General features: G+C 48.2%; 1 protein-coding gene, 1 non-coding gene and 2 pseudogenes across 2 annotated transcripts; all 4 read left to right on the forward strand.

Moving 5' to 3' along the window:
- Window positions 1–23,058: 23,058 nt before the first annotated feature.
- LOC129638669 (cytochrome c oxidase subunit 7A2, mitochondrial) lies at window positions 23,059–23,548 on the forward strand. Its single transcript, XM_055563244.1, has one exon. The coding sequence runs from the start codon at window positions 23,143–23,145 to the stop codon at window positions 23,392–23,394; it is 252 nt and encodes an 83-aa protein (XP_055419219.1). The 5' UTR covers window positions 23,059–23,142; the 3' UTR covers window positions 23,395–23,548.
- A 1,752-nt stretch (window positions 23,549–25,300) lies between these two features.
- LOC129640010 (protein PRRC2B-like) lies at window positions 25,301–44,635 on the forward strand (annotated as a pseudogene).
- On the forward strand, window positions 43,160–43,245 carry LOC129640482 (small nucleolar RNA SNORD62). Its single transcript, XR_008708849.1, has one exon. It is a non-coding gene; the product is annotated as a small nucleolar RNA SNORD62 (small nucleolar RNA).
- Window positions 44,636–70,466: 25,831 nt separating the features above from the next.
- Window positions 70,467–71,402, forward strand: part of LOC129640011 (synaptophysin-like protein 1) — a 2,252-nt pseudogene continuing 1,316 nt past the window's right edge.

A 71,402-nucleotide genomic window follows, 5' to 3' on the forward strand; every position in this document is an offset into this window, starting at 1 on the left:
CGGAGCTGGCTGCCATCTTCAGCAGTCAGATGGCAGAAAGGTACATACATGGGTGTGCACCGGGACCTGGCCCTGGAGTCCTGAGACCAGGGATGCAGAGCGGCCTGTGCCTGCCTGCCTGGGGAGGGAAGCGGGGACTGCTGTTGGGCCCAATGGGGATGGTATGGGACGGGGCCGCCTGGGGTCCAAGCACACAGACTGCAGGGACTCCAGGCTGTGGGCATGCCCCGGGCCCCTCAGAAGTACGGGAGAAACTGGCTAGACTCAAGGGCTGAGGGAAGGGCCATGTGCCCCTGGATACTTCCCAGTCTCTTGCCCTCTGCTTGCACAATGCTCATGGGCTTTCCCTGTCCAAGAACAGACTTGAAGCTCTCTGGAGGGCTGAAGGTGCCAGAGGCCCTCAACTAGGAGGTGACCCTGTTTCTGCTGGCCTGCTGGGTGCTGGTCTACTTCAGTGTCTGAAAGGGGGTCAAGTCAACAGGCAAGGTACAGCCAGGAGAGACAACGGGGCTGGGGCAGCGCTTCCTGGGTGTGGGGTGCATCTGTGAGGGATCACTGGTGCCATGGGAGGTGACTGCATCAGGGGTTGTACTTCAATCTGGCCCCTGAGCCCCACCCCCTTGCAGGAGAGTCCTCTTACAGCAGGCGTGAGTGGATGCTGTCAGTGAACTCCTTGTAGAGGAAATGATTTAGGTGGTCCAATTTGTAAAGCCACACACTTTCATTAGGACTTTCAAAAGACAGGTGACGCTAGTGGTAAAGAGTCCGCCTGCCAATGCAACAGAGGCAATAGACACAGGTTCAGTCCCTGGGTGGGGAAGATCCCCTGGAGAAGGAAATGGAAAGCCACTCCAGTATTCTTGCCTGGAAAATTCCGTGCTGAGAGGAGCCTTGTGGGCTAGAGTCCATGGGTCACAAAGAGTCAGACACCATTGAGCCCATATACACATACTTTTTTTTAATATAAATTTATTTATTTTAATTGGAAGTTAATTACTCTACAATATTGTATTGGTTTTGCCATACATCAACATGAATCCACCACAGGTATACACGTGTTCCCCATCCTGAACCCTCCTCCCTCCTCCCTCCCTGTAATCCAGGAGAAAGCGGAGGTTAGAGAAGTGGTTACAGTTCAGGACAGAGTGAGATAAATCATGAGGAGGACTTCCCTGAGGGTTCAGTGGACTGAAATCCACCTGTCAATACAAGGGCCATGGTTTGATGCCTCGTCTGGGAAGATCAAACACACCACAGAGCAACTGAGCCTATGCCCCACAACTACTAGGCCTGTCCTCTAGATCCCATGTTCTTCATTCAGAGAAGCCACCATGATGAGAAGCCTGTGCTCAACAACTATAGAGTGCAGATGCCACTGGCCACAACTAGGGAAAGCCCATGTTTACCAACAAACACTAAGCACAGGCAAAAATATATAAATAAAGTCAATGTGATGAGAGGAGAGCAGGCCAGCTTCTCTGAGTAAAGGCAGTTGGGAGCTGGACTGGGGATCCTGTTCAAAAGCCAAGTGGGAAGTAAAGCCTTGCAGTCACTTACAGATGACTAAACGAGCTCTCTGTCCCAGGCTCCCCTGTGGGTGCTACAAAGGGGGAGCCGTAAGCAGACGTTGTTATGGTTTTAGTTGTAGGTTTAACAGATATTAATAAGTTTTCACCATCATCCCTGGAGAAAAACCATGTCAGGGCAGAAACAGACTCACATGGGTATATAGAGTAGGTATGGACACTCTGGTCAGACATGTGCGAGGAAAGCCCAAAGAACATACCGAGCAAGGGTCTAGCGTGTTGATTTCTGTTGTCATCCATCTCACAAGAGGAAGTTCATGAATTAACCAGACCTACCTGAAGGTCAGACATAGGGCAGAAGAAGAGTCAGTGGTACCTCTATGTGGCTCTGACTCCCACCTCCACAGATGACACCGTGAGGACACCCTTATAAGCCCCCACTGAGGGGACTGGTCACAGTTTCCCAGGGCATGAATGCTGGAGTTCAGGGATGTCCAGGCTTCACTGGATTCGGTCATGCCACCCTGCTCCCAGGCATTCAGCACCCATCTCCACTCCTATCATATCCTGCGACCTTTGAGGGTTTCCTCTTCTATAACTAGCCTGTTTGTATTCTTTTCACATTTCCACAACTTGGAAATGCAGTTATCTTCTTGATGATCAACAAATTATTAAAAATATTGGTATATTCTTGATATTAGTCTGTTATGGGCTTAAAACAATATTTAGGAAGTGCTTCCCCACTCCTAGCTTACAAGGATATTTTATTACATTTTGTATAGTAGAATGATGCTAAAGCTGAAACTCCAGTACTTTGGCCACCTCATGCGAAGAGTTGACTCATTGGAAAAGACTCTGATGCTGGGAGGGATTGGGGGCAAGAGGAGAAGGGGACGACAGAGGATGAGATGGCTGGATGGCATCACTGACTCGATGGACGTGAGTCTCAGTGAACTCCGGGAGTTGGTGATGGACAGGGAGGCCTGGCATGCTGCAATTCATGGGGTCGCAAAGAGTCGGACATGACTGAGTGACTGATCTGATCTGATCTGATAGTAGTTTTATTTATTCAGTAACTGAAGGAACATTTTTTGCTGGACACCTTTCCAGTCCTGTATGGGGGTTCCATTCCATTGTTGGACACCTTTCCAGTCCTGCATGGAGGTTCCATTCCAGCCAGGGGAGATTGTCAAGAAACGAAAAAACAACTACACTAGGTAGCCTATGGAAAGGTGGTGAGATCCCTGGCTGGAAGTGCAGCAGGAAAAGAGGGAGCGCTTAGAGGAGTGGTTTTCCATTTTCAACTGCGTGGTCGGGGTTGGCTTTGTTGTGAAACAGAGACGAAGTGAAGACTTGAGGGAGGTTTGGGAGTGTGAGGAGACCAGTGTGGCCGGAGCAGAGTGGGTGAAGAGGAGAGCAGCAGGACAGGGCCCAAGAGCTGACAGGGACTGGATGTGGAGGCCTCAGGGGACATGCTGAGGGCTTGTGCTCAGAGTGAAGTGGGAGGTGGTGGAGGGTGGCTGTCGGTTGGATTGTGTCCTCCCGAAAAAGATGTTGATGTCCCAACCCCTGGAACTTGTGGATGTGACTTGATTGGAATTAGGGTTTTGCAGATGTGATTAGTTAAGATGAGGTCACACTGTTTACGGTGGCTGTAATCCAATGACTGGTATGTTTATAAGAAAGCCATGTGAACACACACAGAGGCCATGTGAAGACAGTGGAAATGGAGCAGTCTGGCCTCGTCCACCTTTGTGCCCTGTGTCCCTGAGGTCTGGCTGCTGATACTCTGGACCCAGAAAGTAAAGGTGGTCCAGATCATGGCCTGCCAACCAGGGTCCTTTTCTCTAATTGAGAATGGCCCAAAGCTTCCTCCATTTCCTTCAGACAAGATGTAGAGAATGAACAGATAATTCAGCCAGGTGATTGATCAGTAATAACTGAAAATTGTAAACATTTCCTAACAGTCTGTGTAGGGATTGTCGTGATTCATGGTATAGTGTGACTTGTAGAATCAGACACTGCTGTGTGATTTCTGGAGAAGGCAATGGCACCCCACTCCAGTACTCTTGCCTGGAAAATCCCATGGATGGAGGAGCCTGGTAGGCTGCAGTCCATGGGGTCGCTAAGAGTCGGACATGACTGAGCGACTTCACTTTCACTTTTCACTTTTCACTTTCATGCATTGGAGAAGGAAATGGCAACCCACTCCAGTGTTCTTGCCTGGAGAATCCCAGGGACGGTGAAGCCTGGTGGGCTGCAGTCTATGGGGTCGCACAGAGTTGGACACGACTGAAGCGACTTAGCAGCAGCAGCAGTGTGATTTCTAGCCAGGCTGTTTATTAGCTTTGTGGAAGCTGGGAAACCATTGACTTCTGACCATCAGTGTCCTCCTGTGAAGTACAAATAACCCTTGGCTCCAGAGGCGTCTACAGGAAATGGATGAGAGGACATGGTCATGTGCTTGGCACAGGGCCTGGCACAGGGCCTGGTGGATGGCAGATGTCAGTGTTACTGTCATCATTCCTGTCAGTCACAGACACTGCAGCCTCTAATGAAACTGATGCTACATGTTTCCATGTAAGCAGTGAGATGCCTCTGCCACTGCTAGTTCTGGAGGGAGGACAACACCTTGCTCCCTCCTTTTATCCAGTCTTAACGCACCATCGGCATAACATGAGGCAACTTGAAAGAGGCCGGTGTGCTGAAGCTTGTTTGCCAGCAAGAGGTGAAAAACGTTGCTGGCAGCTGGTGCCACATCTCTGCTGCTCCCTCCCTGGTGGTCAGGGAGGTGGCCAAGTTCGGGGACCTCACTTGCTGGGACTCTGTGTTTGGAGAACCCAGAAGTGATGTCACATGGAAGCATCTATTTCAGGTAGAAGGTGATGTGAGAAGAGTGTCCCTTGCCTTCACCCATGGTGATGACTGGGTTGAGTAAACCTTGGATTCACATAGATGAACTGCCAGCACTGGATGGGGTTTTGGCCAGGTGATCACTGTCCTCCTTGAAGCTTGTCGGGTAGAAGGTTGAGAACAAAGTGTGACCAGACATCTGCAAGTCAGCAGAAACCTTCCTTCAGAACCCTTTCGTGTTGATCACTCAAAAAAAGTAAGGCACCTTTGCTGGAGGGCAGCCCCACAGAATCTTGTAAACTTTAAAACGTCTTTCAATCCAGCTGTCCTGCTTTTGAAAACTTAGATTGCGGGACTGCTTACACACAGTGTGCACAGAGAAGTCCACAGAAAAGTTCGTTGTGGTTTTATCTGTCATGGAAGAGAATCTGGAGATTGGCACATTCTAGGCCATCCACCTGTGTCATTAGAAGAAAGTGGTGGATCCACATGTGTTGTCATAGAAAGATGTCAGGGATTGAGTAAAACACAAGTTACTGAGGTGTTTGTGTGGTGTTACCCCATTTGTGTTAAAAAAATACTATGCTGATGTGTAAAAAAAAAATCTGCTTGAGTTTCTCTCCGGAGGATGAGGTGGTGAGACACATTCAGTGCTGTATGTGTTTATTTTTACCTTGAGCATGTATTTTTTTTTCATAAACCAAAAGAAGGTTAAAAGAAAGTCTCCTGTTTCAGAGTGGTCGGCCCGAGGAGCTGTGAACCCTTGGTCAGGAGTGAGAATCGGGGCCCCTTCCACCACTGTTGTAGCCGCCCTCATGGCAGATCCTCCGTCACTTTGTTGTCCACCTGTTTGCTGTTCACAGTGAGCTTTCAGTCTTTGCAAGCAGAAGGCTGTGAAGGAAGGCAGAGGACTGGCCGTCCTGTTAGGGGTCGGTGAGCAGACCTCACATGTTGTCCAGTTTCTCGTTCTCTTGGCCAGCCTAGGAGTCTGCAAGGGCGGGGGGTATTTTTATCCGCCAGAGGAGGTCAGAATGTTGAGGGACCCGGTGGCCATGGCCTGTCTGATCCTCACATGTGTCTTGCCTTCGTCCAGTTCCAGTGCGGCGGTCTCTCAGCCACTGGAGTTGCTGCCACAGCCGGGTTTGCAGAAATCTGTGTCCAATTTGCAGAAATCTGTCTCCAATTTGCAGAGGCCTACACAGTTGTTCAGTCAGGAGGTAGGTGCTGGGGACCCTGTCCCCGAAAAGTGTGACCTGTTTGTTCCAGAGGCTAACCTGAAGAGGGTCTTTCAAGAAAGACCCCAGATTCAGGATATAATGTAGATGCCTAGTTGGATTCCTGTTGGCTTAGCTCGAGGTGAGTCACCTGGGCAGCTGCATGCTAGATCGGGGACATAAGGAGACAGCAAGTGTTAGGCCATAGGAGGTTCAACAGTCTGGTGAGTTTGGAAAACAAAACAAAGCAGGCACCTTCACTGGGTTTTCTTAGTGTCAGACTTTCTCTCTGTGTCTTCAGTATGCTGATGTGTCCTGTGTCTCCAGGGGCAGGAGATTGTGGACTGCAGCCCCCAAATTTACTTGTCCTTGGAAATGTCTTTTAGTAGACTATCTTTGGGGACTAGTGTTTCTCAGAATACGCTTTGTGGACTTATGAGCTCTAATTCTTCATTCGTCAATGCATTTCTGACACCACTCTAAACAGAAAGGCATGATTTAATCAAGAGCTCATATTGTACTTGGTCCATCAGCATCTGTGCGTTACAGAGGCCAGCAGCTGGTAGCTATAAATCTGGACAGATATTGGGCACTCGATGGCTCTCTAGAAAAGAACCACTCTGTGGGAAAAGTTCATGGCCTTGCCAGAGGGACACCCCCCTTCAGCCAACACTGAACTGCACTTTTAAATCAAAGGAAAAGAAGAAGAAAAAAATCCACATGTGTGTGAGTCCATGTTCACCAGCCTAAGTCCACTGGGGCCTGTGGATTAGTGGGTAGTGTGGAGTTTGTGTCTCTTGCCCAGATTTGAAACTGAGTGCAGTTAAGGGGCCTTGGTTGTTTCTGCAGCCCTGGCTCTATGTCAGAGCTACCTCTGCAAGCCTGTTAGAGATGAGCTCACTGTGTCCCCATCATGCAGGGCCTGGCCTCCTGAGGAGAACGGGTGCTGTGGGACTGTCGGGAGTTGGGTCAGGCTCTGTCCTGGAGTCGGCCTGTGGCCCCTCTGTCTGGCGCTTCCTGGCTTTCCTGTCCTGCAGCGATGGTGAGGGGAAGAGACCCCCAGTGTTTGCCAACTTTGAAACCTCATCTCAGAGGCAGTTTGACTCTGGGCATAGTAATTAAGCCTTCTTTGGCTGGCTCCATAGGCCTTCTCTTCCAGTTTAGTGCCTTTGGTGGGTGAGGGCCAGGGGTCCTGTGACTGCAGACCCCAAGGGGTGGGTGTGGAATAACAGTGACCCGGGGCCTCTGCCTCCTGATCTGGTGGCCCAACCCCCACCCCCATCTGTTCAGCCCCATTAGGGCTTGTGGGCATTCCAGGCTACTCAGGGAAAGTCTGTCATAAATGGGTTGCTCCTGGTCAGCTCTGCCTTGGAGGCTAAAGAGACCACTGTCTGCCCTGAGTGTGTGTGGAGGTGGCAGCTGGGGGGAGGATGGGAGGAGGGAATTATTTGATCTGGGATGCAGTCCAGTGAGTGATAAGACGTCCTGCTGTGTCAGCTCGGTTTTCTGTATCTTTACCTTCAGTTGTTAAGGCATGTTGCTGGGAGAGGCAGATGAACTCAGTGGTTGGGGATTTGAAGGGGCTTTGGACCCAGGCAGGGTGGGGACAAGTCCGGGTACTCCCTCCCTAGCTGGGTGTCTAACCCAGGTGACTCCAGTGTTCCTGGCACCTGGCCTGCATGTAGGGAGCTTATGGCAAAGGTGTGTCGAGCTGGCGAGCCCAGATGATGGGGGAACAGAAGGCTGGGCTTGCAGAGTTGGGCCTTGGAGTATGACAGTAGCCATGGGAAGTGATGCTGGGCTGGCCAGTGACACAGCAGGCATGTCCACTTTCCCACGCGTGTGTTCTCTTTGCAGTGGCACAGTTTTTAAGGCACACACTAGAGTTGGGGTTTGGTCTTGTCCCTGGAGCAAGACAAAGGAGCTCTGTGGGGGCACATGTTCCAGGGTGTGACCCTGGGTTGGCTGCTTGCCCTCTGGCCTTCTCCGCATCTTTCATGTGGCCAGTGGTTCCTGAGCCCAAGGTGCTTCCTGAGTGAAAGGCTATGTGGCAAGCACATGTGGTTGGGTCCTGCCCGGCTGGTGGTAGTGGGTACAGCAGTGTAGCCTTGGGTCACCTTGCTCCAACATGGTCTGGGTGTAGACAGCAGCCTGCTGAGCTGGCCCTGTTCTCATTCCTCTCCTTCTTTCAGAATATAAATTTAGCTCCTGGAGGACCAAAGTCATGGGCACAGCTGAATGGAAAGTCAGCAGGCCATGAAGGTGGGAAGTGTGTGTGTGGCATCACAATGGGTCATGGGTGGGATGGGTACCTTTTCTGGACTGTCCAGGTTCAGTCCAGGCAGTCTTCAGCCTGAAGCTTTGTGGACTCTCCTCGCTGAACGAGGTACTACCTTTGCCCCGTGGGGAGGCACTGATTCTGCAGACCATGTCAGGTCTCTGGTCTCATTGAATATTATCACTAAAGACAGTTCCCCAGGTATGGGGAGGAGACCCCAGTGCTGGCCCTGCACACCCTGGTTGAATGAGCTGCTAATGGAACAAGTCCTTGCTCAGCAAACACCTGCCTCCTCCCTCGTAGGGCAAGGTGTCACATGGCGGGTACAGGCTTGTGGCCTGGGTTTGTAAATCAGCAGCCCTGGGACCTGAGCTACTTGCTTTTTGACTGTGGCACCAGAGCAGGCAGAGGTTATGTGGAGTTTGTTGCCATGGTGTCCCGCCTGACAGGGAGACACTCAGACGGCTGTTCAGCCCAGGAATGATGGAGGGCCAGTGGAAGGAGGATGTGTCCAGAGCTTTAGATCAGTGCCGAGCGGCATGCTGAGATGTCTCCAAGGCAGGCTGGGGTACAGTTGCCAGGGAGTGGTGGGACCAGGGAAACCGGCTCCTTTGTGTCTGTGGGCCCAGGGTCAGCAGGTGTTTTTGCGAGGAACCAAACATCCAGATTTCTTTCTGAACTCTCCTGGTTTTCCAGTGTTAGGGGCATATTTCTAGCATGATGCATAGATGGCGCCAGGCAGCACCCAGAATGGAAGGAGAGGGACAGAGGTGTGAGTGGCTAGACCACAGCTTCCCTTTCTTTGTGACCAGCACAGCCCACCATCTTTACCTTCAGCCCTGTCCTGGTGTTGCCTCTGTCTTCTGTGCATCCCTGCTGGCCGAGGCCTTGCCAGGTCTCATGTGTCATGGTTGAGGGTAGACACCAGCTCCATGCACCAACTGCCCTGCACTCCTGGCTGCTCTGACACCCTGAGCACGGGCCCTTCTGGGTCGAGTTGCCATGCAGGTGAATGCTTGCCCCTACCTCCATCTCCAGTGGGGATGTCAGTCAGTCAGTGTGGTGGGGACGTGCAGCTCCAGCCTGGAGGGTGAGGTGGAGGGAACCAGACAAGCAGAGAGGGGTGGGTGGGGAGACTGTGACAAGGTCTTTCAGACCTAAACAAGGTCCTTCCAGAGGCTTTATGGAGACTGTTCACTGGGCTGTTCACAGTGGTTCTTTGCCCTCTGTAGGCTCTGTTTCTATGAGGTTGAAATATTCTTAAGGAAATTGAATGTATTTGTTTTTAATTAACAGGAATAACAGAGGTTATTTAAATTAAAGTTGGCACAGTCCTTATGGAGGGCAGACTGGCACAGCCTATCAGTACCAGCCTGATATCCTCTGACCTAGCAGTTCCACTGTGGGGCAATCACCCTGCAAATGATACCTGTTAGAGCTGTGTGGCACTAAATTACTCACTGCCATGTTGCAATTGCAAAAGATTGGAAGCAGCCACTTGAAATGTCCAGCAAACAATGGTACTCTAATGAAATGCTGTTTGGCTAAAAGGAGAAAATGCAGTTTTCTACTGATCTGGCAAGCTCTCCAGGTCATACTCTTAAGTGAAAAAAGTGCAGAATAGTACATAGAGTACTTTACCATTTGTGCAAAAAATCAGGATGAGAGAAAATACGTTTCTAGAAAATGTTGTATGTGTATTGTAAAAAAAAATCTCTGGAGGGAAGCATAAGAGGAAGGAAGGGAGGGATGAAATAGAAAGGTACATATTTTGTGAGGACATTTCATGCAGATCTGGGCTTCCCTGGTGGCTCAGACAGTAAAGAATCTGCCTGGAATGCAGGAGACCCCAGGTTGGATCCCTGGGTTGGGAAGATCCCCTGGAGAAGGAAATGGCAACCCACTCCAGTATTCTTGCCTGGAAAATCCCATGGACAGAGGAGCCTGGTGGGCTGTAGTTCATGGGGTCGCAAAGAGTCCCATATGACTGAGCAAATAACACTTTCACTTTTCTTTGATATGGAAAGATGGGGCACCTGGGTGGGAGGAGGGCTTCTGTTGATTCTTCTTTAAGGCTTTCTACCTTTGAACAATATGTCAGCAAATTTGTAAAACTCAGCAGTGGCCACAGGACTGGAAAAGGTCAGTTTTCATTCCAATCCCAAAGAAAGGCAATGCCAAAGAATGCTCAAACTACTGCACAATTGCACTCATCTCACATGCTGGTAAAATAATGCTCAAAATTCTCCAAGCCAGGCTTCAGCAATATGTGAACCGTGAACTTCCAGATGTTCAAGCTGGTTTTAGAAAAGGCAGACGAACCAGAGATCAGATTGCCAACATCCGTTGGATCATTGAAAAAGCAAGAGAGTTCCAGAAAAACATCTATTTCTGCTTTATTGACTATGCCAAAGCCTTTGACTGTGTGGATCACAATCAGTTCAGTTCAGTCGCTCAGTCATGTCCGACTCTTTGCGACCCCATGAATCGCAGCACGCCAAGCCTCCCTGTCTATCACCAACTCCTGGAGTTCACTCAAACTCATGCCCATCGAGTCGGTGATGCCATCCAGCCATCTCATCCTCTGTCATCCCCTTCTCCTCCTGCCCCCAATACGTCCCAGCATCAGGGTCTTTTCCAATGAGTCAACTCTTCGCATGAGGTGGCCAAAATATTGGCGTTTCAGCTTCAGCATCAGTCCCTCCAATGAGCACCCTAATCCTTATCAACAACTCTGCCCTTTAATCATTGCTATAAAGTGAAAGTCGCTCAGTTCGACTGTCTCTGACCCAATGGACTTTATAGTCCATGGCATTCTCCAGATCAGAATACTGTAGAGGGTAGCCATTCCCTACTCCAGGGGATCTTCCCAACCCAGGGATCAAACCCAGGTATCCCACACTGCAGGTAAATTCTTTAACAGCTAAGCCAGCAGGGAAGCCCAAGAATACTAGAGTGGGTAGCCTATCCCTTCTCCAGGGTATCTTCCCAACCCAGGAATGGAACCAGGGTATTCCAGATGTTCAAGTTGGATTTAGAAAAGGCAGAGGAACCAAATATCAAATTGCCAACATCCGTTGGATCATAGAAAAAGAAAGAGAATTCCACAAAAACTTTTGCTTTGTTGACTATACAAAAGCCTTTCACTGTGTGGATCACAACAAACAGTTAGAGATTCGTATACCAGATCACCTTACCTGCCTCCTGAGAAACCTGTATGCAGGTCAGGAAGCAACGGTTAGAACCGAACATGGAACAATGGACTGGTTCCCTATTGGGAAAGGAGTATGTCAAGGCTGTATGTTGTCACTCTGCTTATTTAACTTATATGCAGAGTACATCATGAGAAACACTGGGCTGGATGAAGCACAAGCTGGAATCAAGACTGCTGGAAGAAATATCAGTAACCTCAGATATGCAGATTATATCACCATTATGGCAGAAAATGTAGAGGAACTGAAAAGCCTCTTGATCAAGGTGAAAGAGGAGAGTGAAACAGCTGGCTTAAAACTCAACATTCAGAAAACGTAAGATCGTGGCATCCAGTCCCATCACTTCATGGAAAGTAGATGGGAAAACAGTGGAAACAGTGACAGACTTTATTTTTGGAGGCTTAAAAATCACTGCAGATGGTGACTGCAGCCATGAGATTCAAAGATGCTTCCTCCTTGGAACAAAAACTATGACCAACCTAGACAGCATATTAAAAAGCAGAGACATTACTTTGCCAACAAAGGTTCGTCTAGTCAAAGCTATGGTTTTTCCAGTAGTCATGTACAGATGTGAGAGTTGGACTATAAAGTAAGCTGAGCACTGAATAATTGATGCTTTTGAACTGTGGTGTTGGAGAAGACTCTTGAGAGTCCCTTGGACTGCAAGGAGATCCAACCAGTCCATCCTAGAGAATATCAACCCTGAATATTCATTAGAAGTACTGATGCTGAAGCTGAGGCTACAATACTTTGGCTACATGATGTGAAGAACCGCCTCATCAGAAAAGACTCTGATGCAGGGAAAGATTAAAGGTGGGAGGAGAAGGGACGGCAGTTGATAAGATGTTTGGATGGCATCACCGACTCGGTGGAAGTGAGTTTGGGTGAACTCCAGGAGTTGGTGATGGACAGGGAGGCTTGGCTTGCTGCAGTCCATGCAGTCGCAAAGAGTCGGATTTGACTGAGGAACTGAACAACAACATGGCTGCTGCTGCTACTGCTGCTGCTGCTAAGTTGCTTCAGTCGTGTCCGACTCTGTGTGACCCCAGAGACGGCAGCCCACCAGGCTCCCCCGTCCCTGGGATTCTCCAGGCAAGAACACTGGAGTAGGTTGCCATTTCCTTCTCCAATGCATGAAAGTGAAAAGCAAAAGTGAAGTCGCTCAGTCATGTCCGACTCTTAGCAACCCCATGGACTGCAGCCTACCAGGCTCCTCCGTCCATGGGATTTTCCAAGCAAGAGTACTGGAGTGGGTTGCCATTGTCTTCTCCAGAACAACAACATGGGGACAGGACCAAAAAGAAGCATACTTCCACCACTAGGGACATTTAAATAATCCTCACTTTTGCACACTGGCAGCTGTGCAGCTGAGTGCAGAGAGTGAGCTGATTGGTGGTGTAAGTTGAGCGGTGAGTACCAGTTGGTAACCCAGGGGAGGGGCAATATAGCTTTGTGGTTTGAATCTGCAGCAGCTTTCACTCCTTTAGAAGGGTTCTCTCGCCTCTTCACCAGCACAGGCTCAAGGTGCATCTGTGAGAGTTCCCGTGTCCAAGAGGCTGAAGCTGAGGTGCAGAGGGGCTGTATGCTGGAACACCTTTTGGCGTGGGACGCAGAAGAGTGATCCCAGGACCATATCTGGGGTGAGCATTGTTGACGGGCTTGTCATTTTCACTTTGCAACCTTTTCTTGTGGGCTTCCCTGGTTAGGTCAGCTGGTAAAGAGTCCACCTGCAATGCAGGAGACTCTGGTTCGATTCCTGGGTTGGGAAGATCCCATGGAGAAGGGACAGGATACCCACTCCAGTATTCTTGGACTTCCCTGGTGGCTCAGATAGTAAAGAATGTGCCTGCAATGCAAGAGTCCTGGGTTCAATCCCTGGGTTGGGAAGATCCCCTCAGGACAGCATGGCAACCCACTCCAGTATTATAGTCTCAAATGTCAGAAGCAAGCTACCAAAGACAAGAATCAAACCTTTTTTGGTGGCTGCCTGTCACCTCCTCTGTCTAGAGCCCTGACGCCTTCTCTGCCCCAAGAGGGAACCTAGTCCTGGGAGGGCGCAGGACAGGTCATCACCACAGTTGCTTCTGTGGCCTCACCAGGGTCCCTGCCCATCCTGTGGGCTTCACCTGGAACCTGAGAGGGCAGCAGGCTGACTAAGAGGAGGCCAGGCAGGGGATTCAGCCTAATAGTTCCAGGGCCAGCCTTGCCATGCTCACCAGGTGATCCCCACATGGTAGCTGCCACACAGCACCTTCAGGCTCCTGGGAACAAAGCACAGCTCTGCTGTTGGGTCTGCCCTCCTTCTCCCACCCCCTTCTGACTGTGTGATGTGATGCTGGAGGCACAGCAGCCTCCCAGGCACCAGGGGGGCACGACTCACGTCAAGGAAGACATGAGATGCCGAGGAGGAGATGAGGAGCTCCCTTCCTGGTGTTGTCCCTAGGCCTCCTGGCAGGTGGTGGGGCCTTCTGTCTCTGGATTGTGTTACCTCAAGTGACCTTAAACCACTCCTGTTGACTCTTCCAAGTGTGTAGCCCAAAGTGTTCGACCTGAGGGAGTTGAGATCACACAGGTAAAACGTGTAACAGCACACAGGGTGCTCAGTACCATGAAGCTGACAGTCCTTCTGGGCAGCCATGACCCTAAGCAGTGACAAGGGACTTGTCCCCTCGTGGTCCCAGGGAGAAGGAAGCTGGTCTACCTGCTGTCCAGGTCCCAGCCAGTGCTGGGAGGTCCCTGCCTACCCTGACCACTTGAGTGGCCCAGGTGAATCCACCCTCTCGGGCCCCACCGAGCCCCTGCTCCACACTTGTCTGGAGAGTCCTTCCAGGCCTCCGTGATGGGAATCTGTGGTGGGAACTCAACAGAAAGGGCGTGAAGGCAGCTGGGACCTTCCTTCACTGAGGATGTGACATTGCCAGGTACACTGAGGTGATGTAGGTGTCAGGAAGGCCATTTCAGATGGTGGTATGTGCTGAGAAGGACACAGGGCACAGGGTGGCAGAGGCTGATGGGTGGTGAGTCCAGAGAGGCGCCTTCTTGGAGGAGGGGGAATGTTCAGACGGAACTGTGTCTGGAGGCCAGAGCTCCACCAGGGCCGGCCGGTGGGCTGAGGAGGGTGAGGCCGGGGCTTGGCCACAGGAGGGGTGCATTTGGCCTCTGGTAGAGTTTCTGCTCCCCAAGGACTGGGGTTATTGTCTGTCTTCTCTTGGCTGTCCCGTGCCTGGAACACGACCTGGCCAGAGGCAGGTGCTGAACAAGTATCTGTGAATGAGTGGACAGTCTGAGTGTGGAGATGCACAGGACAGACGGCTTCAGGCTGCAGAGTGGGTGTTAAGTAGATTAGGAGGCAGAAACAGGAGAGTGGCATACAGGGTTTCTAAGCCCAGACTCCCAGCCCCTTGGGCTCAGCTCCGCTCAAGCCCGTCTGTTCCCCCAGACACTCTGTTTTTTTACAGTAAACTCCCTCTGGCCTTAACTCACCTGTGTGCCCTGCCCTGCATGACTTAAAAGAGTCTCCAAGTCTGTTCCCAGCACCTGTGACTGAAGCCTCTTTATGTTTAAGCTGGGGATCCCAAGGGCTCCCCCTGAGATGGGACCCCTTGCTTGCCTAGGGATGGCTGTACCTTGTCTGTGCCATGAACTCTGCTCTCTTCAGTTGTCTGCCTGTTCGGGTCACTGCCTGGCCCAGGACTGGGAGTGTTCATGGGTCAGTGTCCTTGCTGATTCTAGCAATCCTCCAGGCTGAGTCCCGCTGGCCTGCATTGTGATACTACCATTTACTGGTGACACAGGGGCCACTCTAGAGCACAGCTGACAACATGTCCACTGGTCTCAGCTGGACCTCGCAGTTGGGCCAAAAGCCAGGTGGTCGGTGCTGTTGATGCTTGTGAGCATGGCTGCAATCACAAACCTTCATCTTGGAGCTCAGCAACTGAGCTGTCAGGATGTGTGCAGAATGTGCTGCAGACCGGCACAGGGGGGTTAGTGCTGGGCCTCAGCCAGAGAGCAGAGGTACCGAACATGGGGTCCCTCCATTAGAACACTTTCTGGCCTCCTGGGTGCTATTTTGTCTGATCTTGAGGAACGGGCTGAGCTGCTGTGCTCATCCTGGCTCATCCTGGCTCACCGTGCTACAGAGCTGCCTTCACAGACCTCCCCTGGATTGGGATCTGACCAGTACATTCCTGGTCCCAGCACCAAGCCAGGGCGTCCCAGGGCCCCTTCAGTTAAGGGGTCAGGGGAAGCAGAGCCACTTCATTTTGAGCTGGAGGAGGAGTCATTGGTAAAATTTTCATTTTCTCCAGCGACACTCATGGCTTAGGGCGCCCAAGGCTCGCAGCCAGCCTGTGGGCCGCTCTGAGATCCCGTCTCCTGTTGGCCCCTCTTCTGACTGGTTGGTCCATGTTCTGACTACTCAGGATGCTGTGCTCCTGGGTTGAGTATCTGTTGTAATTGGCTAGGGTCTGTTTTTTTTTTGTTTTTTTTTTTTTTAATAATCAGGATTTTTTTTTTAAATTTTTGAAGTATAGTTGGTTTACATGTGTTAATTTCTGCTGCACAGCTCAGGGATACACTTATATACATATATACATTATTTTTAAAAATATTCTTTTATAGTTTATCATTGGATACTGAGTATTGCTCTCTGCTATACAGTAGAACCTTGTTTATCCACTCTATTTATAAAGAGCTACATCTGCTCATCTCAACCTCCTACTCCATCCCTCCACCACCCCCTCCACCTCGGAGAACACTAGTCTATTCTCTCTGTCCATGAGTCCATTTCTGTTTCACCTGTGCGTGCTCACTCATGTCTGACTCTTTGCAACCGCATGGACTGTAGACCACCATACTCTTCTGTCCATGGGATTCTCCAGACAGGAATTCACTGCTGGGCAAATGCACCCTCATGGTAACTCTGGTCTGTTACAGACCTCTCAGAGGCTGTCTGCTGGGTGAGTGCAGGCTCATGGTCACTCTAGCCTGTTACAGACCTCTCAGAGGCTGTCCACTGGGTGAATGAAGGCTTGTGGTCACTCTGGCCTGTCACAGACCTCTCAAAGGCTGTCTGCTGTGTGAGTGCATACTCATGGTCACTTTGGTCTGCCACAGACCTCCCAGAGGCTGTCCTCTGGGTGAGTGCAGGCTCGTGGTCCCTCTGGCCACACAGTCTCCACAGGGCTGTCAAGAGGCACTGTGTGGCTGCCCCAGCTGAGGGCCCTTAGTCCACTGTTTCTATCTCCAGGCTAGGTCTGGAGAAGGCCAGTCCCACCGAGAAGCTACTTTCTGACTTTATGTCACATCCCAGGAACTAGTCTTCCAGCTTAAGCAGGTTATTCGGGGTTTCCTCTGTTAATGCTCATGCCTTATGTCCCCTAGAGAGAGTGCTTGAGCTAGGGGTCCCCTGCCTCTAGAAGTGACATGAGACTGTGCTCCCAGGGATGAACCACAAGAGAGGATGTGAGAACTTGTTCCCTACATGCTTGGAGGCATTGTGCCCCCAGCCCCTGCCATCTCCTCACTCGGGTATGGAATGTGGGAGTACAGGAGGGGGAACTTGCATCCCCAGTGAGACCCTCTCAGCAAAGCTGGGGCTGGGTTGGGCTTGGAGGGTGTGACTGAGAGTTTGCTGAAAAGGATGCCACCTTTAGAGGGCCTCCTGCAGTGTAGATTTCAGGGCTGCATAGCAACTAAGTGCAGAGCATGGTGGCTGAGCTGATGGCTGTGGATCCTGCAGGCTGAACGCTGAACCCTGAACATTGGAAGATTGTCTGGAGTCACAGGATGTGCTTATTGTCTCTGCTGAGATGATCTCAATGGGGACCCAGGTTCCCCTCCTACTCTCTAGAAGCTATCAGACTGCAGCCGTTCCCCACAGTAAGCCCTGAGGAAACTCGGGAAAGAGAAGAATACCTGCTTTCTAGCAGCCATCAAAGTGCAAATACCCCCCACAGTAAGCCCTAAGGAAACTCGGGAAGGAAAACAATACCTGCTTTCTGGCAGTCATCAGACTGGAGCCATTTCTCATGGTGAGCCCTGAAGAAACCTGCTCTTTACCAGCCATCAGACTGCAGCCACTTCCCAAGGTGATTCCTGAGGGAAGAAGACAGGATACTGGTCCCAGGTGGTAAGGTGTGCATCAAAGGGAACAATTTCAGTGAGATGGCTGGTGCATCTTTGCATACATAGAAAAGTGCTAAATTCCTTAACTTTAGATGCTGCCTTCTGGGTTTGAATTCCTAAAAGATTCTTACTGAATAAAACATAACTGTCAACACCTATGTTATAAATATTTTTATGTCTAAACATATGAAGTAGAGACTTTCGGAACACTGGCACCAGTAGTGGGCACACCCCAAAAGATGTAACTCATGGAGAAATTAGAACAGTCATCATCCCTTTTTCCATAAGATTGAGGAATGGACACTGACACTGGGGAATTGTTACAGGGAAGAACAAAATCTGTCTCCATGTTGAATGTTTTACTTTAGCCTTTGTTTCCTGTTGGTTTGTATACTACAGGGATACTGTCCATATGTAATGGCCTGCCTCAGGAAACTCTGACCCTCTGCCTTTGTTCAGGATCTGTCCACTTGTGGATGGCTAGATGAAGGGAGAAAGTAACACATCTCCTTCTGAGACTGGCCATTCCAGGAGATATTTGCCAGAATAATGGCCTTTTTACTTTATTTTATCACCTCCCCAGCTCTGTGTTCTATAAAAGAACTGGCATCCAGACCCTTACAAGATGGTTTCTTCGAGATATTAGTCTGCTATCTTCTCAGTCTGACAGCTTTCCAAGTAAATTCGTATTCCAGGCCTCAGCACCTCGCCTCTGATTTATTGGCCTGTTGTGAGACAAGCAGAGTGAACTTGGACTTGGGAACATTCCCACATGCCTTGCAGTCAAAAAATCAAAACATAAAATCGAAGCAATATTGTAACAAATTCAATAAAGTCTCTGAAAATGGACCATATCAAAAAGATCTGAAACCAAAACCCAAAAGGAACTCAGTGGTTGTGTGAAATATTTATAAAGGAGTTAGTGCCCCTCCTGCCCATATGCCCTGAAGCCACACTGGAGAGTTAGGCTCTGTCCATTTAGCACACCCTCTCCGTACCCCAGGTGGAGGTGCTCTGCTCCCAATGCCCTGGGTCTCAGGCGGTAGAAGAGACACAACCTAGGGTGTCTCTTCTCTGGTTCAGGGGAACATTACACCAGCCACCCTGTCTCCCTGCCCATAATAAATAAGTAGGGTTGTTGGCACCTGGGGGAGTGACGTTGTGGGCACCTGGACTGCCTTGTCTTTGTGAGATTTGATGTGACGACAACATAGAAAGAGAACCAGCCAAGAAGGATCCAGTCAGGAGTAAACCCCTCTTCACCGGGACCCTGTGAGACCCAAGCAGTCACTCTGCCCACTCTGCTCAGACTTTTGGGAACTGGCCTTTGTCATTTTCTGGGCAGGAGGTGGAAAGGACAACCCAGTGTCTCTTCCACCTCCTGAGACCCAGGTGGGAACTGGGGGCAGCAGCACTTCACCTGGAGTCCAGAAAGGGTGTCCTGAATGGACAGGGCCTAACCATTCAGTGAGGATGGCCCTTGTCCATAGTGCACTGACCTGCTGCAGGGTCTCGGGGGCCAGTGGGACCCACATTCTTTCTTTCCTGTACCATCCAGAGGCTGGCCGGCCGGTCCCTCCTTCCCTGTCACCCTCAACTGGTGTCTTATTCATTGTCTTCGATAGATTCAGGTCTTTCCTGGAAGATCAGGGACTTTTGTGGGCACCACATCTCTTTGTGTGCTGTCAGGAGGCACTGGCAGTTGTTGCCCTGTCTCTGGGCTCCTGATCCTCCTCACCTGCCTCATCTCCCTCTACCTCTGGAGCATTTGTGCATGTGTGTGTGCATGGTCACATGCGCACATGAGCACATTTATTAGCTGGGCCTGACTCCCTGGCTTTCTCTGTACTCCCGCTGGGCTTTTGGGCACCACTTTTGCAGTTGAAGAGGTGCGAGTAGATGCACATATGTTTTGTCACAGAGCCTTTGTTTACACTGCAGCCTGTTAAAGTGAGCACTACTCATTGAGCCTTCCCGTAGCCTCTGCTGGGCATCTGTCTCCTCCTCCTCTATGCAGTGTGTGCATTGCTCCTCTTGCTCTTTCCAATGCATCACACAGCAAGCCACCTTCTGCTGTTGTGAGGGACATTTGTTCAGCACTGGGATGGGGCTTTGGCATAGACAGAAAGCCCTGCAGTGGGAGTCCTGGGTTCAACTCTGTTAGCTGTTTCTTGTGAACAGCTCCCAAACATCCTGGAGGCTCAGTAACCAATCATTTAAAATGGAGGAAGTAGAGGCGTTTTTCTTTGTTTGTTTTTGCAGTACATGAAGTAACGGGTGCGAGGCATTCTGCCTGGAGCTGTGTGTTTAGGGCTGACTTGGTAAAGGTAAACCTGTATGCAGGTCAGGAAGCAACAGTTAGAACTGGACATGGAACAACAGATTGGTTCCAAATAGGAAAAGGAGTATGTCAAGGCTGCATATTGTCACCCTGCTTATTTAACTTATATGCAGAGTACATCATGAGAGACACTGGGCTGGAGGAAGCACAAGCTGGAATCAAGATTGCCGGGAGAAATATCAATAACCTCAGATATGCAGATGACAGCACCCTTATGGCAGAAAGTGAAGAAGAACTAAAGTGCCTCTTGATGAAGGTGAAAGAGGAGAGTGAAAAAGTTGGCTTAAAGCTCAACATTCAGAAAACAAAGATCGTGGCATCCAGTCCCATCACTTCATGGCAAATAGATGGGGAAACAGTGGAAACAGTGGCTGACTTTATTTTTTTGGCTCCGAAATCACTGCAGATGTTGATTGCAGCCATGAAATGAAAAGACGCTTGCTCCTTGGAAGACAAGTTATGACCAACCTAGACAGCATATTAAAAAGCAGAGACATTGCATTGTCAACAAAGACTTGGAAAGACTGAGGGCAGGAGGAGAAGGGGACAACAGAGGATGAGATGGTTGGATGGTATCACTGACTCAATGGACATGATTTTGTATGGACTCCGGGGCTTGGTGATGGACAGGGAGGCTTGGAGTCCTGCCGACCATTGGGTTGCAAAGAGTCTGACACGCCTGAGTGACTGAACTGACTGGTAAAGTGGTTGCTGTGTAGGTGCTCAGGGCATGTCTTCTCACCCGTAAAGGGTGTGTGGGGTGGATCTTTTATGAAGGAAATCTGTTTGTAGAAGCTAATTTTAGAATTCTTAATGGTCTGACCAGGAAGATGAGACTGTGCCTGGGCCAACCAGGAAAACCAACACTTTGTGATTCCTCCTAGGAACAGTTGGGACCCCAGGAGGCAGCGGCAGTTGTCCTTGAGCTCTGGAAACAGTGCTGATGCCAAGTGCACCCAAGAGGAAGGAAAATACTGGAGTGAAACAGGAGGCATGGCCTGTGTCATCCGGAAGGTGCCGGAACCTGAGCTGCCTTCTAGGAAGCTGCACACTTGGGCGTCAGGCCCTGAGTACTAGGTCCCATGGGCACTGGGGAGGGGGAGGGATTCTGTGCCCACTTAGCTGGGGGACAGGCATGTGTGTGAGTACACACACAAGCCCTTTCCAAGTTCAGTTGACCAGAGATCCAAGGCAGAGACTCCAGCAGGTCACCTGAAAGGCTGTTTTGTGCATTTACAATGAACAGGAAGGGTTGGAGCCAGGGAATTTTCGGGAGCCCATCATGGGCAGGGGGGTGCAGGAGGAGTCTCAACCTGTTCAGAGAACACTGAGTAGTGGCTGGCTTGGGGACTCAATGTGGTGTGTACCTTGTCACTACAGACAGAGTCTAACTCTTTCAGATGGACATTCAATTAGGTTTCACTGAGTTTAGTGGTCTGGTTGGTTTTCAGAAAAATCCTAAGTGGACATTTCTCTCTCTCTTTTTCTAAGCTATTTTAAATCGGAGGATATTTGCTTTACAGTATTGTCTTGTTTTTTCCCCTATTTCTGAATCAATCATAGGTATACATATGTCCCCTCCCTCTTGAACCTCCCTCCTTTTTTTTTTTTTGTTTGTTTTTTGACAGCACTGTGCAGCGTGTGGGATCTAGTTCCCTGCCCAGAGACTGAACTCCAGCCCCCTGCATTGGAAGCGCAGAGTATTAACAACTGGACCTCCAGGGAAGTCCCAGGGAAGTCCCTCTTTTTTTTAAGTTAAAAATTATTCTTTTAAGATTTTGAGAACAGTCACAAACTTACAGAAAAGGTGGTGTAATACACAGAATATTTTTTCCTGAGCCATTTGAAGAGTAAGTTGCTAGTCTGAACAGGCTCTGTCATCACGGGACACCTCTTAGGTAAGCACAGTCAAGTCTAGGAAGCTAGCATTGACATACCACTGCCACCTTGTCCTCAGACCCCGTCCCACTGTCCCCACTGTCCAATTGATGGTCTTGATGCTCAGGAATCGGGGTCAGGGTCAGGCATCCTTCAGTGTGAAGCATCCCCTCAGCCTTTGCTTAACTTTCCTGAGGTTGAAGCTCTGGAAGATCAGAAGCCAACTGCTTTGTGCAGTGTGCCTCAAGTTGGGCTAGTCTGAAGCTTCCTCGTGGTAGGGTTCAAGGCTTCCCTTTTCTGGCTAGAGTCTCTCAGAACTGGCACTGACTCTTCTCATTGCTTCACGTAACCAGAGTCACATCTGCCCGCTGTGACAGCCTTACTTTGATCTCAGGATTGAGGTGGTGGCTACTGGGTTTCATAACATGGAGCTTTCACATGCACTTCCGATTCGTAATTGATAGCAGTTTTGCAGCTAGTTACTTTAAGACTATGAATATCCTGTTTCTCATCAAATTTTTAATTAATTAATATCATTGTTTCTTTGGATGTTCAGGCTGTCTTTGGTTTGGGAGCTTCAGGCTGGCAGCCTTGTGCTTTTCACATGTCTCTATTATTTTTTGAGGGATTCCTTGCTTTCTGGTAGAACAAGCTTTTCCAAGCTCATTTTGTCTTTACCTAACGTTGGCCTTGGAGTCAGCCTTTAATGACACTTATAAACCAGTACATGGGCACCAGGAGTGCCACTGCTTCTGGCCATTTCCATGGACAGTTAGGGAATGTATGTATGTGAAAGAGAGAGACACACACACATGTGAGAGAGAGACACACACAGGGAGAGTTAGGGAATGTATGTTTGTGAGAGAGTGAGACACACACACACACACACACACACACACACTTCATTCTGGCTGTTTCCCATTATCTCCCTAGTCTCCCTATTTCTACCCTCACCCTCTCCCTTGCATAGGTGCCCTCCTCAGCTCCTCAGATGCCAGCCCCCCTCCCTCCTGGAGGTCCTGAATTTCCCTGCTGAGCCCTCTCTTCTAGAAGTTCCTTCCTCACCCCACTTGATTGGGTTTCACCTTCCTCATAAGCCGGGACTCTATGTGAACACCCTGCTCACCTGCCCTGAGGGCTCTGACCACCTGCCCTGAGCTGTCTGACCCCCCAGCACCAGGTGCTGGCCTGGTTCTGCCACATTGCATGACTTTGGGATGATACTGAGCAGGAAGGTCAGAGCTGTGGAGGGGAAGGTATTAATTTAAATAAACTTGGCAGACTTGCCATTTTCTATTTGCTATTTTGCTATTTTTCTATGTGCACTTTGCTATTTAAAGGACTCCTGTTCCACATCTTCCTCTAAAGTGGAAATTCCCTTTATCTTGAGCCTTTTGTGCTGAGCACATATCATATATCACACTAAGCATCGTGCTCGGTACAGGGGACACAAAAGTGAAAATACACACAGTACAGCTCTTATAAATTATGTTGCAATTAACCCAGATTTCATTCACATATTTGGATTGCTCCGTATTCAAAAGAAGGCTTTTTTTTTTTTTTTTACTTTGATCTGCGCATAAGAACACTGAATTATCTTGAGTGTTTTTATTATTATCTAGACTGGACAAAGATAAAATCTCTTATCAGAGCGTGGGACCTTCTCGTTGCTGGTGGTCACTTGTCACGGTTGGTGGGTAGTAACTGAGCCAAGATGCTACGGAATCTTCTGGCTCTCCGTCAGATTGCTAAGAGGACCATAAGTACTTCTTCACGCAGGCAGTTTGAAAATAAGGTTCCAGAGAAACAAAAGCTGTTTCAGGAGGATAATGGAATTCCAGTGCATCTGAAGGGTGGGATAGCTGATGCCCTCCTGTATAGAGCCACCATGATTCTTACAGTTGGTGGAACGGCATATGCCATGTATGAACTGGCTGTGGCTTCATTTCCCAAGAAGCAGGATTGACTTGAGTTTATCCTCCCAGCAATCAGTTGGTTCAATTCCATTCAGCTCTCTGTGGACCAGTAATCTGATACATAACTGAGTTCTTTGGGGATCAATATTTATTGACTTGTATTAGCTGCCACCAATAAAGCAGTCTTTACCATGAAAAAAAAAATCTCTTATCATTTCATAAATCCAAATTTTGGAAAGGATTGTCATTGCTTAAATGTTTTACAGAACATTTAGCTTATAAAATGATAGCTCACTTCAGGCAATTTTGAAAGGCACATCTGTAGTCTTGATGATATGCACATACCCTTTGATTCTGGTATTTCATTTCCGGGAAATTCTGAAGGGAATAATCAGGGGTGTGCCTTAGGGATAATCTGAAAGGTGTCCTGAGTACCAGAGGGTGAGATGTGTCCTGGTGGAATCTCGCAGTGAGACAGTACATGGGCATTACCGTCAGTGCCTGTACAGATGGCAGAGGTCAGGACAACGTAGGAGAGTACACACTTGGCCCCAATTATATTATGTAAAAATTACCTTTGTGCTTCTAAATTAGACATTTATAATCTTGTAGTAATTGTTTCTGGATTATGACAAGTTAGTTTTTAGGAGAAAAGTCACTGTCTACAGTCACTGTTAGTTACTGCTTTTATGGAGGTGTACTTTACATAAAGGGCTTCCCTGGCTTCTCAGTGGTAAAGAGCCCACCTGCCAATGCAGGAGACATGGGTTTGATCCCTGGGTCGGGACTATCCCATGGAAAAGGAAATTGCAACTCACTCCAGTATTCTTGCTTGGGAAATGCTTATGGCCAGAGGAGCCTGGTGGGCTACAGTCCATAGAGTTGCAAAGAGTCGGACACAACTGAGTGACTGAGCATGATTTTAAACCAGTGGCAGCTTTTCTCTTGAACCTTATAGTCCATGGGGTTGCAGAAGAGTCATACAAGACTTAGCGACTGAACAATAACAACTGAAATACAAGAAAAGTCACGGATCTTGTTTTTTTATGTCTGATGACTTTTGACAGTTACATTCATCTGTGTAGCTATCACTCAAAACAAGAAGTTGTCTGGTTTTCTGCCAGTCGTATGTCATTAGACCTCCAGCGGCTGGGGTCCAGGGACCCGGCCCATTCTTTGTACTGCTGCATATTCTGCCTGCAGCCTCACTTCCTGCAAATCAGTGAGAAATCTTCCCAGAATTGAGAGGTTTTCACACTGCATCATTGGCACCCTGGTGGTTGTCTAGTAACTAATAATCAATGAGAGACTCAAAAGTAGATAAAATACCTCAAAGAGACGTTTTTAGAGATTTTTTTGTTTGTTTGTTTTTACATATAATCACTTTCAAACCTCACGGGCCAGATGATAGGTTTAGTTGCTGAAAGCTTCTAAGATGGAGGGCGTACTGGTGACCTGGTGGTCATCTGTGCCCTTCTGGTCAGGGAACTCAGACTCTGGTCCTTCTGTAAATGTTGTGTCACTGACGTCTAAGTGAAGCCTGGGCCCAGAATAGGGACTCACTGAGGTGGCAGTAGAGAGTCAGGGAGTGGACAGCAGAGTGCAGACTGGGTCTGGGTGTGGGGTGTGTCCGCTGCTCCTTCACACCCGCCCTGCCCATCAGCATGCCTCTGGGAAGCTGCCGCCACCCCCAGGCTTTGCACTGGTGTTTGCTCTCTGCAGTAGATTTCTTAAGAATGCAAACGTCAATTATAATAAAGCTGGAAAAAAGAATGCAATGCTGGGATGGGGAAGACAGCAGGGGATGCCAAGGGGCACAGTCTCAGAGACTGTGGGGAGCATTCCATTTGAAGTGCACTCTGTGGACCAGCCCACTTAATGCTCGCAGAAGCCCCATGGGGTAGGTGTGGCTGTCATCCTCAGAGGGGCTGCCTGGCCAGCCTGACTCTCATGGCTATGGGTGGAGGTGGGGGCACGTGGGCTCTCATTGAGGCTCCAACTGCTCTGTTGTGCTGGGTCCATTTTAATAGACTCTCTCCCACCTGGAATTACATCCCAGCTCTACTCCCGACCATGCGACTTCAGGCAATTCAGCTGATCTCTCCACCCTTCATTTTCTCATCTGTGATGGTGGGGGGCTGGGGGAGTCTTTGAGCTTGGGCATAGGAAGTGTTAGCCCAGTGCCGGGGTTTGGGGATGCAAATAGTTTAGCAGTGGAAAGTATATGCCAACAAGAAAAAGCATTTGCCATTAAATACTCACTCAGCCAAGCTTCCATGAGCTCACCTGGTTGCTGGTCCACTTACTTGTTCTGTAGGCTCCCCTGAGTTCTCTGCCCAGGAGACCACCAATACATTTTCAGAAGACGCCCCCACAGCTCCTCCAGCAGTGGCTAAGAGCAGCAGCAGTGAGGAGGGGCCCAGGGAGGCTGGGTCCCTTGAGCAGGCATTCAGCAAATAGCAAAAGTCGCTCCCTGCAGGTTCCAGCAGCAGCAGGTAAACAGGAGATGCTTAGCCCATATGGTAAACAGACCTGCCCCTCCATCTTCCAGGCCCCTTCAATTAAAGCAAACGACACGCACCGTCCTGTACCCCAGTTGCCAGCAGGGATGTGGAGAGTGGGAGCCTTGGAGATCAGCCCCGGCCTTTCATTTCTCCAGGTAATTCATCCTCTGAATGAAAACCTTTGTTGGTAGTTTATGGGCCCTGTCATCTAGTGTTGAAAGGAATGGTCGATGGTGTCTGAGTGGTTTTTTCATTCAGAGTTGTACAACGTGGCTACTCTTCACACTGACAGCAACCCCACCCTGGAGTCTCCACAGGAGGAAGAGGCCTGGGGGCTGTGTGGAGAGCACTAGAGAGGCATGTTGGCTTTGACTTAAGGGCAGAGGTTGGTAGGTTTCGTGTCAAACAGCTTTGGATTCTGGTCCTAACAGTGCTGCTTATCTAGCTGTGTGGGGCGTTGGATAGGTCAGTGTGAAGCAGAAGGAATGAAGCCCTGACACTCTGCGTGGCAGTGAGGGGTTCTTCGATGCCGGTAGACTAGTTTATAAGTAGTCCAGTAGTATCTTTATTGGTGTTCCCTCAATGTTTTTAAAATAATGAGTCTTTCTCTCTCTCTGTTTTGGCTGTGCTGGGTCTTTGTGGTGGCACGTCAGCTTCTCCGGTTGCAGAACATGGGTTTAGGTGCCCTGTGGCATGTGGAATCTTAGTTCCCTGATCAGGGATCAAATCCACATCCCCTGCATTGAAAGGTGTATTCTTAAACGCTGGACCCCCAGGGAAGTCTGGTACATTATTGTTAGTAGTCAAAAATTGTCAGAAAAGAAAGTACTCAGTCATGTCTGACTCTTTGCGACCCCATGGACTCTAGCTTACCAGGTTCCTCTGTCCATGGGATTTTCCAGGCAAGAATACTGAAGTGGGTTGCCATTTCCTTCTCCAAGAGATCTTCCCAACCCAGTGATTCAACCCTGGTCTCCTACATTGTAGGCAGACGCTTTATCATCTGAGACAGCAGGGAAGTCAGGGGAATTCTGTCTCCTTACAACAAAAATTTGAAGTGATGGACCTTAAAGCCCTTGGCGTGTCACAGCTCTGGGACAGACTGTGTTATAGCTCTCAGCTCTCGGACAGACCGTGTTATAGCTCTCAGACAGATCAGAGTTAACAGCTCTGTGTTACGGCTTAGTTTTATTTAGAAAATAAAAGGAAAGTACATCCTGGAGGCATGAGAGCATGCTGAGCCAAAAGACGTGAAGAGAGAGAGAGACAGAGAGAGAGAGAGAGCGCGAGCAAGAGCGAGAGCACACAGGAGAGAGAGCGACCCCGGCCTTTGGCTCCTTGTTTTGTGTGTTTTTCCTCCCCCTGGGCCTGCCCTGTGTAAATTGGGCAAGCCAGGAGTGCTCTTTGTTCTACCTGAGATCCTCACTCTGGTCCTCAGACCTTCCTTTGTTCTATTTCACGGGCTTTCCCCTTCATTGTCTTTTAGCCACCGCCTTTCTGGGCTCCTTTTTCCTATTCTAACTACATAACAAAAATGTTCCAAAGTGTGGATGCCCTGGGGAAACAGATCAAAGTTTCCACCTTTCCCCAGAATTTTTTAAAGGTGCCTTTACAACCTTCTCCCCAGACCCTATTTTTCTTGGGCTCCTAGAAAAAAGAAGCCCACTGTGGCCTATGTTCTAGAGAGTTACGTACATTCATTGTGCTGTTGTAGTTTTGTACTGTGAGCAGGCACCATGCTCACTCCTCGGTTTGGTGAAGATTTACTGCTGACTGGAGAGATCTCTGGAGTCACTCCAGCCAGACACAGTCATAACAGCTGCTCCAGGGAAGTCTTCTTGGGAAGGTAGGGATGGGCAGTGGCAGGTAAATCTTTCCTGAAGAGTAGGAGGAAGTCTGAATGTGCCAGAGTAGCCTGGTCAGCTTCCTCTGGGGACCTGGGGTCTAAACAGGAGGAGGAGCTGTGGGCAGATCCTGGGAGAGCTCTGCTTACTAAGTGCCGAGCGCTCCTAGGAGGTGCTGTGAGCACTGGCGAGCCATCCAGGGAACCCAGCTCAGGCTGCAGTTGAGCCAGCAGGCTGGTAGGATAGGGAGTGCCAGGTCAGCTGTCCTGCTTGTTTGACTGCACCTGTGTCTGGCCAGGATGCTGGTTCGGGATGCACTTGTGAGGGAAGCCCCAGGGGTGCTGTGGACCAGGGTCTGAAATGAACCCTCACTAGGTCTAGGTCCTTGAGTTTTAATACTCTATTGATGTGTTATATTCATCCATTCATGCAATGAACATTTTCTGCACCACCTCCGGTGGTACAGGTGTGTGGACTGCAGTGAACTTGGCACACGATCCCCTGATGTAGGGAGGGGGGCCACGGGAGAAACCACAGGAGAAACACCAGTGCAGTGAGAGCCGAGAACAGGGGACCTGATCTTCCTTGGAACCTGTGTCAGGCTTCCCAGAGGAAGTGCTCTTTAAGCTAAAACCTGAAGGAGGGGTGTGGGTGAGTGGGGCCCAGGGAAGAGATGGCCCAGCGTGTTTCCAGGGCCTGAAGCAGGTGGGCAGGCAGGTATGTGGACTAGAGGCCAGGGCAGTCATGGGAGGTTATGCTGGAGAGGCAGATGGGTCAGGACCCACAGAACCCTGTAGATCACATGCAGCCCTGTAGGATTCCAGCTGTTAGATGGAGAGCTGTGGAGAACCCAGGAAGACTCCAGCCATGGTTAGGGCATCAGAGTGTGGAGAGTGGATTGAAGAGGCAGTGGGGATTGGGGGCAGGGAGGAGCATCGGGGAGCGTTGCTCTTGGAGGTATGCTGGTCACGTGTCAGCACCAGGAGAGCCTTTGATCTGTGTGAGCACCCAAGCTACCGCGTGTAGTGGGGGAGTCCCAGGGTCCCGTGTGACAATGGCATGACCATGCATCTGTCCTGGGAGAGGGCCTGGGCCTGAACGTTGTCATGCATACACTGGGGCCTCCCCTCTTTGGTCTTCTGTCTGGGTGGGTTTTTCCTAGAAGAGTGTGTGTGCGTGCACACGCAGACTGTCTGCTCTGCAGCACCTGTGCAGCCGGGTTTCTGTCTCTGCCAGGAGCAGCTGTACAAGATGCAGCACTGGCAGCTGGCATACCCTCTGCCATCCCACCCATAGCACACCTTCTACCCACACCACACCCAGATACTGGGCTTCTACATGGACCCACGGATCCCGCCCGCTCATGCCCCAGTGGATTTCTACCCCTAGGCCCTGCATCCCTTGGGTAATCACCAAGGTGCAGTGGAAGGCCAGGATATGTGGTGTGGTCAAGGGCCTTGCCTTTGGAGGTAGACAGACCCCACCAGGATTCCAGTATGACCTCTTTGCAACTCACATATCCATTCTGAGTTTTAACTTCCTTGTTTGCAAAATGAGGGTATAATAGTACCTCTCCCAAAGAATTCTTAGGAAGAGACTTTAAGATTATGAATCATAAATTGTCTTAATTAATTTTCATACCTCTGCTAGGTAGTTTTGTCCCTCTTTCCGTTCTTTAGTGTTTGTGTTCTCTCTTTTTCTTGATTAGTCTTTCCCAAGGTTTGTCGAACGTCATTTTTTTAATGTCATTTTTAAAAACGTATCTTTTGAGGTTCTTAATTCCTGTCTTTTATTTGTTTTTTATGTCATTAATTTCTGCCTCCCCCCATTTTTTCCACTGAAATTATTTTGTTATTTATCCAATTACGTTGGATGCTTAATTAGATCACTAGTTTCTGAGTTTTCTGATGTATTTAAGTCTCACCTGAGTTTATGAACCACTGAATTTTAAAATAACATTTTTATTATTGTTCAGTTCTAAATATTAGTCTGATTTTGAGTGATTTTTAATGGTACATTGTAAAATTTCCAAATACAGAGTTTTAATATCACCCTTATGATGCTAATTTCTACTGTGGCTGCCTTTTGGTCATATATCATGGTCTGTATGATATAGACCAGCAGTGATAATTTTTTTCTATTAATACCAGATAATAAATAGTTTAGTCAATGAACTGCTACTCCAGTTTTGCTGTTGTAGAACAGAAACAGCTACAGACAATAGTAAGTAAATGGGTGTGGTTGCTTTCCAGTAAAACTTTATTTTTAACAAGTGGCAGATCAAACTTCACTCAGGGGCTTGAAAAGAATGTATTCTCCTATTGGACATGGTCTGTTAAAATGTGCTTGCTAACTGTGCTGTACAAATATCATCACAGTTTTTTATCCCTTTGATCAGTTACTAAGAGGTGTGTGAACATTTTCCACTATGATTGTGGATTTGTCAAATGTTATAAACCTGTCAGTTGTTGTTTTACCTACCTGGAAGCATATAGGCTTAGGATGACTGCATCTTGTTTCTTAAATCTTCGTATAGCACATTTGTTACTTGGGTTTTCTATCTTTAATGTCTACTTTATCTGATCATAATTTCATTCCAATTTTCTTTCAATTAGTCTTCATGTCATATCTTTTTCCCCCAACTTTTTATTGTCAGCCTGAGCCCTTTTTGGAGGAGAATATCTTTGTACATTTAAGATGTGTCTGGTTTTACCCACATTGAGAATCTGTGACTTTAGTTGCCAAAGTTGTTGCCCTTAGATTGAAGGAAGGAGTGTCAAGTTTTCTGATTCTTTTTGTTTGTTTTCCTTCTACATTCTGTTTCTACTGTGAGTGGTTAGGTTAAATTCTAACAAGCAGCCTTGACTTAACAAAGGCTTATCAGTTTATCCTGAACCTGAGCTCTAGTTCATGAGTCTTGTAATTTTTGCCTGGAATTTTAATTTTTCCCTTGTTTTGATTCTTACCAAATAATCATCTTTGTTCTTTTATTCAGTCTATGTTTGTTCAGATCTGCCTGTATGTTCACTAGTTTCTTTGCTGCTTATCCTTTCATCTGGGTTCCATTTATTTTTTCAGAAGGTACATTCTGTCAAGGCCTCTAGGAAACTTTTTTGGCAATATGTATTCTTCACATGGGGCTTCCCAGGTGGTGCCAGTAGTAAAGAATTCGCCTGAAAATGCAGGAGACATGGGTTCCATTCCTGGGTCTAGAAGATCCCCTGGAGGAGAAAATGGCACCCCTCTCCAGTATTCTTGCCTGTGAAATCCCATAGACAGAGGAGCCTGACTGGCTACAGTCCGTGGGGCCACGAAGAGTTTGACACGACTGAACGACTGAGCACTATTTTTCACCTACGACAGCCTTTCTCTTGAACGATAGTGTAGCTGGTATAGAACTCTAGGTTTGCAGTTACTTTCTTTTAGGACTGTGAAGATAGTATTCCTTTTCTTGTGGCTCCTGTATCTGGTTTGTGCTACTTTAAGATCTCTCTGTCTTTGGTCTCCTGTAGTTCTTTCTCAAACTGCTGTGTCTAGGTATGTATCTATATCTATCCTTACTTTATTCTGCTTAAAATTCATGGTGCTCAAATCTAAGGTTGTATGGCTTTCATCCCTTCTGGGAGTTTCTCTTCTAATTATCATGTTAACTATTTGCCTTTTTTCATTCTTTGTATCCTTTCTTCCTAGGTCATCCACTTAGATTATTTGTACTTATTGTGCTATACAAATATCTGCATCATGATACCTCTCACTTTGCCTCCGAGTCTCTTGAATATATGAGAGCTGATTTATATGGTGCCTTCTGGGAAAATGCTTAGAAATATTTTCTAATTCCATGTTATCTCCAACTGTGTCTAATCTGCTGGTTTTTTTTTTTTTTACTGTCCAGTGGGTTTTTAATTTCAGTGACTGTATTTTTATTACTAGACTTTTCCCCTCAGATTTTTATTCTTGTGTCTTGTATTTTTGTGAGTTTTCAATTCTTTCTTTTATGCTTTTAATAATGTAAAGAGTAATTCTCTGGTGTTTAACATTTTGATCTGTTTTCTGAAGTTCTTGGGGATAGTGCATGATCCTATGAACTTGCTGTGGACTTGTGGTGGATTGCTTTCCCCCCAATGTTCTGGGGGTTTTGACTCATGAGTTCATTTCCAGCAGAGCTATTCTTACCTTGGGGATTCTGTGCAGCTTGCTTTGACAGTGTATCCTTCCAGGGTGGCTCTATGTTTTCCTCTGCCCGCCTAGAACTACCTTTTATTGTACCTCAGGAAGTTTCTGGAGAATTCTAGGAGTGTAAATATGAACTCCACTCTCCTGCCCCCAAGCCTGCATGAAAGCTGGCATGTGGCCATGAATTCCTCACAGGGGACTGTTTTCCCTGCCCTGGCCCTGGCTGGGACACTAGCTCAGTCATCTCCCTGTCCTAAAGAGCATGAGGGTTTTCTGTCTTGAAATTGAACACATAGCCCTTTGAGGGTCTTTGTGTAAGCAGCACCTCAGCTATAGCTCTCTGCCTTGTGCAGAGAAGCCCCATCTCTTGTCGGGAGGGTGAGGGGTCGGTGTTTAGGAGCACACCTGTAGATTTCTGCATCTGACAGATGTGTCCCTGGCTCCCTTCTAGGGAGCCCTTGCTCGTGCCTCTGGCCCATGGCTCTTGCCCATGGCTGTGGTTTCAGCTCCCTGGGAGTTTCCTGGTTTTGGGGGAGCAGAGCTCTGCAAATGAAATGTGTAGTATATTTTGTCCAGCGTTTCTGTGACAGGAGGTTTTTTTCAGGTAATATGAGCTGCCATATTGCCAAAAATAGGTCTGTGTAGTGCTGAACAGTTCTGCATACCTCATAATTAATACTTAGTAAAGGGTGTGTAATTTTAGGATTCCAGAGAGGGTCCTCACCACCACATGACTCAGACTACCTTTGTGCTGGAGTCATATATTGATCACATTTGGACAGAGCACTCCAAAACTGAAAGAAAGTATAAAACCACTGGCCTGATGCAGAACCATTTTCCTCATCAGATTATCTCAGCTTTAAAAATGGGCACAAAAACATTGGCAGCCAGTAATTAGCTTTGTGAAGTATCTGAAAAATCAGACCCTCTTTTCTACACAGACTCTGGCCCAATGGGAGACCTTTAATGTAGTCTACAGCGTCCCATCAGGAAGAAGTGTACAGACGGGCCCTGGTGGGGGATGCTGTCTCCCTGGCTGGTTTGTATCTGATTGGACTGAGATGTCAGTGTATCCCTGTCTCCTTGGGCAAGTTAAGAGTTGAGTGTCATCTGTGTGTCCCCCTTCTCCCCTTCTCTGGACAGAATGTGGTATATCACTGTAAGCTCAGGGGCAGAAACAAGCGGAGCTGAATCCCAGACCCCTTTCTGAATCTTCTTGCAGGGTTTGGAGGCAAACAGACGCTGGCTCCTTGGTGTGTGTGGACTTCCTGGAGCATAGCTCATCTTTCCTGTGTCTGTGAAAGAGACCCCTCGGGCATCTCCTGCTGCTAGCTGCCTGACCCCTTAGCTTTCTGCCACCAGCCATGAGCTCTCTAGTTGGTTGTGTCCTGTTTCCATTTGCAAGTTTCTTATACCCTTCAACATAGGGACTCTTCACTGGGAGCTAATATTGGACCTCCAAGGTCTTTGAACAGGCCTTTCAGATTGTGTGTGTGTGCCTTCAGAGGTTCTGTGATCAGATGATGTGAAGCAGGTGGGGTGCTGCATCTGCGTGATGGTCGGGGCAGCTTGTCTCCTCTGGGCCTGTGGACGACCCATGGCTTGCTGAACGAGGTGAACGATTGGCTGATTGCTTCCTTCAGGATTGATGAAACCCATAAAGCCCCTGGATTCCCTCAGTGGGACCAGCTGTCATGCTGAGGACCAGTGCTGTGTGCCCCCGCTGCCGGAAAGAAAGGTGACTGCCATTGACCCCGCCACTGTGTGGAGCCCCAAGGGTTACATGGCATTGCAGAGAAAGGGCCGCTCGCTGACCCACCTGAAATCCAGCGACAGTTTGGCCATGGACGTGCGTGTCAGGTGAGGCATCGTTTGGTCCTGCTGCCCTGCAGCTGAAGGAGGAATCTTGGGCCTCAGTGAGATGAGCTCTGGGAGGAGGCCCTGTCCCGGGAGACACTGCCTTCAGGGAAGGGGTGCCTTGGGAGGGACCAGTGTGCTCTGGGGAAGGGGAGTGAGATGAAGATGGCTGTGAGAGGCTCTGATGGTGACTGAAGGCCCAGGAGGAACCCTGGGGTCAGAGGCAAATCCCACAGAAACTTGAGGCAGAGCCATGGGGTGGGGTTGAGCGCATGTGTTATGGCTCCTTCCTGTGAAAGTAAGGTGAGCTGGCAGAAGGGAGCACCCACCTGTCCCAGGAGATGGGGCCTGTCCATGAAGCAGCTGAGGATGAGGACCAAAAAAATGACCCTGTGCTGGCCAATGTGGCCCCAGCCACCTCAGAGGACCAGGGCTCAGTGTGTTCCAGCTCGGACCATGAGGCCAGCCATCCTGAGGGGGAGAACAACCCTGGTGGGGCCCCAGAGTCCAGATCCTTCAGGGAGACCAGCCACCCACTCGTGACCAGGAGGAATAACTGGATCTTCATTGATGAGGAACAAGGCTTTGGGGCCCCGGAGCCAGCCTGCAGCCATAGCCATGGGTTCTGAGAGCTGACCTTCCACTGGCAGCCCACTGGTAGCAGCCTGTGTGTGGGGGGCATCCTCAGGGTGCTGGGCCTCTACAGTGGAAGCCAGAGGAGTGGCTGGGGCTGAGGTCTGTGGGAGTTTGAGCCGCCGGATGACTTCCCCCAGGACAAGCCCCAGTGGAGGTTCGCCAGTGAGACCCACAGTGAGGACTCTGAGTAGGAGGCGCTTCCCAAGTGGCAGCAGCAGCAGCAAGGCACCGAGCCCCGGGATAAGGGCATGCTCCCAGAGTGGGAGGAGGCCATGGGAAGGAAGGCCGACTTCAGGGAGTCCTGCCGATCTAGCAGGATGCACCCCAAGGACAACGGTGGGCCTGAGGCCAATAACTGAGGCTCCCGGGCCTTCGGGCGTGCCCTCCCCCTGCAGCTGAGCAACTGTGTGTACAGCCAGAGAAACTTCGCCACCAAGGAGGTGGCCTCTTGATTGAGCCAGGGTCCTGGTGCCTCCTGGCAGGAGCCTGCATGTGGGGCCCGGTGGCCCTTAGTCAGAGACTACATCCCAGACACCTATAGACACCCTGATGCCTTGGGCTCCTGGGGCTTCAAGAATGGCTATGTGGAAGCCAAGACAGCCTTCTTCCAAGATGACCAGCAGCAGCTTCTGAAAATGCCGAGAACTGGCCCTTCAGGCAAAGGTGGCCTCCGCCCCAGCCCGGCCCCCCTCCCCGCCCCGCTTCCACAAACTCTGACGGAAATGGGAGGCCCAGGACCCATGGGGGCCAGAGGATGAGCCACCCCCGCTGGCCAGCCAGTGGCCAGGCCGTCCCAGACCCTGCCCTGGGGACAGGAGCATCGCCATGGGCTGAAAATCCCCTGAGAGCAGCGACTTCAGCAAGAGGTGGGAGTGGAGGGCCGGCCTGAGCTGGACCCCAGGCTGATGGCCACCCCCGGGGTAAGTGCAGGTGAGAAGAAGGAGCTGGCCAAGCGGACCTTCTTGGGCCACAGAATCCTGGTGGACAACCTAAGCCGGAAGCTGGAGCCAGGAGGATTTGGGGAGAAGTCTGTTAGGCTAGGTGGCGGTGACACTTCTTCCTGCTATGAGAGTCATCAGAATGGGATGCCTTTGAAAGTCAAAAGGAAAACCAGAAGCAGAGTCCCGGGTCCTTTTCTGTTGCTATGGTTCTGTTAGCGGTGTTTCCAGCAGCACCTCACGCATGCTGTCCTGCCGTGTGTCAGGGCCCGCCCCAACTCCTTCCTTCTCATAGTGTTCCAGGGGTGACCGCCCACCAAGGCCATCATGTGTGAGCATGTCCATCATTGGCTCTCACCCTGCTGTCTGCTTCTCTTGTGACATATTGTTGTGGCTTCAGAACTGAGACTAGAGTTCCCATCTGGGTAGTCCCCCTGAAGTTGCTGTCCCAGTACCGGTCTCAAGAGTTCAGTCTCCGTATGTCTCCTCCGAGTCCAGCCAAGGGGTCACCACCACAGGGTTGTGGTCGCTCTCTGTGCATGGCACCTGGTGAGCACTGGTTGGTTCACTATTCTTCTCAGCCCCCAATTGCTGCCAGGCAGTTTCTTCGCTGGGGCATTGCTGGCCTCCTGGCCCTGCAGAGAGAGATCTTCCCTGAGAGCCTTTGCTTCTCCATGAAAGACAAGCAACCCCACTCTGGGGATTACCCCACACACATTTGGTGATATCCAGGCAGTAAGCAGGGGCCATGAGTGGCTGCTTAGGCCCAAAGAGCGCCTCTCCAGAACCAGAGGCTTTGGGGTGGGTGCCCTGTGCTCAGCATCTGCTCACTGCCCACAGCTGGCCTGCGATCAGGATAGGGGCAGAGCTCATGCAGCTCACATCCCTGATGCTGCTCAGGCCCCAACCAAGTGCCAAAGAAGACAATTTTCCTGCTTCCCAGCCTCCTCAAGAGTTCAGGGCACAGAGGCCTGGCCTGTAGTTCACTTGTATCTGAAAAGGTGCCACAGGAGAATGTGGATTCACTCGTATCTCTGAACAAGGCACTACAGGAGAATGTGTGTTATTGTAGGTGTGGATCTAGAGGAGCTTTTTAGGCCCAAGATGACAAGACCTGGCTTTACTTCTGGCTTCTGCCCCAGGGGACTGGCAGTGAGTGAGGCCTGGGCTCCCTCTGTGGCCCAGTTCTAAGTCTTGCCCCTTATCTCTTTTCTGTAGCTCTACTGGGTTACTAGGCAAAGAGAAAGGTTAGGAGTACTAGCCTGGGGAGGGGGTGAGGATAGAGCAGCTTCCTCATGGGCTTTGCTGGAGCAGTGCTCTGGGGTGGCTTCCCCACAGGCTCGCAACAGCATGTCACCAGCCACCCCTTCTTCTGGGTGGAGGGGACACCAGGAGGAAATGACAGACTGGGGCTGAGCTTGTGTGTGTGCTGTGTGCATATGTGGCTTCTCCTTCTTGAGCCACTTCTGAGCTGACAAGATCCTCCTTCCTCTCTAGGTCCGCAGACGAGGCCTTTCCTGGAGGTCTTGGATGCGGCAGTGGGAGCGGCCACTACACGCTACAGTGGGCAGCCCATGCTGCCTCTGATGTCACCGAAGCCCCCTGTGAGAAGGCAGAGAAGGAGGCCAAGCTGGTCACCCAGAAGTCAGGAGAGCAGAGAGAGACCATGAAATCATTTGACCTGAACTACGGACATGGGTATCAGCTCAAATCTTCAGGGGAAGAAGGATCCAGGCAAAATGAGGTGGGTCATGGCCACTGCCATGGGTTGCTGAGTTTGCCCTTTCGCTGAATATCTTAGGTTCTGGGCATGTACTGGGTTAAGAGCAAAACAGAAAGGATTCATGTCCTCATGTTGCTCACAGCCCTGCTGCACCCCCATAACAGCCTTGCAGTGTCCCAGTTTTAAAGATGGGAAGCTGAGGCCCAGAGAAGTTGAGTGGTATGTCCAGGGTCACACAGCTGGTTAGGAGTGGAGCTGGGGCTCTGAGGCCTGTTTTCTTCGCTGTAGCCTGTTTGGTTCGAGATAACCGTGCATTACAAGGTTGTGAGAAGGGTGTAGAAATCCTCTCTGGGTTTCCTAGACCCTGGTGATAGTGAATATGCTGAGGCCCAAGCCAGCTAAGTGCCTGGCCTTTTGAATTGACTCAGTGCTTATATTTTGGGTGTCTGTAGGGTTAGGTTATTCTTAGCTTGCAGTAAAAGGAACCATTGCCCTTCCTTGTGAATCTTGGTTCAGATATCATCATTGAAGATTGCGGATCCAGCCCTGGGGAGGAGAGTGATGTGGGCTCTGGTGGGCAAAGACTTTATCAAGATCCTGACCAAGAAGCAGCACCGCCTGTTGGAGGAGGAGAGGTGAAAGAAGGAGCAAGCCCTCCAGGTATGGGGCGTGATGCAAGGGGGCTGGGATGCAGAGACCTGTAGCCTGCAGTCAGAATGTTCTGAATTCGCCTGGGCTGGGAGAGGAAGAATGGCATGCTACAAGCCAGGCGCTGCCTCCCAGGCACTGCCTCCCAGGGCCCATTGTCCCTGCGCTCCGTGGGGTAGATGGTGTGATTTCCCTGCTCTCAGAGGGTGACTGGTCCTTGTTGACACCCCTGAAATGGGTTGAGCAGGACGTAGACCTGTTAGCCCCTGAAATCCAGCCTCCTCCTACTGTGGTCTCAGATCACAGCCCACTGGGCATGTCCAGGGGTGCTTTGGTTGGCATTGCAGTTCCCGCATGGTGGAGGTTTTAACCGACAGTTGGTGAATTCTCTGGAGCAGTTTTCAGGTGTGGTTTTGGAGCCCAGGGTCGTCCTCTTGGGGGGAGCTCATTTTTCAGGTCTGCCGTTGAGGCTGGACCCCATCACCCTCTTCTCCATAGGTTCCTGTCAAAGGCCAAAGTCTTATCTCTCAAATTCCTCTCGGTTTGCGAAGAAGCAGAACAGCCTGTGTCTGGAGCAGGGTGACGGGCCTATGCCCGGCAGCAGCCTGGGCACCAAGATCTGGGAGAGCAGCACTCAAGGTAGGAGCTTGTGTTCAGACCCCGAGGCTCAGGCCACCTTCCAGGCTTGTGGCCCTTCTCAGGGAGGATTCTCCCTTGGGGCCATGAGCAGAGACACAGCATTGCCTGTTTCCTGGCTTCCTCTGCTGAGTTTGGGATTAATGCCATCTAAGCGCCACGTGCCGCTGCAACCTGTAAACAGTGTAAGAGTTTCCCTGCATGAAGTGTGGTGGTGAGCAGAGCATTCCGCGTCAAGTGACGGGAAAGAGTCGTCCCCACCCTGCTTGGCTGATGTCGCTCAGTAGTTGGCTTGATTCTCACCCACATCAGCTATCCTTTCTTCCTTCAGGGCGAGCAGCAGACGACTCTTTGGGAGAACAGGAGTCCAGAGCTTTACCGTCTGTACTGTGTGCCCTTTTCTTGCCAGAAGGAAGCTTCTGTCAACCCCTCCCCAAATGTTGTCTTAGACTTGAAACCAGACTAGGGTGGCCCTTAATTTGTAGAAAATCTCTGTTTCCCTGAATTTAAAAGAATTTCTTATCCAATGGTATTTTTCTGGTAATCTTTCATTTAAAAATAGGAGACCATTTTAATTGAGCAGATTCTTCTTGAGTTCCTGCTTTGGACAAGGAAGGCCCTGCAGAGCGGGCAGTGGGAACTTGGTGAAATCATCCATTTCCAGCTCTTTTATTCAAAGCAGCTGAGACTTCCAGAGTGAGTGACAACCCCAGAGCCACATGACAGAGAGCCTGGGTTCTGAGCCTGGTTCTCTTAGTTTTACCACACGGCCTGTCTTCATGTTTCTGATTAAAACCTTGATTCTAAACATTTCAATGTAATATTGGGAAATAGTCAACTCTGATTGAAAGTACAGTAGTCTTTCAGTAAATTTTGGTATCAGTCAGTTTGGTTTTGTGAGAGTGGTGGGTGTCACAGTGTAAATGTCCAAAGATACGTATCTGCCAGCATGGTCAAGCAGAGTGGACCAACTCGGGAGTCGCCCTTGGCTATCAAGGTTTTCCCTCCTGGATTGTGCAGTGTCTCGTGGTTGCTCAGACCAGGGGTGTGTGGATGGCTTCAGAAGGGCCCTGGATCTTGGAAAAGAGCTCAGGAGGTTTTCTGCACACACAGGGTCCGTGACTTTTGTTGGATTCTCAAGAATGGTTGAGCTAACAACAGTTGAGTAATGATCAGCTTGACTCGTTCAAAGACGTGTAGGGAGGTGCCAATTTGTAGAAATAAATAGTTGGCTTATGTGAAAAAAGCTTTACCACAGCAGAGTGAGAGGTTGCTGGCATGTTTACCTGGAGCTCCTCGTCCATGAAATCATGGGAAGCTCATTTATGGAAATGTTTCTGGGATTGTTGGGATGTTGAGTGAAGGTGTCAGACTGAGGAGGGAGGTGGTTTGGAGACTTGAGTTTGTGTGAGCTGCCCGTAGCCGTGTTTCTGGCTTGGTTGTTCCTCTTTGATGTCCTGACTCTGTCTTTCTCCTAGAAGCCCTCCTCCTTCAGGCCTCGACCAGTGACTCCTGGACCAAAGCTGCCTCTGCCTTCACCAGCACCAAGCCTGGCTCTGCTGAGGTGAGTGGCCCCCAGGCACCAAGCATCTGCTCACTGTCTAGGGCCATCCCAGCGGCTCTTTCGTGCTCTCCCTAGCCAAGTGGTGAGCCTGGCTCATCGCTGGTCTCCAGTCTTGCTTTCAGGTCTGGGGGAGGTGCCTTTGTGGAAGGGAGAAATAAGGGATGGCCAGGGAGTACCCACCCTGGGTCCTTGGCGTCTGGCCATGCTCACAGTGCAGGGGCCCACATGTACCTGTGATCTCAGACTCTGGCCAGGAGACATGTCATGCTTCAGGTCTTGCTCTTCAGGACTCAGTTGCTGACTGGCTGTGTGTCCTGCATGCTGCTGCTGCTGCTAAGTCGCTTCAGTCGTGTCCAACTCCGTGCAACCCCATAAACAGCAGCCCACCAGGCTCCCCCGCCCCTGGGATTCTCCAGGCAAGGACATTGGAGTGGGTTGCCATTTCCTTCTCCAATGAATGAAGTACAAAGAGAAAGTGAAGTCGCTCAGTCGTGTCCGACTCTTAGCGACCCCATGGACTGCAGCTTACCAGGCTCCTCCGTCCATGGGTTTTTCCAGGCAAGAGTACTGGAGTGGGGTGCCACTGCCTTCTCCATCATAGCAGGGCTTTAAGAGCAGCCAGGGAGACAGTGGTGTTGACCTGAGCGCTGAGTCCTGAGAGTCCTCAGCAACCTCCTCACAGCGAAACTCCCCATGTGGCACCCTGAAGCCCGAGGACACAAGCAGGCCCGGCCTGGAGCCCAAGGCCAATAGCCACAAGGAGCAAACTCAAAAGCAGTCAGAGCTGAAGGTAATCCGGAGCCCGGCTCTCAGGGGCCAGGCTAGGCAGAACGGCTGGTGTGTCTTCTTTTCTGGCTCCAGGTTCCTTGGAAGCTAGAGGTCAGGGTCACTTTAGGCTATGTGTCTCAGCCTTTTTGCTTTTCCATCAAGGATTCAGAACAAGGCTTGGGACAGAGCAAGGAGCACAGACTGGGACCCATTGGCAATGAGTGCTCTCTGAAAAACAGAAAGGGCTTGGAGGGGGCGAACGGCTATAGGGGGCTATGGTTCTCCCTGTTAACGGGGTGGAGATTCACGTGGGTTCTGTCCTGCTGGTGCTACCCATTGAATTTGGAGTCAATCCAACGGTGAGGCTTGAAATGTTTCTTCTACCCACCTCCCCAACCCCTCTTTTTGGTGCTTGGAGAGGAAGGAGGGGCCTTTCCTGGAGGAGCAGGGTGGTAGGTGCTGGCAACACTGCAAGGGATGTTGTGGGGTGGTGTTGTGGGTGAGCTACTGCTATGGGCTGGCCCTATGTCTCCCTGCCAACGCCAGGCAAGTTCTTAGACCAAGCAGGAAGTCAGGCAGAGAAGGGGATGGCCGCCTTGCTTGGGAGCTCTCATGAAACAGCTGGCCATTTTATTCACATGGTGAATACTCCTTTATTTATTTTAAAATATTTACTTATGTGGCTGTGCTAGGTCTTAGTTGCGTCACATGGAGCCTTTGATCTGAGTTGTGGCATCTAATTCCCTGACCAGGATTCGTCAGGCCCCCTGCATTGGGATCCTGGAGTCTTAGCTCCTGGACCACCAGGGAAGTCCCATACTGGGTTTTTTGAGCTGCTAAGGCTATGGGTCTACTTCATGTGTGTCTCTGCCAGAAGACGAGCCAGGGTGATTTCTATGGGCTTTGTTCCCTTTTTTTTTTTACAGGACTCTGATTTCAGCTTGCAGCCTGGCTCTGCCTCTGGTCCCGTGGGGATTCCAGTTGTCAGACTTCAGGACACGTTGGCCAGTAATGTAAGTCTATGCTTCTACTGCCCAGCTTTGTGGTCCTTGTGCCAGCAGGCCCTGGGTGAAGTGAGCCTTGTCAATGTGGCCTTGGGGTTGGGAGGGTTGGTTTGTGTCTTGGTGCTGTCTCTAGCTAGTTACACACCCATGGCAAGTTGTTCCACACCCTGATTTTTTGAACTTAAAATGGAGTGGTGTAACTCCTAAGGTCTGGTGTATTTGGCACTTTGTGATTCAAAGCTTTCTGGGTTCCATGGTCATGCATGTTTGAGAATGCTGTGCTAATTTAAGTAAGCAAGTTTCTTTACTCTGTGGTTTCTCAGAAACCCCATGACCTGCAGGTGGGCACTGGACACTGCAGGAAGGGGGTCTAGCACTGTATTTCTGAGCATCTTTCCAGGGCCTCTTTTTCACAGTTTGGGGGAAGGGGCTGAGACAGGAACTGGGACCTCCGTGCCATGCAGTAGGGCCTGCGTGCAGGCCGCTAGCTGTGCTTCTGTTGCTGAAACATGGCAGTCCTGCTGGAAGGCTGGGTCTGGGCAGGAGCAGATGTGGCTCCCCCCACCTTTCAGGTGTCCCACTGTGTCCTTCCCTCCAGGCCGGGCTGGCCCGCAGCATCCCCATCCTGCAGCGTTACCACCACATCCAGAGAGCCATCAGCCTCTCCAACATGTCCTTCCCCACTGCCAACCTCACTCTGAAGGTAACTCAGGGCCTGGTTTGTGAGGGGGCAAGAGCAAGCAGACCCCAACCCCAGCAACCCCCTCCTTCCACTCCTGGACTTAGCTTTGTGCTGCCTGCTGCCTTCCAGCTGGTAACTTCCATCTCCCCCCACTTCCTGGTATGCAAAGTTGGAGTCTGTGCACAAGGCTTGGGAAAACTCACCCAGCTTGCTGGAGCAGAGCTCGCCAGGAGGCACCAGCTCAGGCCTGTAGCCGCCATCCTCCAGGGGGGCCCTCCAGCAGAGTCAGCTATAGCTCCTTCAGTGGAGTCTCCATGCCCCCTGTGCCCAGGGCCTCGGTTGCACCTTCTGCAACCCTTCCAGGTACCTCTCCCCTGGTCCAGCTCAGGGATCCTTCTTCATTTCCTCAAGGGAAACATGGGTTGGTAGCCCTGAGGCCCCCCCACCTTGACCTAAGGAGAGTGTTCTTGGCTGGGGGCCATGGGTTCCTATGTGCTCTGGTCTCTGTCACTTGCTGCTTTCAGCTTCTGACCCTGGGAGGCAACAGGACTCTGTGACCTCTGCAGGGCTCTCTCAGCTCCTGCAGAGATGTCCTAGCAGAGACTCTGTTGCATGAGCAGTTGTCTGAGCCTTGCTGTCTACTCTGTGAAATAGCACAGGGTCGTGATGGCCCCGTGTGGGGTCACCACGCCGATGAGATGAGCTCACATCCAGGAAGGGTTTGTATCAGCTGAGCCTCAAAAAGCGGGAGCCAGTTTTACCCCAATGGTCACTATCCTCATCACGGTCTTAGTGCCCAAAGGAGCCCGTGGGGATTCAGGGGGCCCAGCTGCCAGCATCTCAGTGATGTGATTCCAGCAGATCCTTCTGACACTCCACTGTGGACTCAGTAGCAGGGAGATGAAGAGGACCATGACACAGAGACCATAGCAGCCTCCTTTATTACTGAGCCCTTCCTGGGTGTGTGGGGTGGTGGGTGAGAGGGGAAGGCTGGCTGCAGCGGCCCCTCCCCCCTGGGCTCTGGGCTGCACAGGAGCCCAGGGCCAACTCTGCCATGTTCCCTCCCCCCACTGCTTTGTGGGACCTTCTGGGACAGTGAGACTGGATCCTGTTCCCCTGCCTTGAATTCTGTTACAGGCAGCCACCTGCCACCTCTCTACCTGGATGGCCATGTGTTTGCGAGGCAGCCCTGGCTGATTCTCAGACCATACCTCAGCAGCAGAGTTACCAACAGGTGATGCCAGGGAGATGGGTGACCCAGGGATAGAGGGGAGGCTGCAGCACAGGGCGTGATTGGCTGCTTCATGTACCTGTTCATGGTCTGTCTCATGTTTTGCACCCCTCACATTACTGCGGCATATCTGGCACATTACGGCAGCCAGTCAGTGCTTCCTGAGTGAAAACGTGAGAGCCAAGGAGGGAGGGATGGAGCTGAGTGCTCTGGACTGCCTAGTTTTCCTTTCTTGATGCTCTCCCTCCTGCACCCTAGCCAGGCAATTTACTGAATCAGAATTCTTTTTGGGATCAGGTATCCTTCTGATGAAGAGAAGAAAGGCCTCGACTCCCAGGCATGGATGTGTTAGAAAGAGGTAGTTGCAGAAGTGAGCAGGTGTCTGTGTTCATGCATAGTGGGCACACTGCTGTGCTGCCAGGGGCCGCGTGTGGGGGACTCTCCTGTAGCTGCTGTTGGGCCTTCCACGGGGGGTCCTGTGCCCGCCAACCCCTGTACCTGCAGAGCCCAGGGTGAAGCGCTGCCCCAGGGGCAGAGGACATGGCCTGTCCTGATCTTTTCAGAGCGTATTCTTAAACATTATGTCATTTGGTTCTGCAAGGTCTCATAACTGGGTCATACCACACATATTCCTCTGTCCGTGGTGTTTTCCATCCACTGTTCCATTTCTGAACCCACCTCTGTTGGGGGTGGAGCTTGGGCTCGTTTGTCCCCCTGTGCAGGGTCCAGTGTAGGGATGGTTGTAGTGCTGGTTTGGGGTTGCTTGCTGCCAGTTCTCTGCTCTCTCCCAAGAAGGAAGGAAGTGTAGGCAGGCTGTGTTGAGTTCGCTTTGTGGGCAGTGTTGGATCCCTCAGGGAGAAAGACCGGAGTGGAGGTGAAGGGGCGCCGGTGATGGGATGTGAGAAGCAGCTTGCAGGGCAGTGTGGTGACCCACCTGCCTCCCTGCTGCAGGCTGCTGCTGCCCAGCAGATCCTAATTTCCCTTCCCACGTCTCTGCAAGCTCAAGCCCGGCTGGGACTGAGGGGAGGGCTGCCCATCTCCCAGTCTCAGGAGATCTTCAGCTTCTTACAGCCCTTCAGGTGAGATGCCCGGGTCTGGGGGGGGGGGGTCTTTGTGGCTTGCCCCCAGGGGTTCCAGCCTTCACAGCCTGTGGGGATGTTCCCTTGTCCACCTGTTGTTGTGAGCATGTCCATGGGGGATGGGGGTGGGGGTAGAGGGTGATTGTGGTGTGTTAGAGACCACGAGCCCAGCCTTGCCTTTTGTCCCCGTGTCATCCTGCCTCCCTCCCTGCTCTCCCTCCTTGCTGCCCTTGGCCAGCTCTCTCAATGTGTCTATCCTGTGCTTTTGGCATCACACAGGTTTTCCTGTGCCTCATACAGCCTGTATGTCTGCTTAATCCGGTGATCTTCAAACTGGGGTCCCTAGACTAGCAGCAGCAGCATCTAGGAGCTTGTTGTAAATGCAGGTTCCCAGGCCCCATCCCAGGCCTCTGAGTCAGAAACCCTGGGGCTAAGCCAACAGCTCATGTGGGAGAGAGTGCTCTGGGGTCTGAGGTGAGAACAACCAGTTCAGCCGCTTACCTGACTCCGACCATCCTTCTGGCTTTCACAGACACTTTCTTTGGGGCTTTCAAAAGACAGGTGGAGCTAGTGGTAAAGAATCCGCCTGCCAATGCAAGAGAAGCAATGGACACAGGTTCAATCCCTGGGTGGGGAAGATCCCCTGGAGAAGGAAATGGGAACCCACTCCAGTATTATTGCCTGGAAAATTCCGTGGACAGAGGAGCCAGGCAGGGTCCAGTTCATGGGTTGCAAAGAGTCAGACACAATTGAGCCCACATACATATATACACTTATACTTTTAATCCAGGAGAAAGCAGAGGTTAGAGAAGTGGTTACAGTTCAGGACAGAGCAAGATAAAACATTAGGACTTCCCTAGGGGTTCCCTGGACAAGAATCCACCTGTCAATGCAAAGGAAACTGCTTTGATGCCTGGTCTGGGAAGATCCAACATGCCATGGAGCAACTGAGCCCATGCTCTGCAACTAATGAGGCTGTGCTCTAGAGCCCATGTTCTGCAATCAGAGAAGCCACCACGATGAGAAGCCTGTGCTCAGCAACTAGAGTGTAGATGCCACTGGCCACAACTAGAGAAAGCACATGTGCATCAACGAACACTAAGCACAGGTCAAAATATATAAATAAAGTCAACATGATGAGAGGAGAGCAGGCCAGCTTCTCCGAGTAAAGGGCAGTGCTGAGCTGGGCTAGGGATCATGTTCAAAAGCCAAGTGGAAAGTAAAGCCTCACAGTCGCTTACAGACAACTAAATGAGCTCTTTGTCCCAGGCTCCCCTGTCGGTGTTATAAATGGGGAGCCATGAGCAGACGCTGTTGCAGTTTTAGTTGTAGTTTTAGCAGATATTAATAGGTTTTTGCCGTCATCCCTGGAGAAAAACATGTCAGGGCAGAACCAGAGTCACATGGGTACGTACAGTAGGTGTGGACACTCTGGTCAGACATGTGTGAGGAAAGCCCAAAGAACGAAGAACGTACCAAGCAAGGGTCTAGTGTGTTGGCTTCTGCTGTCCTCCATACCACAAGTGGAAGCTCATGAATTAACCAAGCCCACCTGAGGGTCTGACATAAGAGCAGAAGGAGAGTCAGTGGGTCGTTTAGGTGGCTCTGACTCCTGCCTCCACAGGCGACACCATGAGGACACCTTTGTATACCCCCCACTGAGGGGACTGGTCACCGTTTCCCAGGAGCAGAAATGCTGGAGTTCAGGGATGTGCAGGCTTCACTGGATTCAGTCTTGCCAGGCTGCTCCCTGGCACACTGCGCCCATCTCCACTCCTACCATATTCTGTGACCTTTGTGGGTTTTCTCTTCTGTAACTAGCATATTTGTATCCTTTGCCCATTTCCACAAATCAGAATTGTAGTTATATTCTTGATGCTCAGCAGGATATTGAATATATTAGTACATTCTTGATTTAATCTGTTAGGGGCTTAAAACAATGTTTAGAAGTACTTCCCCACTCCTAGCTCACAAGGATATTTTCTTACAGTTTCTATGCTGCTAAGTCACTTCAGTCTTGTCCGACTCTGTGCGACCCCATAGACAGGAGCCCACCAGGCTCCCTCGTCCCCGGGATTCTCCAGGCAAGAACACTAGAGTGGGTTGCCATTTCCTTCTCCAATGCATGAAAGTGAAAAGTGAAAGTGAAGTCGCTCAGTCGTGTCTGACTCTTAGCGACCCCATGGACTGCAGCCTACCAGGCTCCTCCGCCCATGGGATTTTCCAGGCAAGAGTACTGGAGTGGGGTGCCATTGCCTTCTCCAACAGTTTCTATAGCCACCCTCCACCACCTCCCACTTCACTCTGAGCACAAGCCCTCAGCATGGGCCCTGAGGCCTCCACATCCAGTCCGTCAGCTCTCGGCCCCCTGGAACAGTTTTTGCTGGACACCTTTCCAGGCCTCCGTGGAGGTTCCAGTCCAGCTGGGAGAGACTGTCAAGAAATGAGAAAAAAACTGCACAATGTAACCTGTGGAAAGGTGGTGAGATGTCTGGCCAGAAGTGCAGCAGGAGAAAAGAGAGGTAGCACTTAGAGAGGAGTGGTTTTCCATTTTCAACTGGGTGGTCGGGGTTGGCTTCGTTGTGAAGCAGAGACAGAGTGAAGACTTGAGGGAGGTTTGGGAGCATGTGGAGACCAATGTGGCTGGAGCAGAGTGGGTGAAGAGGAGAGCAGCAGGACAGGGGGCCGATAGCTGACAGGGACTGGATGTGGAGGCCTCAGGGGACATGCTGAGGGCTTGTGCTCAGAGCGAAGTGGGAGGTGGTGGAGGGTGGCTGCGGGTTGGATTGTGTCTCCCCGAAAAAGATGTTGAAGTCCTAACCCCTGGAGCCTGTGAATGGGACAAAATCATGCCATTTTGAAAAATTTATGGTGTTTTTACTATTTCATTTCTGGCAGTAATAAAGGTCATAAGGAAGAATCATGACCTAAGTGTCTTCTTGTTTTAAGTAATGACCTCTGATAAAAACTCGGAACACGTTTTGAAGGCTGAGTGTTGAAAATAGACTTTCTTGCTGTTTTCAAGTACAACAGGCCTAACCTGACTCACATGGAATGCCCCACATCCATGTTACTTCACTGCAAGCAGTTCAGCAGATGGCTGGAACAAGCACTGTTTCTGGTCACCCAAACAACGTCTTTTTTCTGGTTCAGAAACTAGCATCAGTAGTTGACAGTACTGACATTAAAAGGCAACAGCACCCAGCCTCCCCACAGCAGGGGTCTCTTGTGCCCTCACTTCTCTTTCCCCATGGCTGGTGCTCCCAGTGCCCTGGGTGCCGGGTCAGCAGAGTCTCTAGGCCATGACGTAAGGCAGAGACAACCAGAGTAGCTGGGGCTTGGGTTTGGGGGAACCAGGCCAAAGGCACAGACTCTACAGCCAAGGGGAATCCTGGTGCTGAGAGAAAGGAGGGGAAGCCACGTGAACTTCCTCACCCTAGTCAAGGACTGGGCTGATTACCACAAACTGTTTTTCCTGACACTCCAGACCAAGGCCCCGATCCAAAGAAGGGTATGTTGGCCCACAAGGCTAACCTGAGAAGCAAGGGCCAGGAAACCTAACCTGAAGGTCTCTGAGCCCAGGCCCCTTGAGCTCTGGCCTCTTACTCCACCAGGCACCTCCCTAAGTTTCCAGCTTTCTACTTTATTTTCTTTGATCTTAAATTGCATTTATTATAATTTCTTTAATTGTGCCATTTGTTTTTATAAATTTAATTTTTATTTTCTGAGACAGAGTGGCACTGTGCAGGCTGGAGCAGGGGGCCCGATGGGAGAGAGCAGAGCTGAGACACAGACCCCTCCCACATGGGCACCTCACTGATGGCAGATGGGGCATTGAAGAGCCTAAGGGACAGGGTAGCCTTTCCAATAAAGGCTGCCAGTCACTGGAACTCCACAAGGCCAATCGTGAACCCGACTCCACTCTGGAACCACACACAGACATCGCTTCCTGGGAGACCTCCGTGGGGAAGGCAGGGAAATCCATGGGACGTGTCCCTTCATTTCACTTCTGTCCAGCACTGTGTTCTCATGGTCTTTGTGTCATGGTCAAAACCTCTTATTTCAATGAGTTTTAGTCTCTGTTTACTTTCACGTAAAAGAACACAACTTAATTGTTTTATATGTCTTAAAATTTTAAATATTTCCACTTTTTTTGTTCTTCAATATGACTTTTAATTCATTTTCATACTCTATGGTGATAGAAGTTAGAATAGTGGTTATCTCTATTGGGAAGAGGCAGGAAGTAAAACAAATTTGTAAATTATACTGTATTATAGAAGGGGATGAGTGGTGTGGGAAAGAACAGAATGAAGAGGATTGACTGCCCACGGGGCTGTGGGGATGGCGGCCGCAGGAGGAAGGCAGGTGAGAAGATGAGACCTGAGCAGCCTCGGAGATGACGGAGGTGGCCAGGAGCTATATTTGAGAATTAAGTCAAGGCAGGGAGAACAGACTATGCAAAAGCAAAGTTGCCAGTCCAGGTTCGATGCACGATACTGGATGCTTGGGGCTGGTGCACTGGGACGACCCAGAGGGATGGAATGGGGAGGGAGGAGGGAGGAGGGTTCAGGATGGGGAACACATGTATACCTGTGGCGGATTCATTTTGATATTTGGCAAAACTAATACAGTTATGTAAAGTTTAAAAAAAAAAAAAAAAAAAAGCACTAATCCCTCAGAAAACCTGGAATGTTGAGGGTGCAGCCAAGCAGCCAGTGTGGTCGGCATGGAGTGAGCAAGAGTGAGCACAGCAGAGGAGGTACAGAGGTAATGGGGATTCATAGATGAGAATGTGGGGCCTTTCTGGTCATTATAAGGACCTCTGGCTTATATTCTGAATGAGAATAAAGCCAGTGAAGGGAACTGAACACGGGAGACATATCTGGCTTACATTTTGAAAGGAAGGATCACTGTAACCACTAGAGGTGCTGGGTGCTGGCAGGTGAGATAAGTCCATCACCATCACCCCCAACATCATTGCCATCATTCCTGGCAGCAGCACCTGCCTCCCTCCAGCCCACAGGGGCAGAGCTCTCTGAGTTCTGTCATGGCAGACTCTGTTCATGCGTATGGAGGAACAGGAGTGGCTCTGCCCTGACACTGACTTCAAAGATCTCCTTAAAACCGGCCAAAATATATGAAGCTCAGGCTGTGAAAAAACTGGGCATCAGGCCAGGGAGGATAAGCAGTGATCTCTAGGAGCTGAGACATGGAAGAGACGAGCTGTGCAGCTGCCCCAGCTTGCTGTCTACACAGACTGCCAAGGCCATGTCCTGCCAGCCCCCTGGGTGTTGAGGGGGGATTGCAGAGCAGAGGCTGTTGGAGCTGGCAGGTGGCAGACCAGAGAGGAAAGGGTGGCAGAGGGAGGAGAGAACCCTGCACAAGAGAGAGCCTCTCTCTCCAGAGAGTCTGCTGGAGCCATAGCAGAAACTTGTCATTCAGCTGACATCATATACAGTACTCAGAGGGATCTTGTCTCAAACTCCCACTGATCAACCCTTAAGGCAAGACTCAACAGGATCAAAGTGTTTCTAAGTGAGTAAATAACATTACATTTTTAAAAGTTGTGGAATACACCTAGGGAAAAATACACCCAGCACCCAAGGAAAAGAGTATGCCAAGAATGAGAAATATCCAAACCATTATGAGGAGAGAAATCAATTGATAAAAGGCATCTCAATTGGAAAGGAAAAAGTAAAACTATCTGCAGACAACATGATTACCTATGCAGAAAATCAAATGGAATCTACAAAATATTGACAAGAACTAATCAAATTTAGCAAGATTATAGGATAAAAGATATATGAAGAGAGAGCTAACTCCCCACATACAATCAGTTAACTAATTGTCCCAGCACTTTTCTTCACTGACTTGAAATAAGTACAGTCAGCCACAAAATTTTTATTTTAGTGTGCCCGGATGTTTTGTCTCCTCATACAAACTAAGTTTTTTATTTTAGTAGGAAATCAAGCCAGTTGTGACAAAGATGTTGGGCAACCAGAAATCTGGTAGCAGGTATATTTTCTGAAAAGAAATTGTGATCAAGACTCTTTTCAAAAGAGTCTGTTTTCTCTCTGTCTTTTGTTTTGTTGCATCTCATGGCTTGTAGGATCTTAGTTCCCCACCATGGGACCAAAGCCATGCCTCCTGCAGTGGAAGCCTGGAGTCCTGACCACTGGACCATGACAGAATTCCCTGTGATCAAGAGTCTTTAAAAAAAATAGAGAAAGAATCATTTAGGTCAATATTTCTAACTTTTGGAATATATTAAAACTTTAAGGAAATAACCATTAATGGAAAGAATTATATACAGGAATTCCACTGAATCATTAACCACAGTAATGAAAAAATTGTAAACAACTTAAATGTTCAATAATTACATTATTATTGCTGTTGTTTTTATTTGATAACCCAATTTTAATTTTTTGGCCATGCCACATGGCATGTGGGATCTTAGTTCCACTACCAGGAATTGAACCTACAGCCCTTGCACCAGAAGTGCAAAGTCTTAACCACTGGACTGCTTGGGAAGTCCCCAATAATTACATTATGATGCATCTTATATCTATTCAATGGAGAAGGCAATGGCAACCCACTCCAGTACTCTTGCCTGGCAAATCCCATGGGCGGAGGAGCCTGGTGGGCTGCAGTCCATGGGGTCACTAAGAGTTGGACACGACTGAGCGACTTCCTTTCACTTTTCACTTTCATGCACTGGAGAAGGAAATAGCAACCCACTCCAGTATTCTTGCTTGGAGCATCCCAGGGATGGGGGAGCCTGGTGGGCTGCCGTCTGTGGGGTTGCACAGAGTTGGACACAACTGACGCGACTTAGCAGCAGCAGCAGCAGCATATCTATTCAATAACACATTTTTGAAGAGCTTTTAGGAAGTGGAAAAGGTAGTATATTAAATTTAAAAAATCAGGAAAATCTTTAATGCTAAACTTGATAGAAGACAAGAGGGGACGACTGAGGATGAGATGGTTGGCTGGCATCACCAACTCGATGGACATGAGTTTGAGCAGGCTCAGGGATGTGGTGATGGACAGGGAGGCCTGACGTGCTGCAGTCCATGGGGTCCCAAAGAGTTGAACACGACGGAGCGACTTAAATGAATATTACATGCTTTTATAAATTTAATGCCCAAGTACAACTAGAAAATATTGTTTAGTGTTGACCGTATTTAGTGCTGAACATAGGGCTCTATTTTTATTTTCCTAATTAGTTTTGAATTACCTTGTCCTACTGGAATATCTGAATTTCAGAACCTTCCCTCTAACACGAGAACAAATATAAAAAGTTTTTTTTTTTTTTTTTTAATCTAGAAGCGCATTAGCTGAAAAGAAACTGGGGCACATAAAGTAACTTAGCTTTATTTTTTGCTATAATAAATACTGAAGCATCCTACTCCTCAAGCAGCAGGGAAACAAAACAAGTGAACCAAGAGAGACCAAAGGCAAAAACTTAGACTCAAATAACAAAATGGCAATGACTCGAGTATGAATTCCCTATGCCTTGCCGAGTAGAGGACACAAGGTTAGGCTTCAGCCCTTTTCCTCAGCCTATGCTTTGGGGAGGTGGGGTCGCAAGGCTCCGAATGTTATCAATCACCATGAAAAGCTGATCGAGGAACGGGTTGATGGAAAGTCGGATGAAAGCAAGGTCATCAGCAGTCCATCTACTAAAAGCGGGGAAAATCAGGTTAAAGGGGAGTTTATTCCTGTAGGTCCAGGGTACCAGCCCCCCTCCTTACACCAAGCCCCTCAGTGTCCATCATAGCACTCTTAAGAGGGAGCTGACACCACAGCACCCGCCGCCTACCCCCACTCCCCAAGGCAAACTCATCTGGAACTGACACAATCAGGTCACTGCCATTCACTAAAAATTCCTTTCAAATAATTCCTTGGTTGCGTTGGATATCTCGGAGAGGCCCGTTTTTACCCCAGGATGCCCATGCTTCCAACCACAACCTGAGACCACCCTGAGCTGCCTCCGTAACCCTTTGGTCCATCTTCCCCACCCTCCAGGCTCCTCAGGCCTTGACAACCTCCTTTCCTTCCAGGCTGCCCAGTCCTGCTGCCCCGGACCACCCGCATGCTCCCTTCTATCCCTTCCTCAGGCTGCCGGCATGTTTCCCACCACCATACACTGACCGTGCCCAGAGAGGCTCCATGAAAAGGATACAGCACCATATCTCCACGTCTAGGCCTTACAGCCACAGGTGCTACATCTCCACCAGGTCCTGGGGCACCTGGTGCCCACTCACCCCGGGGATGAGCTCTAGCAGCTTCCATCAGCGCTCTTTCTCTGCCAGGCCCACCTGGTGGCGTAATGGGGCCTGGTAACCACTGCGGCCCGGGGCCTCACCTTCAGCACCACCGGCGCCACTACCCGATGCCCGCATGGCTGCCGCACGATGCCCTTAGATGCCAACACAATGGGCGGAAAGACTGAGCTCCTCAGGAAGTCCCTCCCCTTCTGCGTAAGGACGGTAAAAGTGCGCCTGTGCAGACACGCCTCAGGGCGCCTCCTCACACTGGATTGGTTACTGCCCAGCTACCCATGGGCCGCTATGGAAACCCCGTGGGGCTGGAGGGACTTGGCTCCCTCACAAAGCCACGCACCTTTCAGGTGCCCCCAATGCGCCTGCACACTCGGGCCCCTCCAGTGCTCGCCCAGACGGCATGGAATGGACCCTGCCAAGTGTCCACAGAGACGCCACTGAGACGCAAGTGACAGCTTTCCAGGCTCAAGTCCTAAAGCTAGTTCCACAGTGCAACTTTGATTTCTCCAACATATGCCACAGAAGGGTCTCACTAGACTACGATGCCAGTCGAGGGCAAGGGACCAAGCCACACGACCCACCAACAGCCCCCCTCTGCCTACTCCACATCTATACCTGTGCTGTTTGACCGGAGTGATAGCTAGCACTTCCTATGGTCCATGCGCTGTTTCAGCTGCTTTCCATGTGTTCGTCCATCATGTCAGTTTTCAGACAGTATGGCCATGTCGGTGTCCTGTCTCCCGTGATGCAGGTCTCCTCCAAACAAATCACACACACCCACTCTTTCACCAACACCAGTGGATAAAAGTTTTGTGCATTTTGGTTTCTGCATGTCTCAAAACAATGATGACTGCAGTGCTCCATCAGGCACTGGACTGAAGTTGGGTCTGTATGGTGAGATCTGCAAAGGATAATGATAATGACAATGACGAATAATGTGTGTGACACAGTGACAGAACTATGAAGGAAAGAGAGTGTATGATAGAATGAGTTTCACAGAGAGTTTACCACCGTGACAGGCAAATGCTTTTGAGTGAGTGTGACAGAGTGAATGTGTGATTGGGACAGGAATTTATAGGACAGAATGTCATGAGAAGAGACTAAGCTGCAGAAACCAAGACAGAGGGAGTGTGCGGCAGAGTGTCAGAGATACATTCTAAGAGAGATAAGGTGTGAGAGAGAATATGTGTGATGGACAAAGCATTATAGAGTGATGCAGGAATATTATAGAAAGAGTGTATCTGACAGATAATCTGACTCAGTATGAGAAAGTAAATGTGAGAGACTGTGTGAAAGAAAATGGGTCTGTCACACATATCAGAGTGTGACAGGGAATGAACCTGACAGTGGGAGGCAGCAGCCTGGGCAAGTGGGTCAGTCCTTGGAGCCCATGTTTCCCCCAGGGCGGCCATTCCCAGGTATCCATCTGGGGGAGGTCAGCAAATTGACTTTGTTCAGCTGCCCAAGAAGCACTGATGTTAAAAAAAGCTAGTGGATGTGATGAAATTCCAGCAGAACTTGGCAAATCCCTAAAGGAGGATGCCATCAAGGATTTGCATTCATTATGTCAGCAAATCTGGAAGACCATGGGACTGGAAAAGATCGATCCTCATCCCAATTGCCAAGAAGGGTAGTTAGTACCAAAGAATGTGTTAACCATCAGACAGTTGCACTCATCTCCCATGCTAGTAAGGTCATGCTTAAAATCTTGCATACTAGGCTTCAACATTGTGCAAACCAAGAAATTCCAGATGTCCAAGCTGGGTTTAGAAAAGGAAGAGCAACTGGACATCAAATTGCCAAAAATTGCTGGATTATATAGAAATCAAGTGAAGTTCAGAAAATCATCTCATACTGTTCCTCGACTAGGCTAAAGCCTTTGACTGTGTGGACAATGAAAAATCATGGAAAGCTCTTAGAGAGATGGGAATAGCAGACCATACTACTTGTCTCCTGAGAATCCTGGGTGCGGGTCAAAAGGAAACAGAACCCTATATAGAACAACTGATAGGTCAAGATTGAGAAAGGAGTATGACAGGGCTGTCTTCTGTCACCCTGTTTGTTTAATCTATATGCTGAACACATCTTGAGAAATCCCAGGCTGAATGAGTTACAAGCAAGGATCAAGATAGGTGGGAGAAACATCAACAACCTCAGATACATGGATGATACCACTCTAACGGCAGAAAGTGAAGAGGAACTAAAGAGCCTCTTGATGAGGGTGAAGGAGGAGCATGAAAGAGCTGGCTTAAGACTAAATATTTAAAAAACAAAAATCATGGCATCTGGCCCCATTACTGCATGGCAAATAGAAGGGGAAAATGTGGAAGTAGTGACACATTTCCTCTTCTTGGGCTTCAAAATCACCGTGGATGGTGAGTACAGCCATGAAATTACAGGATAATTGCTTCTTGGCAGGAAAGTGATGACAAAACTAGACAGGGTGTTGAAAAGCAGACACATCACTCTGCAACAAAGATTCATAGAGTCAAGGCTATGGTCTTCCAAGTGATTACATACGGTTGTGAGAGTTGGGCTGTAAAGAAGTCAGAGCACCAAAGAATCTGTGCCTTCTAGCTGTGGTGCTGGAGAGGACTCTTGAAAGTCCCATGGACAGCAAGAAGATCAAACCAGTTAATTTTAAAGGAAATCAACCCTGAATATTCACTGGAAGGATGGATACTGAACCAGAAGCTCCAATATTTTGGTCATTTATGGGAACAGTTGACTCACTGGAAAAGTCCCTGATACTGGGAAAGTTTGAGGGCATAGGAGAAGAGGGTGTCAGGGGATGAGATGGCTGGACGGCATCAGGGATGCAATGAACATGAACTTGGGCGAACTTCAGAAGATGGTGAGGGACAGGGAGGCCTGGCGTGCTGCAATCCATGGGGTCACAAAGAGTCACACAGGACTGGGTGACTAAACAACAACAAAAGCTGCCCAGGCCACGTTGTTTCCAATCAGATTAATCAGTAATAAAGCTGATATTTGGGTTGAAACACATGTCAAAGGGGATGTGTCAAAGGTTGCAGATGCTAAGCTGGACCTGTTTGAAAGGAGTGGGAGAGGACCGGCAGCAGGCGTGAGTGGATGGTGTCAGTGAACTCCTTGTAGAGGAAATGATTCAGGTGGTCCAATTTATAAAGCCACACACTTTCTTTTGGGCTTTCGAAAGACAGGTGGCGATAGTGGTAAAGAATCTGCCTGCCAAAGCAAGGGATGCAACAGAGAGGTTCCATCCCTGGTGGTGAAGATCCCCTGGAGAAGGAAATGGGAAGTCACTCTAGTATTCTTGCCTGGAAAATTCCGTGGACAGAGGAGCCTTGTGGGCTATAGACTGTGGGTCACAAAGACTCAGACATGATTGTGCCCACACATAGATATACACATATACTTTTAATCCAGAAGAAAGCAGAGGTTAGAGAAGTGGCTACAATTCAGGACAAAGCAAGATAAAACATGATGAGGACTTCCCTGGGGGTTAAGTGGACAGGAATCCACCTGTCAATGCAAAGGACACTGCTTCAATGCCTGGTCAGGGAAGATCCAACATGCCATGGAGCAACTGAGCCCATGCCCCACACCTACTGAGCCTGTGCTCTCGAGCCCATGTTCTGCAATATAAGAGAAGCCAACACAATGAGAAGCTGGTGCCCAGCAACTAGAGAGTAGCCCACATTCCCTACAACTAGAGAAATCCTGTGCGCAGCAAGGAAGACCCAGCACATGCAAAAATAAATAAAGAAAATCAACAGCAGGAGAAGAGAGCAGGCCAGCTTCTCTGACTAAAAAGCAGTGCAGAGATGGACTAGGGAACCTGTACAAAAGCCACATGGGAAGTAAAGCCTCTTAGTCACTTACAGACAACTAACTGAGCTCTCTATCCCAGGTTCCCCTGTGGGTGCTACAAAGCGGGAGCCACGAACAGTCATTTTTACAGTTTTAGTTGTTGGTTTAGCAGATATTAATGGGGTTCACCATAATCCCTGGAGAAAATCATATTAAGGCAGAAGCAGATTCACATGGGTATGTAGAGTAGGTGTGGACACTTTGGTCAGACATGTGCAAGGAAAGCCCAAAGAACGCACTGAGCAAGGGTCTAGCATGTTGACTTCTGCTGTCATCCATACACAAGTGGAAACTCATGAATTAAACAGACCCATCTGAGGGTCTGACCTTAGGGCAGAAGGAGAGTCGGTGGGACATCTAGGTGGCTCTGACTCACGCCTCCACAGATGACACCATGAGGACACCCTCATAAACTCCCACTGAGGGGACTGGTCACAGTTTCCCAGGAGCAGAAATGCTGGAGTTCAGGGATGGGCAGGCTTCACTGGATCATGCCTGGCTTCTCTCTGCTATGGCTGCACCCATCTCCACTCCTACCATATCCTGTGGCCTTTAAGGGTTTCCTCTTCTATAACTAGCCTATTTGTATCCTTGCCAATTTCTACAAATTACAATTGCAGTTATCTTCTTGATGATCAGCAGGATATGAAAAATATCAGTATATTCTTGATATTAATCTGTCATGGACTGAAAACAATGTTTAGAAGTACTTCTCCACTCCATGCTCACAAGGATATTGTCTTAAATTTTCTATAGTAGCTATAACTCAGGCAACATTTTTGCTGGACACCATTCTAGGTCTCCATGTAGGTTACAGGCTAGTCAGGAGACTGTCAAGAGATGAAAAAAAAAATGAGGGAGAACCAGATGGTGGAGGAGTAGATGGACATGGAGTACATCTCTCTCCATGGATACATCAGGAATACACCTTCAGACCACGAAGTGCATGAAGAACACCAACTGATAACAGACAGGAGTACCTGACCAGCAGTAAAGAGTATACAGAACCACGCAAAACTCAGTTGGATGAAAGAGTGAGGGGGAAAAACAGGAGTGTTAGTAGGATTAGAACTGCTCTCAGTGGGTGGGGGAACTGATGCATGGGCCCGATCCCCACATCAGGGCAATTATCTGAGTCAGAGGAGAAACGTTTAATGTTGGGAGTGAAACACCTGATCTGTGGCAGCCTAAATGGAATGAGAATAAGACAGTCCTTGCTGCCACCATAGATAGCCTGGACAGGGACACACGTCCCCTGGAAGACACAGCACAAAAAATAAATCTATAGGCCAATATCACTGATGAACATAGATGCAAAAATCCTCAACAAAATTTTAGCAAACAGATTTCAGCAACACATCAAAAAGCTCATACACTATGATCAACTTGGGTTTATTCTAAGGTTGCAAGGATTCTTCAAAATATGCAAATCAATCAATGTGATACACCACATTAGCAAATTGAAAGATAAAAACCATACAATGTTGTAAAGTAAAAAAAAAAAAATTAAAAAAAAACCCCATATGATAATCTCAATAGATGTAGAAAAAGCCTTTGACAAAATTCAGCAACCATTTATGATGAAAATTCTTCAAAAAATGGGCATAGAATGAACCTACCATAACATAGTAAAGGCTATATATTATAAGCTTAAAGCAAACATTATTCTCAATGGTGAAAAACTGAAAGCATTCTTCCTAAGATGAGGAACAAGACAAGGATGTCCACTTTCACCAGTATTATTCAACATAGTTTTGGAAGTCCTAGTGACAGCAATCAGAGAAGAAAAAGAAATAAAAGGAATTCATATTGGAAAAGAAGAAGTAAAGCTCTCGCTGTTTGCTGATGATATGATACTGTACACAGAAAACCCTAAAGACAGTATCAGAAAATTACTAGAGCTAATCAGTGAATTTAGCAAAGTAGCAAGATACAAAATCAATACACAGAAATCACTTGCATTTCTATATACTAGCAATAGAAAATTAGAAAGAGAAATTAAAGAATCAATCTCATTCATCATTGAAACAGAAAGAAATACCTAGGAATAAACTTACCCAAGGAGACAAAAGAAGTGCACACAGAAAATCATAAGACACCAATGAAAGAAATCAAAGATGATAGAAACAGATGTTTCCTGGGTAGGAAGAATCCATATTGTGAAAATTGCTATACTACCAAACACAATCTACAGATTCAATGCAATCCCTATCAAATTATGAATGACATTATTCACAGAACTAGAACAAAAAATTTCACAACTCATATGGAAACACAAAAGACCCCAAGTAGCCAAAGCAGTCTTGAGAAAGCAATGGAGTTGGTGGAATCAACCTTCCTGACCTCAGATTATACTACAAATATACAGTCATTAAGACAGTATGGTACTGGCACAAAAACAGAAATATAGACCAATGGAACAAAATAGAAAGCCCAGAAATAAGCCCATGCACCTATGGGTACCTTATTTTTGCAAGGGAGGTAAGAATATACATTGGGGCAAAGACAGCTCTTCAATAAATGGTGCTGGGAAAACTTGACAGCTACATGTAAAAGAATGAAATTAGAACACTTCCTAACACCACACACAAAGATATACTCAAAATGTATTAAAGACCTAAATGTAAGACCAGAAACTATAAAACTCTTAGAGGAAAACATAGGCAGAACACTCGATGACATACATCAAAGCAAGATCCTCTATGAGCCACCTCCTAGAGTAATGGAAATAAAAGCAAAAGTAAACAACTGGGACCTGATTAAACTTAAATGCTTTTGCACAGCAAAGGAAACACTAAGCAAGTTGAAAAGACACCCCTCAAAGTGGGAGAAAATAATAACAAATGAAACAACTGACGAAGGATTAATTTACAAAATATACAAGCAGCTCATACAACTCAATACCAAAAAAACAAACAACCCAATCAAAAAGTTGGAAAAAAGACCTTAACAGACATTTCTCCAAAGAAGACATACAGGTGGCTAACAAACACATGAAAAGATGCTCAACATCCCTCATTATTAGAGAAATGCAAATCAACACTACAGTGAGATATCACCTTACACCAGTCAGAATGGCCATCATCAAAAAGGCTACAGACAATAAATGCAGGAGAGAGTGTGGAGAAAAGGGAACACTCTTGCATTGTTGTAATTGATATAGCTTCTATGGAAGACAGTATGGAGATTCTTTTAAAAACTAGTAATAAAACCACCGTATGACCCGGCAATCCCACTCCTAGGCATATACCCTGAAGAAACCAAAATTGAAAAAGACACAAGTATCCCATCGTTCATTGCAACCTTTTACAATAGCTAGAACATGGAAGGAACCTAGACGTCCATCAAATGGATAAAGAAATTGTGGTAAACATACATAATGGAATATTAGTCAGCAGTAAAAAGGAATGCCTTTGAGTCAGTTCTAATTCTAATTTGGATGAACCTAGAACCTATTATATAGAGTGAAGTAAGTCAGAAAGAGAAAGAGAAATATCATATTTTAACATATGTGTGTGTGTGTGTGTATATATATATATATATATATACATACAGGATCTAGAAAAATGGTACTGAACAATTTATTTACAGGGCAGCAACTGAGAAACAGATAGAGATTAGAGTTTTGGACATGGGGGGAGGGGAGGAGAGGGTCAGATGTATGGAAAGAATAACACGGAAATGTATATAATCATGTGAAAAATAGATAGCCAATGGGAATTTGCTGTATGGCTCAGGAAACTCAAACAGGGGCTCTGTATTAACCTAGATGGGTGGGATGAGAAGGGAGATGGGAGGGAAGTTCAAAAGGGAGGGGATATATGTTTACCTATGGCTGATTCATGTAAGGGTTTGACAGAAAACAACAAAATTCTATAAAGCAATTATCCTTCAATAAAAAAAATAAATTAAAAAATGTGAAAAAAAGAAACCAAAAAACAACTACACTATGTAACCTATGGGAAGATGGTGAGAACTCTGGTAGGAAGTGCAACAAGAGAAAGGAGAGGGGGAACTTGGAGAAGTGGTTTTCCATTTTCAACTGGGTGGTTGGGGTCAGCTTTGTTGTGAAGCAGAGACTGAGTGAGGACTTGAGGGAGGTTTGGGAGCATGAGGATAACACTGTGGCTGGAACAGAGTGGGTGAAGAGAAGAGCAGCAAAATGGGGGGCCGAGAGCTGACAGGGAGTGGATGTGGAGGCCTCAGGGGACATGCTGAGGGCTTGTGCTCACAGTGAAGTGGGAGGTGGTGGAGGGTCCTGTGCATTGAATTGTGTCCCTCAGAAAAAAAATATAAAAGATTTTGAAGTCCCAACCCCTGGAGCCTTTGGATTGACTTGATTTGGAATTAGGGTTTTGCAGTTATAATTAGTTGAGGTCACACAGCATTACAGAGGACATAATCCAATGACTGTTATGTTTATAAGAAAGCCATGTGAACACACACACAGAAAGGCTGTGTGAAGACAGAGGAAGAGTTGGAGTGAAGCATCTACAAGGCAGAGAATGCCAGGCGCTGCAGGCCACCACCAGAAGCTATGAGAGAGGCCCGGAACTGACTCCCTCGGTGCCATCAGAAGGAATCAGCCCTGCCAACATCACAGTCTCAGACTCCTGGCCTCCTGAAATGTGAGAGAATAAATTTCTCTTGTCTGAAGGCATCTCCTTTGTGGTACTTTATGATGGAAGCCCTAGGAAACTCATACAATTATCAATAGAGTAGTGATATAATCTGACTGATATTTTTGATTCATGAAGTCCAGGTTCATATTATTTGTATTGTTTTACATACTTATTGATATTGATTTCATACATGAAAGACTTGCCTACTGAAAGGTCACAAAGTTCTCATCTGAGTCCTTAATTTTTTATCCTTTTAGCTTTTGCCTGTAGAGCTCTGAGCATTTGAACATAATCTTTGTGAATGTCTAAAGGTAAGTACACAAGGAAATGGAGGTTTGTTTTTCCACATACGGATATTCCACAACCATTTGTTCAACAAAAGACTATCCCACCTCCATTGAATTATCTAGACTCCTCTGCCGAATATCCACTAATCACATATATATGTCTGGAAATGCTTCTGGACTGTCAGTCCTGTCCCATGAATCTGCAGCTCCAGTACTGGACATGTAGAGTAAGTTATGAAATTAGGCTGTGTTAGTCTTTTCACATTGTGCAGAGCCACAATTGTTCGGGCTATTGTCAGGCTTCTCTTCTCACATAAATTTCAGTATCAGCTCATCAGGGATTTCTCTGGTTGTCCAGTGGTTGAGACTCTACTTGCCAATGCAGGGGACACAGGTTCAATCCCTGCTCCAGGAAGAGCCCACAAGGTGCAAGGCGACTAAGCCTAAGCACCACAACCCCTGAGCCTGTGCTCTAGAGCCTGCCAGCTGCAACTACTGAAGCCAGAGCGCCTGGAGCCTGTGCCCTGTAACAAGATAAGTCATTGCAATGATAAGCTTATCTGGTGCAACTAGAGCGTAGCCCCTACTCACCACAAATAGAAAAACCCCATGTGTGCAGCAGCAAAGACCCAGCCCAGCCAAAATTACATAAACAAACAAACAAATGAATATTTTTAAAAAAGAATCTGCCTCACAATGCAGGGGACATTGCTTTGATTTCTGGTCAGAGAACTAAGATCCTACGTGCAGTGGAGCAACTATCGAGACTGGGCATTGCGACTGGAGTGTCTGCGCACTGCAACAAAAGATCCTGTGTGACACAGTTAAGTTTTCACATTCCCCAAATAAGACTCGATGCAGTGAAATAAAGAAAGAAAATATTTGTTTAAGAAATCAGGTCATCAATTTCTACAAAAATATTTGCTGGCATTTTGATGGACTCTACAGATGAGTTTGGGGATATTGAGCCCTGAACAGTATCAATTTTTCTCAGCAGACATGATTGAATAACATGCATGTGATCTATCTCTGCATTTTTAGGTCTTCTTCATTTTCTCCCATGGCTTTCACACACAAATTTGTGTGACAAATTTTCTTAAATGTATCCCAATGTTTCATAAAGGGCAAGGAGCTCTGTGTGTCTCAATCCAACTAGGAAAAGTGGTACTGCAAATGGGAAGTTATGAAGCCAGAAAAGATGCAGGCTGGATCACGTAGGACTTTTTAGGCCACTGAAAGGCTGTGGCTTCAACTCTGACTGAGAGGGAGCCAGCTGGAGGGTTTGGAAAGAAGTAATTACAGGACCTGACAGGTATTAAAGCAAACTAGCAGCTTCAGCAGTCCATGTATAGGGTGAAAGTAGCTGAATGATTCCAAGTTTGCTGACTAAATAAAGGAGAATCAGACGACAGTCGTATCCCCCTGGTGAACTGGCTTTACAATTCGGGGCCAGTTTGAGGAGCATTGTCCAGGAAGGGCAGTCCCCAGTGCCTCTTCTCAAGGCTTTGCCCTTTCCTCCAGCTATCCCTTGTAAACTCTCCCCTCCCGCTTTGGTGATTTACCCACAAAAACTCTCGTTTGTCTCCTTTTATACCATATGGTTGGTGGTTTCTTAGCTAAGAGCCAATTCCCTTAGCAAGAAAATTAAGTAATTCACAAAACTGTGGTACCTCAATTCAATAATAGTGAATAGTTTGCTATTGCAAGTGAAAAAAGGAACAAATCAACAACAACAACAAAAACCACCTTGGTTTAAGCCAAAGGGAGAATTTCTGGGTCTGTGTAACTATAAGGTACAGAGGTAGTTTCTGTCTTCAGGCAAGGCTGGATCCAGCATTTGGTTCCCTGAGATCTGCCTTCTTGCCCCAGCTCCCCCTCTGTCCCTTGCCAGCTTGCCTCCCGCACAGCTCCCAAACTGTCACTGGTTGGATGATATCAACACAGCTGGAGGAAAGTAGTGCTCCGTCTGGCCTGGTTTAGCCACCTGCCCACTCCTGGAATCAGAGGTGAAGTCAACTCTATCATAAACATATTGGGTGAGAGAAAAGGAAAGGGGTGACTTCCCAGGGTGACAGGAGGATACCAGAACCAAGAGAAGGAAAATGGACACCAGGTGATTAAATCCATTGATGTCCTCGATGGTGGTATACACTTTTCATCAAATTCAAAATCAATTTCTAATGTTATTTTTTAAAAGCGAGATAGGAAAGATTCTTCATTCATGGGAGCATGGGCCCTGCTGCAGACCCTCTTCTCAGCTTCTGTCCCCTGACTCTGGGGGTCCACATCCACTTCTTGGGGGAGTCCTCTTCCCAACGTTCCCTCACAAATCTTTGCTGAATTAAAGTTTCCAAGTAAGTGTTTTTTTCAAGGGGGAAATGGAGCAGACCATTATTTTCCAAAGCAAAATCATTTCAAAAGTCATGATTCTTTATGAAGATATTTAATCAACTTGGAAATCTAAATATTGATATTTTCCCCTAATGTCCAGTGATGACATTGGCAGTTAAGGGGTGCTCATTCTGGGAGGTTATACTCTGCACTGCCCCGCATGTTCATATGGTTGGAATGTACTGAAAGACAGGAATATGCCAGACCCAGAATTCTGCAATTTGCTTTCATCTCTTTCAGTACTAGTTCCCAGCTATCTGGTTTGCTCTCTGATTGTCATATGTTATTCCAGCAGGATGAACTCACCATGATTTTTACTCAACATTTCCCCCTGTATTTACATTCCACCAATTTTTCACAATGATAAACAATGCATTAAATAATACTGTGGCCGATTTTGCCTTGCTCATATATACAAAAGAAGGTCAAAGGATATGTGCATCTTAAAATGTAATAGAAAGTGCCAATCAAATGTCCAGATAGATTTTACTACCACTCTGATACTGTATAAGGGTCCTTGTTTTGGCTTCCAGTGGCTTCGTGGTGATCCAGTGGTATAGAGTCTGCCTGCCAATTGAGGGCACATAGGTTCAGTCCCCAGGCCAGGAAGATCCCACATGCCCAGGGCAACTAAGCTCTTGTGCCACAACTACTGAGCTCACCATGATCTAGAGTCCGTGTTCCTCGACAAGGGAAGCCTCTGTAATGAGAAACCTAAGAACAGCAATTAGAGAGTAGCCCCCTTTGGCTCCAAGTACAGAAAACCTGCACACAGTTAACAACATGTTGCACAGCCAAAAATAAGGAATCTTCATAAATAAAACTTTTAAAGACTCCCTGTTTCCAGCTATAGCCTTCTCAGACATTGAAGATTTCAGTTACTTACGTTCATCCTACACTAAGATATGCTCTGTTCCCACAGAGCCCATCTTAAAAAGTAAGACCAAAAGGATCAAACTGTTTCCAAGCAACTTAACAGGATTCGAGAATAAAGCTCAAGAATAAGTTTAGGAATAGAAAAATATCAAGCATGGAAGGGAAATCTGATATTGCTTCGCATCCAATCTAAAATTACCAGGAGGCAAAGAAGCAGGAAAGTCTTATCCATTAGGACAGAAATCAGTGTGTTGTTGTTCAGTCACTCAGTCATGTCTAACTCTTTGGGACCACATGGACCGCAGCCCTCCAGGCCTTCCTGTCCTTCACCATCTCCCGGAACTTGCTTAAACTCATGTCCATTCAGTCATGATACCATCCAACCATCTCATCATCTGTCGTTCCCTTCTCCTCCGGCCTTCAATCTTTCCCAGCATCAGTGTCTTTGCCAATGAGTTGGCTCTTCATATCAGGTGGCCAAAGTGTTGGATATTTCATCTTAACAGAAATCAGTTAAAATGCATAAACTGGAAAGGAAGAAATAAATGTGCATTTATTTACAGACAAAATGATTGTCTTAAGTAGGAAGTTCAATGGGATCTACAAAAGAGCTATTACAATTAATTAGTGAGTTTATCAAGGTTTCAGGATACAAGGATACTCTTGAGAGTGCCTTGGACTGCAGGGAGATCAAAGTAGTCAATTCCAAAGGAAATTAGTCCTGAATATTCATCGGAAGTACTGATACTGAAGCAGAAGCTTCAACACTTTGGCCAGCATATGCAAAAAAGCTGACTCATTAGAAAAGACCATGATGCTGAAAAAGATTGAAGGCAAAAGGAGAAGGGGACCATAGAAGATGAGATGGTTAGATAGCACCAGCAACTCAGTGGACATGAATTTGAGCAAATTCCAGGAGACAGTGGGTCTCAGAGCCTGGTGTGCTACAGTCCATGGACAAAGAGTCGACTGGACACAACTTAAGAGACTGAAAAACAACAACATTCTGGTATTTTATGTATAAATGTAACTATAAAACTGAGAAAATATTCCAAAATCAATACTGAATGGCAGTACACAACTTTCTTATTCTCCCACTTCTTTTTCTTTTAATTCACTCATGATCATTTATTGTCTGTAGTGAGTTCCAGGCACACAATGAATATGAAAGAATCAGAGAAGTATTGTGCTCAAACACATAATAATATATATAAACTGATACACGCAGAGACCATGGAAATGTCCTGCTGATGGTATAAATCAAGAACCGTGCCAGAAATCCAGGAGGAAGAATACCTCTCCTTGGGGATGCTGGGAAGGTTGCAGTAGAGGTGATGTTTGAGTCTTTTTTAAAAATTTTCTGTTTATTTATTTTACTTTATAATATTGTATTGGTTTTGCCATACATTGACTTGAATCTGCCATGGGTGTACATGTGTTCCCCATCCTGAACCCCCCTCCCACCTCCCTCCACATCCCATCCCTCTGGGTCATCCCAGTGCACCAGCCCCAAGAACCCTGTATCATGCTTCAAACCTGGACTGGTGATTCGTTTCACATATGATAATTTACATATTTCAATGCCCTTCTCCCATATCATACCACCCTCGCCCTCTCCCACAGAGTCCAAAAGACTGTTCAATACATCTGTGTCTCTTTTGCTGTCTTGCATACAGGGTTATAGTTACCAACTTTCTAAATGACATATATATGCATTAGTATACTGTATTGATATTTTTCTTTCTGGCTTACTTCACTCTGTATAATAGGCTCCAGTTTCAACCGCTTCATTAGAACTGATTCAAATGTATTCTTTATAATGGTTGAGTAATATTCCATTGTGTATATGTACCACAGCTTTCTTATCCATTCATCTGCTGATGGAGATCTAGGTTGATTCCATGTCCTGGCTATTATAAACAGTGCTGCCATGGACATTGGGATACACGTGTCTCTTTCACAGAAGGAAAGAAATCTTAAAAATTAGGGCAGAAATAAATGCTAAAGAAAAATAGGAGACCATAGCAAAAATCAACAAAACCAAAAGCTGGTTCTTTGAAAAGTTAAATAAAATTGACAAACCATTAGCCAGACTCATCAAGAAACAAAGGGAGAAAAATAAAATCAACAAAATTAGAAATGAAAATGGAGAGATCACAGCAGACAACACAGAAATACAAAGGATCGTAAGAGACTACTATCAGCAACTATATGCAAATAAAATGGACAACTTGGAAGAAATGGACAAATTCTTAGAAAAGTACAACTTTCCAAAATTGAACCAGGAAGAAATAGAAAATCTTAACAGACCCATCACAAACATGGAAATTGAAACTGTAATCAGAAATCTTCCAACAAACAAAAGCCCAGGACCAGATGGCTTCACATCTGAATTCTACCAAAAATTTAGAGAAGAGCTAACACCTATCCTACTCAAACTCTTCCAGAAAATTGCAGAGGAAGGTAAACTTCCAAACTCATTCTATGAGGCTACCATCACCCTAATACCTAAACCTGACAAAGATCCCACAAAAAAAGAGAACTACAGGCCAATATCACTGATGAACATAGATGCAAAAATCCTTAACAAAATTCTAGCAATCAGAATCCAACAACATATTAAAAAGATCATACATCATGACTGAGTGTGCTTTATTCCAGGGATGCAAGGATTCTTCAATATCTGCAAATTAATCAATGTAATACACCATATTAACAAATTGAAACATAAAAACCATATGATTATCTCAATAGATGCAGAGAAAGCCTTTGACAAAATTCAACACCCATTTATGATAAAAACCCTCCAGAAAGCAGGAATAGAAGGAACATACCTCAACATAATAAAAGCTATATATGACAAACCCACAGCAAACATTATCCTCAATGGTGAAAAATTGAAAGCATTTCCCTTAAAGTCAGGAACAAGACAAGGTGGCCACTCTCACCACTACTATTCAACATAGTTTTGGAAGTTTTGGCCACAGCAATCAGAGCAGGAAAAGAAATAAAAGGAATTCAGATTGAAATAGAAGAAGTCTCACTGTTTGCAGATGACATGATCCTCTACATAGAAAACCCTAAAGACTCCACCAGAAAATTACCAGAGCTAATCAACAAATACAGTAAAGTTGCAGGATATAAAATTAACACAGAGAAATCCCTTGCATTCCTATACACTAACAATGAGAAACCATTGCTACCCAAAGCAATCTATAGATTCAATGCAATCCCTATCAAGCTACCAATGCCATTTTTCAGAGAACTAGAAAAAAAATAATTTCACAATTTGTATGGAAATACAAGAAACCTTGGATAGCCAAAGCAATCTTGAGAAAGAAGAATGGAACTGGAGGAATCAACCTGCCTGACTTCAGTCTCTACTATAAAGCCACAGTCATAAAGACAGTATGGTACTGGCACAAAGACAGAAATGTAGATCAATGGAACAAAATAGAAAGCCCAGAGATAAATCCACACACCTATGGACACCTTATCTTTGACATAGGAGACAAGAATATACAATGGCATAAAGACAATCTCTTTAACAAGTAGTGCTGGGAAAACTGGTCAACCACTTGTAAAAGAATGAAACTAGAGCACTTTCTAACACCATACACAAAAATAAACTCAAAATGGATTAAAGATCTAAATGTAAGATCAGAAACTATTAAACTCCTAGAGGAAAACATAGGCAAAACACTCTCCAACATAAACCACAGCAGGATCTTCTATGACCCACCTCCCAGAATATCAGAAATAAAAGCAAAAATAAACAAATGGAACCTAATTAAAATTAAAAGCTTCTGCACAACAAAGGAAACTATTCTCCCACTTCTTACACTGTCTTCACTTATGTTGTACTCCTTGAATACCTGGATTGCAGAACCTCTCCTCCTACTGAAAGATAAATGCAGTATGAGGAAGTGCAGAAGATAAAAGTAAAGTCAGAGACAGCTCAGTTTTACTTTCTGCAGTTAACAATCACCAAACAAACTATGTGGACCCTGAGCCCCCAAGCAACACCACAGGCACAAGATGAAGCCCAATGAAACTGCTGCAGAAAGCAATGCCCTGGGGAAGGACACTTGAGGCTAGGTTTAAGGCCCTTTTCCGTGCTGAGGCTTAGCAAAAAGGCGGGGGTGGGGGGGGCACAAAGTGCTGCAAGGTCCACATCACCAGGGAAAGCTGGTTCAGACAGAAGGCTATGGACGTCTGGAGGAGGCTATGGTCTTCAGCAGGCAATTGGCTAAAAGGGAGGTAACATGAAATTCAAGTCTCCGTGGAGGAAAAGAGAAGCATGTCCTCCCTCTGACCCTGCACACCAATAAGCCCAGAGCACCACACTTCTCCTTTAGGCTTAACCCGCCATTTGTCTCCTCCTGGGCCGAGACTGGCCTTGGCCACCACTCACCACGCCCTCCCGGGCCCTGCCCCCCTTTAGAACTGACAGAACCAACATGTGGCCATTAACACTGAGCTCCTTCTGAACTGGTGCTCGCAGTGGAGTACTTTGAGACAGGAAGTTGCAGGCGATCTTTGTCTGAGTGAGCGATGCAAAAGGCACAGTGAGGCTGCTGGTGGAGATACGGTTAAGGCACTATCCACACTAGTCATTTTGCCTGTACTTCAGGCTCCTTGCTCGCGGAGAACCGCCTTCTCCCACAAGGCCGCTGTCAGACACCCTGGATATCACCGCCTGACCCTCTGGATCCCTTCAGGTTGCTTTTCTTCACCATCATCCCTAGGCAGCTAGACCACCCCTGACCCATACCATCCAGGCCCCCAGAGTACCCTCCTCCTACACTTTAGGCCCTGCCACCTGCAACCCCCCAAACCACCCCTAGCCCACTCCCCGACCCCCAAGGCTGCCCAGCCAACCGGGGCTCCTGGAATAGGATACAACTGGAGAGGTCGGTTACTCAGAACTCTGGCTCTGGGTCCAGCATCTCCACGAGGCCCAGGAGCGTGGGGTGCCCCCAGGATCTGTGGAATGTCACTGGCTGCACCATCTGACTCTCCTGCAGCACTGGGGCCTCTGGGTTCAGCCAGATTGCCAGAGCCACCAGGGACTTAAGGACTGACAGCGTCACCAGGGCCATCTCGGCCACCAGTACCACCTGGCATGCTGTGGTTGTCACGTGATGTGCCCACTGAAAAGGCCATGGCAACTGCATCTTCATCAGCTGCCCTCATGGCTCCTTCACTGTGTGCCTCGAACCCTCCCTACAGAACCCAGCCCTGTAGAACTAGCAAGGCAACTCAGCATCAGCAGAGTGCCTGCGCAAATTAATCTTGGTCTTACCTCACGATTGGTTCCCACTGACAATGGGTGTCTGCTGCTGAAGCTTCACGTGTTCACGTGCCGTGTCGCCCCAATGTGCATGCAGAGACACACCCACGTTGTCTGTGCCCTCTAAGTCTGTCTTTCCTAAGGCCCAGAAACCTGATAAATGGCTTAGCTGTCGTGAGGCCTCTGGGTGGCGCTACACCCTTAGTGTGGGAGCAGCTCCTCAGTGCGCATGCCCAAACAGACCCTGCCCCACTCCTCAGTGCACCCGACTATTTCTGGTCTGAGCCTGCAAACCCCAAGAGAACCCCAGTCCCTGTGCACCTCCAAGACTGCGCTATTGCCAACCTGGCCATGCTCACGGGTGAGCATCCTGCTGAGTGCAGGTCCTTGTCATTGATTTCTGGAGGGGAGTCGGGTACCCTGGGTCAGGGCCAGTGTGTCCATCTGGTGTCCCACACGTAGCTCATGTGTGTGTATGTGCTTCTATGTGCGTGAGCGCATGGGCAGGTACATGCACATGGGTGTGTGAGATGTGTGTCCGTGTGTCTGCCCAAGAGAGAGTGCCCATGCACAGGTGCCAGTGCATGGGCATGTGCCTGTGTGTGTGTGAGACAGCGTGTACACAGGTGCATGCACATAGGGGGTGTGCATGTGTGTGCAGGTGCTTTCACATGGTCATGGGCATGTGTTTGAAAGAGAAAGCAAGCACATGCTCAGGTGTTGCACATTGATGTGTCTGTGTGTGTGTGTTAGAGTTTGTCATCAGGTGCATGAACATGTGTGTGTGCACGAGAGAGAGTGCATGGTTCAGGTGCATGTATGTGGGCATGTGTGTATGTGTGTGTGGCACATATGCAGGGCCCCACCCTGGACGCATGAAGCCAGGGATTCAGAGCAGGCTATGCCTGCTCACCTGGGGAGGGAAGCGGGGACTGCTGTTGGACTCATTGGGGATGTCATGGGGATGTCATGGGGCTCTGGGCACACAGACCACAGGGACTCTAGACTGTGGGCTTCCTATAGCCCCCCAGAAGCATGGGAGGGACTGGCTGGACCCAAGGGCTGCAGGAGGAGCAGTGACCCCCGGGACATCCCCAGTCTCTTGGCCCTCTGCTGACACAGCCTTCGTGGGTTCACCCTCCCCAGGAACAAAGTCGTGGGGCTC

The sequence above is a fragment of the Bubalus kerabau genome, chromosome X, assembly GCF_029407905.1.
Source record: "Bubalus kerabau isolate K-KA32 ecotype Philippines breed swamp buffalo chromosome X, PCC_UOA_SB_1v2, whole genome shotgun sequence".
In the NCBI taxonomy this organism is placed as follows: domain Eukaryota; kingdom Metazoa; phylum Chordata; class Mammalia; order Artiodactyla; family Bovidae; genus Bubalus; species Bubalus kerabau.

Coding starts and splice junctions, on each gene's coding strand:
- LOC129638669 (XM_055563244.1), top strand. CDS start 23,143: ATGCTACGGAATCTTCTGGCTCTCCGTCAGATTGCTAAGAGGACCATA.